This window comes from Alosa sapidissima, chromosome 5 (genome assembly GCF_018492685.1).
Source record: "Alosa sapidissima isolate fAloSap1 chromosome 5, fAloSap1.pri, whole genome shotgun sequence".
NCBI lineage: Eukaryota > Metazoa > Chordata > Actinopteri > Clupeiformes > Clupeidae > Alosa > Alosa sapidissima.
Genome location: NC_055961.1, coordinates 20371291 through 20443379, shown reverse-complemented (window position 1 = coordinate 20443379; position 72089 = coordinate 20371291). Strand labels below are relative to the sequence as shown.

General features: G+C 40.8%; 3 protein-coding genes and 2 long non-coding RNA genes across 5 annotated transcripts; 2 read left to right on the top strand and 3 right to left on the bottom strand.

Moving 5' to 3' along the window:
* The first annotated feature begins 2575 nt into the window (after positions 1 to 2575).
* Positions 2576 to 6241, top strand: LOC121708803. Its single transcript, XM_042091716.1, has 2 exons — positions 2576 to 2772; positions 4981 to 6241. The coding sequence occupies exon 2, from the start codon at positions 5120 to 5122 to the stop codon at positions 5801 to 5803; it is 684 nt and encodes a 227-aa protein (XP_041947650.1). The 5' UTR covers positions 2576 to 2772; positions 4981 to 5119; the 3' UTR covers positions 5804 to 6241.
* A 9212-nt stretch (positions 6242 to 15453) lies between these two features.
* Positions 15454 to 21198, bottom strand: LOC121708810. The gene is made up of 8 exons (XR_006031762.1): positions 20843 to 21198; positions 20126 to 20300; positions 19924 to 20020; positions 19692 to 19826; positions 18652 to 18729; positions 16882 to 16954; positions 16618 to 16802; positions 15454 to 16088 (listed from the first exon to the last, which is right to left on the bottom strand). It is a non-coding gene; the product is annotated as an uncharacterized LOC121708810 (long non-coding RNA).
* Positions 21199 to 30471: 9273 nt separating this feature from the next.
* LOC121709744 (probable G-protein coupled receptor 83) lies at positions 30472 to 32754 on the bottom strand. The gene is made up of 4 exons (XM_042093350.1): positions 32422 to 32754; positions 32166 to 32291; positions 31369 to 31502; positions 30472 to 31165 (listed from the first exon to the last, which is right to left on the bottom strand). The coding sequence occupies exons 1-4, from the start codon at positions 32752 to 32754 to the stop codon at positions 30472 to 30474; spliced, it is 1287 nt and encodes a 428-aa protein (XP_041949284.1).
* Positions 32755 to 45535: 12781 nt separating this feature from the next.
* LOC121708816 lies at positions 45536 to 71269 on the bottom strand. Its single transcript, XR_006031768.1, has 5 exons — positions 70984 to 71269; positions 65043 to 65047; positions 58317 to 58322; positions 57642 to 57649; positions 45536 to 45546 (listed from the first exon to the last, which is right to left on the bottom strand). It is a non-coding gene; the product is annotated as an uncharacterized LOC121708816 (long non-coding RNA).
* Positions 63515 to 66166, top strand: ins (preproinsulin). Its single transcript, XM_042091723.1, has 3 exons — positions 63515 to 63657; positions 65242 to 65431; positions 65847 to 66166. The coding sequence occupies exons 2-3, from the start codon at positions 65254 to 65256 to the stop codon at positions 66026 to 66028; spliced, it is 360 nt and encodes a 119-aa protein (XP_041947657.1). The 5' UTR covers positions 63515 to 63657; positions 65242 to 65253; the 3' UTR covers positions 66029 to 66166.
* Positions 71270 to 72089: the final 820 nt, after the last annotated feature.

Sequence of the window (72089 nt, the reverse complement as noted above, 5' to 3'; positions counted from 1 at the left end):
AGAATTGAAATGATAATTGTTACCGCATTATGCTAATTTAGTAAACCAAAATTCACTGTCTGACTGACAGTTTTTGTCACAATGCAGAAATGCAGGGAGTCAATAAGTGAAAGCAGGGGTGCGCGCACCAAGGCACTGTTTTTTCTGCAGAAAGGCCCTTGGCTACTGTTCTCAGAGCATTATGCTTTCTCTGTCTATTATCTGCAGCTTTTCTCAAACTATGGGCCTCCTCAACAATTAACCTACTGGTCCACGTAGCCGCGAAATTAAATTATGCCCGGTGTCACACGTCTGATCATTTGCAGCAAGATTGAATTGTATGGGAACGCGGACTGAGAAAAAAATGAACTAGGCTAAAAGTTTCCCCAATCAGAAATACTCATTTGGTGTGATCAACTATATAGACATAGCCCAGTCAGCACACATACGTCTCCAAGACGCTTGGAAAAGATTTGAACAGTTTAATTACATCGCGTTCCATTTAGAACGTCTTATTTGACCTGATCTTACAAACGTCGGCGGCATTTCACTGTCAATGTTTGTCGTAGTGCTACATCTACTGGAGATCTTAATGTCTAAAATACGATCGCGTTCCATTTAGAACATCTTATTTTGATCTTACAAACGGCGGCGTCAAGACACATTTGAGTTATACATCTGAGACCTAAGATTTCCAGCATAGAACTCATGGCGCTCATGCAATGTGTACGTCCCTGCAGCAAGTGAAACTGGAGGTAACGTGGGCTAGAAGCAACAATAGTTTAAACAACAACGTGGCTTCCTCTAACTATCAATGGAAAAACCATAGAAACTGCTAATCATAATCTTTAAATTGACATTAATTAAGCTGGCTACAGTATATGTAACACAATTTATTTATATTCCCTTTTCATATGTTTGGGTAGTCTTCAAACGTTTTTGAATTTGAGCTTACAGTTCTGCACTATTCTGTGTCCTTCACATTTATTTAATAGGTATTAGTGATACCTCGAAATTAGGCTGCTGTCGGTTAGGCAATTTATTGTAGCCTGCTAACCCATATGCACAAAACATAATTTCTGAAATGATTTCTTGATTTATAACATGAGATATGTCTCCATGTAGGGTAGTGTCAAATAGTGAAGTGATAGCAGGTAGATCATGTAGGCCTACATGTCACATGAGCCACACATAGGCACTGCTTCTTCTGTCCCTCCCAAACTGCATTAAAATGGTGTGTTTAGCAATCAGAATCTCAATTTTTTTTCGGGGGAGAAACTCCCGAACACCAATATAGTCCGCACCCCTCTCAGAAAATACTTACAACATCCCTGTAGGGAGTTATTTATCATTTGGCCAGATTGTTTTATTTTCCTATTCCACAACCCCCACACTTTTAAAAAGCTTGATACGCCTCTGTGAATCCCAATCCATCCGTGGCGTGGGGACACCTGTGTGCTCCATCTTCCGTCGTCAGGTTGATGTGAGAGACACTGGTCTATAATTCTGACACCATGTAGGCTAATATTCACTGTTGTCTATGTGAATTAAACAGACAGACTGTTCTGCTCATGCTGGCGCTGCCATTCTTTATTCACTTCCGATTGCTACTGATGCACACTTAATTGACGTCATTAACAGAACATCCTAACAGAAGATTCTAAGGATATTACACGGTCAATCCATCGAAAACCTCTGAAATTATTATCTTAGTGCCGTTTTTCATTAGGTTTACTTGCCTCTATGCAATGCTTTACCTTAACATAACAATGGTATTGTAGGCTACAAAGTTTTGTTCATGAGTTTCATGAGTATGTGTGTGTGCTCATGAGTATGTGTGTGTGTGTGTGTGTGTGTGAGTATGGCTTCAGAGACAGGAAGATGTCAACAAAAGAAGAGCTGAATCACAATGGATGATTGTATGCCAGTGAGGTTTTTGTTCTTTCTGAAGCCATATTGCACATAGAATATCTCATGCTGCTCTGTAACTTAAAAAATTAAGAGCAAGTTTTGAGAGCGCCTTAAAAAGACTGTTTGTGGTGGCTTTTGAAGGACATTTTAGGACAACAAGTTTTCAGTGAGAAATACACTTGCTTTACTGAAGGATTTAAAGTAAGTAAGTCTTTTGATTATATATAGACATGGGATATAGTAGTCTAGTATTTATAATTAATAGGATGTTTGAAATACAGTATTTGAAGAGTTTTGTTCCAAAACGCTATATCCTCCATTTTAATGAATTGTCATGAATAATGTTTTTAAAAGTTGTTTTCCAGGTAATTGCAGCGGAACTGTAATTGTGTTATTGTGCTATTTTATTTCTCTTTACTCAATCAAAACAACACAAATGTATTGATATTACCTGAGATACACAATTAAATAACATGGCTATAAAATGGATATATAGCGTTTTGGAACAAAAGTCTTCATTTATACATTAAGAAATGTATTAATTAAGAAATGATATAGTATTCAGAAACTACTGTAACTATGAACCCTTACAGCCACTCAAATGTAATCACTTGTTAACAGATGTCAGTTAAGTCATGGAGGGTCCAGGACTTAGACCCATATGGGCATGGCTAGGCGCTACGTCATCATATCCAAAAAGCCACTTCCGTGTCCAACGCTAATATTCTAACGGTTATGGTGTTCTGTCAACCTGAACGGCAGTAAAATGGTGCAGTGCTGTGTCCCGTGTTGTAACAACAGAAACGATGTCAACAAAACTATATCGTATTACTGATTTCCCCTCGACGAAGAAGAGAGGAAGAGATGGCTGAAGTTGATACGGTAAGTTGGATCTCAAATGATGAACAATAATAACAATAATACAGGCTAACGGTTACTAGCTAGCCTAATGTTACTAGCTAACGTTAGGTACAAGGATACAAGGAAGTTTATTGTCACATGCATATCGTTACTGGAAGTAAGAAATGCAGTGAAATTATGTCTGGTGTCAGCCTATTTGTGCAAAGTGGGGGGGGGGGGGGGGGTATACTGTAAAAAATGCAGTAGAAGAGGGGTTTAGTAGATTAAGTGGCAAGGGCTGCATAAGAAAGGTGAGGGAGGATTGGAATTGGGGGGGGGGCACCAACAAGGAGCACCCAAGAGCAACAGGGGCAAGGAAAAACTCCCTTACCAAGGAAGAAACCTTGGGCAGATCCACGGCTCAAGGGGCTAACCCAACTGCCAGGGGTCTTGGTGTGTGTGTTGGGGGGATGACAGGGGAGATGGGATAGTGTGCTGTGTATGTGGGGAGAGGGCAGTGTGCAATATGTGTGTTGGAGAAGCTTCCTCATGAGACAATGTGCTGTGTATTGGGGGGGGGGGGCCAGTGTGCGTAAAGTATGTTGGGGATGTGTGTTGGAGAAGCTTCCTGATGAAATAATGTGCTGTGTATGTAGGGGAGGGGGGGGGGGGGGGCAGTGTACTGCAAGTATGGTGAAGGGACTTACTATTGCAAGCAGAGTACTGTATGTATGATGTATGTGAGTGATGAAGATGTGTGTGTGGGCGGGAGGGGAGTGTAGCAGTGACTGTGTGTGTGTGTGTGTGGTGTGCGTGTGGGTAGGTGGGGGCAGTGTGCTGTAAGTATGTAGAGGATGTGTGTTGGAGAAGATCCTGAAGACAATGTGCTGTGTATGTAGGGAGGGGGGGGGGGCAGTGTGCAGCAAGTAGAGGAGGCTTACTGTAGCAAGCAGTGTGCTGTATGTATGTGAGGTGATGACAGTGATGATGTAAGTGTGTGTGTTTTTTGTGTGTGTGATGGGGGTGGGGTGGGGGGGGCAGAAAGGCTAGGCAATCAAGGACATGGGTAGATGGAGGAGAAATCAAAAATAATAAATAAAAGGTTCTATGGAGATGTGCAGAAGTTGGAGAAAGTCAGATATGTGTGTGTGTGTGTGTTTTGACGTGTGATGAAATAAGAAAATAATAAAAGGTCTATAGCATAGGGTGAGGGATGTAAAAGTGCTAAAAGTCTTGTAGGTGTGTGTGTGTGTGTGTGTGGGGGGGGGGTCATGAGTGCAAAGTCAGTATAGTGTGAGTTCAGAGTTGGGAAATGTTTGAGAGTGCTGAAGAGTGAATGTGTGCAAAGTCAGTATAGTGTGAGTTCAGAGTTCGGATGGCCTGGGGATAAAAACTTCTCCTGAGTCTCTCAGTTCTGGCTTTGTGACTACATAGGCGTCTTCTTGATTTCAGCGGTAGGAATAATCCATTGTTAGGATGAGAAGAGTCCTTCAGAATCTTTTGGGCTCTTAGGAGTACTCTTCTGGAATAGATATCTTGTAGAGCAGGGAGTTGAGTTCTTATAGTACGTTCAGCTGAGCGCACTACTCTCTGCAGAGTACTACAATCTCTAACTGTGGAGTTCCCATACCAGGTGATGATGCTACCAGTTAGAACACTCTCAACCGCTGAAGTGTAGAAGGCCTTCATGATGGATGTAGAAACTTTGAATTTCCTTAGTTGACGAAGGAAGTAGAGTCGTTGTCTGGACTTCTTCAGAACATATTGAGTGTTAACACTCCATGTTAGGTAGTGCTACTACTAGCTATTGCAAGCTTTGTTTGGTCAGCACTTCGAAGTGCTTTCAATGTTATTGTTATCGTTCTTGAACTATAATAATAATAATAATAATAATAACAACAACAATAACAGGCAAGAGGTTACTAGCTCGCCTAACGTTACTGTACCAGTTAGGTAGCAGCAACTACTAGCTAGCTATTGCAAGTTGTTTTGTCAGCACTTCGAAGTGCTTTTAAGGTTAATGTTATCGTTCTTGAACTGCTACCAGTAATGCTGCGTACTGTATGCTAAGAAAGACAGCCAGTGTCTGTGCTGCATAGAAAATCATTAGACTTTGAAGTGAGACTGACTTTGACTCTAGTAGACCTAGCTAAACAACACATCTGATAATATAAGTTGGTTCTGCAAGTTGGAGGGAGCCTGAGATATAAGATGTTAATTGCCGTTTTTTTATTATTATAATTTTTGTAGGCGTGACAAGTTCAACAACTACAACTCCAGGGTTTGTGGGTGGCATTTTCCTGATGGAAAAGCAGCTGGGCCAACGCGGTCTGCATGGAACGATGGAAAGGCTTTCCCCGATCATATCCCCACCAAACGAAAAAAAGGAATGGTCCCTGCGAGCGTGGAGGAAGAAGGAACAGCTGGACCAGCCCTAAACCACCTTGACGTTGCTACACAGACCCCCGGTACTTCAAGTGTTGTGGTGCTTGAAATTGAAAATGATATGCTGAGAAAAGAAAATGACCAACTGAAACAAGAATTGGAGAAACAAAAACAAACATTTTCATTCAGTCAAATCTCCTCCCACCCTGACAAAGTCAGTTACTACACTGGCTTGCCAGATGTTGCCACTGTCCTCTTTTTGGAAGCCCTTCTCTCCAAATTTGATCTCCAGTATCATTTTGATTGGAATGTACAAATTATGCCCCTTATCGATCAGCTACTCCTGACTTTGATGAAGCTCCGACTGAATTGTGGCATCCTAGACCTTGCAACAAGGTTCAATTGCTGCCGTGCCACAGTCACAAACATCTTCACCACCATCAGCAGTGCACTGTACGACATTTTGTATGTCGGCATGATGGAAAACAACATCCCCTCCAGAGTCAAGAACCAAACCTCCCTGCCAGATTGCTTCCAGCCATTTCCTGACTGTCGGATTGTGCTTGACTGCACTGAAGTGGCTGTCTCCAACACAGAAAGACTGGACACCCAGAGTCATCTGTACAGTCATTACAAAGGACGCACCACACTTAAAGCTCTGATTGGCATGGCTCCTCAGACAAGGTGATAACAGCTGACTGCGGAGTACTCCAACAGCTAGAACCAGGTGATACGGTGATGGCAGATAAGGGATTCACTATTCGTGACATTTTGCCTGAGGGAGTGTCACTGAACATCCCAACGTTTCTGGTCAATGGACAGTTCACAGTGCAGGAAGTTAACCACAACAGACTCGTTGCCAGTGCAAGGATTCATGTGGAGCGTTCTATACAACGTCTGAAAGCGTTTGATATTTTGACCTACATCCCATATCAGTATAAGAAGCATGCCAACAAGATCCTTAAAGTATGTGTTTGTCTTACAAATTTACAGACGCCCATTCTCCGTGAAATAGCATGAATTGTCTGTCACAACATTTTCAAGTGTCCTTGCTTAAATCATTAGAACAATGGTTGTGATTTGAAAGACACCACAGCAATTCATGCTTGAAACTGAAATCCTTAAATATAAATGTCATTGTTTTTCTTATGTCTTACTCGTGTCTATATTTTTGTCTGTCACATCAAAAGCATTCAGTTTAAGCCACCATAAGATGAATAATTGAGGGAACTACTTGGACATACACTTCGAGGTATGGTATCGAGGACATACACTAGGTGCAAAACAAGCTGAACTAGCAGACAAAAATGAGTCGTCACACAGTTGCTCCCACTCCCAGTCAGTTTATTGTTAACTTTGAATACAAACATTTCCATTTGATTCCTCTTGATACCACAATCGCCTGGCTCAAAGCAAGCACAACAAAATATGGAAGACCACGCAGTAGAAAAAATATAAATGGTCATTTGATAACATTATATCATGAATGATAAAATGAGGCCTTTCCCCTTAAAGAGTCTAGGAGTATCAGTGTAAATGGCATCTGACTATGTGTAGTGTGTTATGTACTGTGTGATGAGAATGTGCAACAAAACAAAGAAGAAATACTTTGGTGGCCCAGCAAGCTGCAGCAGAATGAAACCCTGCACTAGAACAGGTCAAGAATGCAGGGTCAATACACCAACCATTTTACAGTTCTGACATTTCTGACAGAATGCGAGGTAGGAAATAATCCTTATAAAAATGTTCTAGAATGTTAATATTGTTAGCCCATACTGGGTCTTTATGGATGAGCAGGATTACAAGGTCAAGAGGAGTCCATACCACAAGATGACAACTGCTGGCTCCTGTCATGTGCAGATTGCCCTGAATCTGATGCCAGTGGTTGTGGGTTTTCTTGAGCTTCAGTAAGCCAGTGATTTCATCCAATTGTAGAAAAAAGTCCTTTCCCTCCGCTGCCTGCAGGTTGGTCTTGGTTCTTGCTGAATAGGGACATTTCACCTCAATGATGAGGTCATCGGTCACCATCCCATCTGGAGAGCCACCGAGCAGGCCGCTGTCAGAAAGGAAAACTCCCCTCTCCTGGATAATCATACCAGTCTGCTCCATGTATTCCTGCTTTGCCTTTGGCTCATGGAGGATTCCCCAATCACAAGCCTGGGGGCATAGAAGGAAAAAGGTGTAATTCCGTATACGTCCATACTAAACAACACAAAAGTGGTGGCTTTGCATACTACAAAATTTGACAGGATGTAGTATGCATTCCTATCCTGATAAATCATAGGTGGTATTCCACACATTACCTTGGTGTTCACTAGTTCGCCCTTCTATATGATTGCTTCAGCTAGACTAAAATGTATGGGAGAAGTGCGTGTTTGGCAAGGTAGCTGTCCGTGGTCCTGGAGTGCCTGGAGCGGATATCGCGATAGAGCGATGACCGCTTGCACCCCCCTGTGTAAGGAGGATGAGTAACAGGGCAATTGGTGAAATGGAGGAGTAGGGGGAGGAGGGGGGATGATTTCGCGAACGTCGGAGCGTGTGACGTATGGAAAAGGAGGTCGGCTTAAATAGGCCTACCCTGCGGCGGCAGTGGGTGAGTTAATTGCTGTCAATCATCCCGAAGGCTCCACCCGAACTTTGTTTATAAAACATCATTTAGGGTAGCCTACTCTGCACATGTCATTGACAGTGAGTGGTAACTTCAGTCATTTGCATTTATCGTGCTTAAATTCTGACACCAGGCACTATGCTGATGCCTGACCCGATGGGGAAAATTATAATAAAAGAGAGACACGTTGATCTTTAAAGTCTATAATATTGGTTTGACTGTTCATTAATTCACTCATCTGCCAAACTTGTGTTTAAGACTTGTTTATAGGAAAAAAATGGATGCATGCGATTAATTTAGATGAATTTAATCACAGAGTATGTAATTAATTAGATGTTTTTTTTTAAATGATTGACAGCCCTAATATATGTTTTTATTCAGTCTTTTCAAACACACACACACACACACACATATATATATCTATATATATATATATAGTATGGAAGTATGCTTCAATTAAAATCACGTACTGCCCAACTTAGTGCCCATCACTTACATGAGATCCTTGTTTAAGGTTGTATTGGCCAAGCAGGGTTTTGAATAAGGAAGGAGGGTAAGAGTTCCGCTTCACTGCTGCTAACACCAAACCGAAGTTGCTGGCTGTGATTCTTTTCTGCCGATATGCCATCCTGTTAAAAGAAAACCATAACAGTTAACCTCATGCCACTTGCAACACAGGTGCATTTTGTCCATGTAGCACACAGGTATGTTTCCAGCACTAATGGAGAGAAAGCTAGTCAATGCTGTACACCTGAAATCAATAGAGACTATTTTTGTATACATCATTACCATAAGGCATTCTTAGTTTGCCCAACTGTGGCTCTCTCAATGGCTTCTTTCTCTTGAGGCCTGACAGCAAGCGATGAAAGTACATACAGAGCTTTGTCCTCTGCATGGGCATAACCTGGGCTGGTCACTACCCCATCAAAGGTCTTAATAGGAACGGTCTAAATTTGAAGTAAAACAGACAAATATCATGAAATTAGACAGAAAATGTTGTCCAATGATGTTCAGTAAGACATGGATACCTGAGGTATTTCTGGTGCCAAAATCCAACCCCAGACCTGTAAAACGGCCCAGCTGTGCCAAGGACATTAGAGTCCATTCTCTGTCCTCCTGGGTGACAGGTCGTTTAATTCCAGCTGAAATAATGGCATAAAAGGGTTAATAAAATAGATTATAGTGTTCTCACTTGAAATCATCTCCTACCTCACATAACTGCTGTCAGTAGCATCACCATTAATTTATTACACTAAAGCCAGACAGGGCTTAGCTTTTAGTATTCAAAGGAAATTTAGGTTAGGATAATAGTTGTTCTGTACTAATAAACTTGCAATCATGATTGATAACTCTGAATTAATGTATGTACTGACCTTGAGATGTGGAAGGTGCAATCACAGACACTCTCTTCGCTGTGATCTCATCTGTTTTGGGTGCCTCTTCCACACACACTCGACATCCGTGCGGGTTAGGTTCTTTTCAGCCCAAATCAGCAGGACTGCTACATGGTGACACTTAGCCTTCCCGATTGCACAAGAGCAGGTGCTTGCCTTCACCTCCTGTCCCTCAACGTGTACCTGAGTGAAAACAACTTAGCTAGCTAACCCTCATCAAACCCTAAGACAGCGACAATCAGCAACGCAGCCTGTGTTTACATTAGTTAGCCAGCGCTAGCTTCCAATTACTGGACCTTTCGTTCGACAACGATGTTTTTAATACTTCAAAATAACATTTAATAAATTAACCTTACATTTTTCAGTAGCCATAGGTGTGTCGATTTGAACAAAATCTGGTTTGGTAATATGTGGCGTTCCGATAGCTAATGCCATCACCCTCACTTTCTCACCTCAACATCGTAGCTTTTTTTTTCATTGAGGCCTGGACTTTCCCTGTAAGACTTCCACCTGACATTGAACTAACCGATATTACCCTATTTGAATTGTAGGAGTTAAGACCCTTTTGAACAGACTTTGGGAAGTCAGCAAAGTAGGCTGTCACTGTATAAAAGGTGACCGGTTCCTGTGCTGTAGCCATTGTTGTTTGCGTGACCTAAAAATACTAGTGGACACGGAAGTGACTTCGAATGCTTCCTGACGTCACACTAGCCATGCCCTGGGGGGACATTGAGATTCAGTCATTGTGTCTTCATAGGCCCATGTTGCTATGTTGCTACAGTAGCCTAGAATGGACAAACAACACAGGGTTTCACATTTTTATGCCACCTGGCAGCTTCAGTACGGTTTCCAACATTCCTGGAAAGGGAGTTGGTTGCAATCTTTAGTCTTACCACTAGATACTACTAAACCCTACATACTGTACCTTTTAACAAATCAACCTTTTGCTGAAGTTTTATTCTTTTTTAATTAAAATCACTTGGAACTGGTTGTCTTGCCTTGGGATTCTGCTGTTCCAGGAGGAAACTGAAATGACTGAGCCATGAATCATCACCAGTGGCATTATTCTCAACATGACGTATGACTGTTTACTCTTCACTTAATTTATCACAATTCAGTGCCTTTAAACCTGCCATGATCTCCAAGTCAATTTTGTGTGGAGGCATTTTAATCAATAAGTTAAGTATCTCTCATAAAATCTAGCTTGCCTTAATGAGCCATCTAAAATACTGTACAGACATCATTGTACCTGAGGTCAAAATTTCAGCACTCAATAAGACAAAAAACCTCCACTGTTGAGAAATGTAATGTGATGTTCTTAAGGAGAAGTCAGGCTCTGATCACAAAGCTGTGAGGTATTTGTTAAGATATTATCTGTTTGTCAGGAGATATGGATATATGGATATATGCATGCCACATAAGTATCTATGGTTACTGTCTCACATATGAGTATCTATGACTGCTGTTCTGTGTTCACAGATGATATAAAGCACATGGAAGCACAAGCCTTGGGTATGAAAAGCGCTATACAAATAACGCTGAGTTGCCTTGCCTTGCCTTGGCCACATGCAGGATGGATTTTTTCCCCCATTGTTTTCATGCGAAACTAAGATGTATTCCCAAAAGATTATTTCTGTATACCTCTTTTTACTCATTTACTAAGGGTGCCAATACATATTGAGTAATAATAATCATAATAATAATTGGTTGCGCTGAGTTATATTGAAAGACACTCTTTCAATCAAACAAAAGTAAAAAAAAAAGTCTGTTTAATCTGTTGATTAAACAGAACCAATCTAGCCACCAAGGACCACTGACCGAAAAGGTGAGAAAGCTGGTCTGCGGCATTTGTTGTTAAGGAAAAACATAGTCATTATCGTCATTAGGCAGTTGCACATACACACACACACACATCACAGGTACATGCACACACACACACACAAAGATAGAAAAATCACATATGGCTTGCCAGTGTGATGCACCACGGTGCTGTTCACCTTTGGGAAAAGGCAGAAAGCAAACCCATTTAGCCCCTACGGTGAGAGGTGCCCCCCCCCCCCCCCCCCCCCAAAAAAAAAAGCTTGTTATGAAATGTGGGAATGGGGAGCTGCGCTTTCAGTAATGGGAATAAAGGGCAGTGATCTCAAGATGCAGGGTGACAGGAGGCACACAAGGGGAGATAATGGTGCTGAAAAAGGACTGAGTTTCCTGAGTGACTTTACAGAGAGAGAGAGAGAGAGAGAGAGAGAGAGACCGAGTATCAGTGATTGAATGGAAGTGAGAGTGAAATTGTTGGATGCATCTGTGATGTTAGACATACTTAGACAAGATATAGTCATTTAGATGTTCCTGACAGAATTTGTTCCAGGGATGTATTATCTTGTGGATATTCACATATCAATTCACAAGGAAAATAATATGTATAATTTACTGTAAAAAATATGAATTTATATTCTCATACTCATCACAATACACCAGGATAAAAAGGTTACAGCAATTTAGGAAATGTGAGCACACCAAATTTCATATTTGCAGAGTAAAGGAACACGCCAACATTTTGGTACATTAGCTTATTCGTCTCCCCCAAAGTTACATAAGATGATACATACTTTTCTCATCTTGTGCGTGCAGTATATCAGTCTGATGCACCCATCGTTAACCTGTCTTAGCATAGCTCATTCTTGTGATTGGAACTAACTAGCCTATAGCTCCGAAAAGAACACATTTTTCCTGTTTACATGTTGTGACTTGTATAGTTACAACATGTACAAATACCAATGAAAATGAGACAAGGCAATTGTCATATTCTAAGCATATATTTGGAACTATATACTTATATATACTTGGAACTATATATATACTTTCTTATTCAGGCAAAGCATTGCTACTTGGGCGTAGTGATTTGCATTCAACACCTGAAAAGCCCACACACACACACTTGAACTTAATTCAAGCAGTATAGACTGTGTATATTGTTGTTTTGAATTGTTAAACACTGATTGAGTAGCCAAGGATAGAACAAGTAAGACTTGATGCTTATGAACTGTTAAGTAGTGGCTGGAGAGGACTTGTAAAGCATGGCTTGCAGTTTACAAATTGCAGTTGCAGAAGTAGGGCATAGATTGAACGGGGGGGAAAGTCCTTTATTTTCTTTGTGTGGCAGGTGGCAACACCATGCGGCGGTCACACAATGCAGTGGTCAGGTACCACTATGCGGTAGTTTTGTGTCACGATGCCCTGAGAATAAAAACTGTGGAAGGCAAAACAGTTTCACAAACTCTGCAGTGTAAGTGATAGAGTAGGGAGTTGAGATCATGCAAGGGAAGAGATCGTGAAGTGTGAGGGACTGTGAGAGGGATGTGGAGAAAATTCTCAATTTTTTCTCTGCTACATACTTCACAGAATGCTGGCAATCGATAACGAGAGAGAGAAAGAGAGACAACATTTCAGTTTCAGATATCATTTCAGCTATAATGATGTTATAACTCTTTGTTATAGAGTAGCCATTGCACTCTAAGTTCTTCACAAATATTTTGCTTTAACAGTTTGTTATAAATCAAAAGATTCAGAGGAACAAATGGCCCTTTATTCGCCCTGTTTCTGTAATTCAGAGAGAGAGGGAGGAAGACATTTATTGTTCTTTGTACACCGTGACACAGGACTTCACTGGCCATATCCAGACAGTGGAGACGGCCTCTGGGGGATTTGTTAGAGTGGTGGGAAGCACAGTTTGATGGCTGGAGACCTCTGACTCATACCTCACAGGAGTTGGAAGTGACCAAGAGAGGTCTTTAGACTAGGCAGAGAACAACAGCACTGCTCAAGAGGGTCCCAGCCTCATTACTTTGCCACTGTTTTGCCTTTTTATTATTTTTTATTTATTAGAGTGCATCCGATTTATTAGAGTGCATGAAAAATTCACTCTATTATCCGATTTTTTCTTATTACAGTGCATGATCAACATCCATTACACTATCTACATTTTTGTTAAACTATATACTCTGTCTCAGGCTTTAAGCATACAATATGGCTCTATTAAGACTGCCGTTAAGCAATTAGAATCCTAGGCCAACTATTAAACCTCATCTACCTAGCAAATAATTTAACCTTTTAAACTATCCACCTATTTTACTGTTCAGTCATTCCAACTATATTAAACCTCGTCTACCTAGCAAATAATTTAACCTTTTAAACTATCCACCTATCTGTTCAGTCATTCCAACTATATTAAACCTCATCTACCTAGTTCAGTCATTCCAACTATATTAAACCTCATCTACCTAGTTCAGTCATTTCAACTATATTAAACCTCATCATGTTGGTTCCCAATTAGCACATCATCTGTTTTAACAATATATTTCACACCATATGTTTTGCATTTTAATGCACTGGTAATTCCCTGGAATTGCATTTTCTAGTTCTTCTAACGCAGTTAATGCAGCTTCAACCGTTTAACGTAGAAACTTCCTTCAAACTATGTTACTTAGGTCTTACTTAGGACATGTGGGCTTTGTATTTTTCATCTTTGTAACTTTTATACTTTTTAAACTATTACTTAAAAACTAATCAAAATTTCCCCATAGACTTAACATGGGCTGATGACATCACAATAGACCCGTTAAGCAATTAGAATCCTATGCCAGGTGGTCAGGCCACCTGGCTCAACTGCCAGTCTCACGGTGTTTCCACACACCGAAATTTTGCGTCGCTCTCATTGAGGTTGAATGGAGACGAAATTCGCCCTGGTTGGGCGAAATGAAAGCGAATCGCCGAGGCAGGCGAAACAAAGTTGGCCAAAGTTTAACTTTATTTAAATGAGGACCATTCGAGAACCAACCGAACCAACCGTCTTTGTGTTTGGAGGCGGGAGTAACAAAAAAGTCTGACCATGATGGCGGAGACTACCTGAGAGCTGTAACACGAAAATTTGTATGTGATTAAAATGTTTCTACACGAACATTGGCACTTGTATCAACACGAATTGTGGTTTATATGCCACACAAACTTAATCAGAGCACATACACCACTAAATAGACCACTATATATGTTAGTTTAAGCACTCGATCTTTTTAGCTAGCTGACAGGCGAAATGCTAGTATTTTAGGACATTGGATTGCATTGTAAACCTAGCTGGACAACTAGGCTACATGCTGCAACACAGGTATGAAATATATTATGTCTTATTGACCTTGTTGTTTCGATGAACATGAATTGTTGTTTATAGGCAACATCAACTTAGTCGAGGCATAAAGACCCCTGGATATCTTCATTAAGTACTTAAACGTTTGAATTAGCTGATTAGCCTAATTAGCTCGCTTGCCACCACTGGCTAGACACTGCAGTCAAAAGGTTAGCGGTTTCGCCGTCGCAAAACTGCTAAAAATGATTAGCTAAGTAATATGGTTAACATAGTTAGCATGTAAGCATTGTTAGCATGCTAGTTAGCATAGTTAGCATAACTACTAAAAATGATTAGCTAGGTTAGCTAAGTCACATGGTTAGCATAGTTAACATTGTTAGCATAGTTATCATTTTTGACAAAACTATTAGAAAACATTAGCTAAGTAACATGGTTAGCATGTTAGCTATTCATTTTTAGCAGTTATGCTAACTATGCTAAGTTGCATGGTTAGCATGCTTAATATTTTAGCATAACTTATTTTATTAAATTATTAGCTAAGTCACATAGTTAACATGGTTAACATAGTTAACAGCATTAGCATTATTAGCATTTTTAAAAGAAACTGCTAGAAAACATTAGCTAAATTAACTAAGTTAAGTAACCTGGTTAGCATTATTATCTTTGTTAACATAGTTAACATAACTGCTAGCAAACATTAGAGCCATTCCAACTGTCAATTATCGTCAACTATCTACCTAAATAATTTAACCATTTAAACTATCCACCTATTTAACTGTTCAGTCATTCCAACTATGTTAAATTATTTGCTAGGTAGATGAGGTTTAACCATATAAACTATCCACCTATTTAACTGTTCAGTCATTCCAACTATATTAAACCTCATCTACCAATATAGTTTGTTTTTACTCTGTATGATATTTTACATCATATTTTTGCATTTTCATGCACTGTATTTCCTTCAGTAAATGCTTTTCTAGTTCTGCTTTTTCTTCAATGATTTTTGTGCGTTTAATGCAGCTTCAACCGTTTAACTTGCAAACTGCGTTGCATAGGTCTTACTTAGGTGACTTCAGCTATGTATTTTTCAACTTTGTAACTTTTATACTTTTTAAACTATTAATTAAAAACTACTAAAATTTCCCGATTGACTTAACATTAGATTATGACATCACAATAGAGCAATTAGAATCCTATGCCAGGTGTTCAGGCCACCTGCAGCCATTGTCTCAGGCTGTCTCAGTCATAGACTGTATATATAGAACTGGACAGTGTGGTTGTGTCACAGTGAATTTGTTCCGGCCAGGGAAAAAGTTCCGGATGACGCAACAATACCGTTCTAATCAGCTGTCTGATATGGTGTGCGCTCGTGAATATAAAGCAGGGGGAGCAGTTCTGGAAGACGTAACAATAGCCTACCTTATTTTTTACAGTCTATGATTAAGACATTTGAATGAGAAAACATACTGAAATACATTGAATTGCAGTCGGATGGACAACAAATGCAGTGATGGCCTATGCGTTTTCTATAGTAGGCTACATTAACGCAAACATAGGCCTATAGTAGCCTAGGCTATTGTACAACGTGACCGTCAAGTCCTCCGTTTAAACTAAATAAACTAAAAAAAAATAAACGTGTTTGTTTCTCGGACTAACGTTTAAATAGCCTACCTTTACCTTGTACCTGTGAAGGTCAGTAGCTCTGGATATGTCCAGCTCTGAAGCTGTATGCAACAGTCTGGCATAGGCTAAGTAGCCAAACCAACATTGAAGACGTGTTCCTTTTCGGTGTTATTTTGGTTATGTTGATTGCAACAGCCTAGCATTATACCTGGCAAAAGAAAAACATGCTTGTTTCTTTTTGAGGATAACGAAATAAAAAAAGAACAATTGAGTCCTAAGAAAAGTGAGAAGCCTCATAGCAAATTATAACAGCCAAATCCGCCTACGTAATCTTGTTAATTTGGAAATTCGCTAACATACATATTTAATCTTTTTAAAAAGTAGGCGATGTGAACTGCTAGTGCTTTAACAAATACCATTTGGTGTGGCTATAACAGAGCATACATAGAGTTACAAGATACAAGAGTTAATATAGCCCACATCCAATAATTCATGCAACATATAGACTAAAAAAAATATTAGATGTTAGGTTTCAGAGAAGTGAAACATCCAACACCTAGTATTCTTTTCATTTTACATTTATTAATCTAACAGACGCTTTTATCCAAGGTGATTTACAGCAACAGAATAACATTTAAGCTACAGTGTCTAAATGTTAAATAAATGAGACCATAGTAAGGAATTACCACTGCATCTGTTAATACCAGTATTAGAAGATAGGAATGCCTACAACATACCTCACAGAAGAGTCGTGGCTCTCGGCCATGCATTAGCCGAAAAGGAGAGTACTTGGAGGATGCCTGAAAAGAGGAGTTATGTGCAAACACAATCTCCTTTAGCTTGTCCTCCCAACTTTCTTGATACCCCTTTAGGGTTTTCCCAATTGCTTTTTTTAGGGTCTGATTTGTGCGTTCATCCAAACCTACAAGAAATAAATTACATTTAGAGTAACAATCATAGTAGTCAATTACAATAACAACACTACCAACAATTATGCATACCATTTGTCTGGGGGTTGTATGCTGATGACATTCGGTGTTTCACCCCACATTTTTCAAACATCTTCTGATTAACCTTAGGCAGAAAGACATACATACACACACATTAAATTACATTATTAAAAAAAAAAAAATGTTGCTCTGTAGCACTTTGAGATTGCTAATTCTAAAACTGATAGTTCCGGTCCTTGATTGTGATTGGCTAAATCATGTTCAATGCCGTTGTAAAATGCAGCATAAACATACATCCGTGTGGAGTACAATGAGGGAGCAGGAAGAGTAAGAAGAGTGATAATTAGAGCAGGCCTAGGAAGAAGACGTGGAGGTGAAGAAGTAGGAGGAAGAGGATGCAGAGGTGAAGAAGCTAGAGGGAGAGTATGACAAGGACAAGGAGGAGCAAGAGGAGGACGAGGAGGGGGAAGAGGGCTATTTCTTACCCTTCTTACCCTTCCCCCTCCTCTTGGTCCTCCTTGTCCTCTTCCTCTAACTTCACCTCCTTGTCCTTGTCGTCCTCTCCCTCTCGCTTCTTCACATCCACGTCCTCTTCCTCAGGGGGCAGTCGTGGCCTACTGGTTAGCGCTTCGGACTTGTAACCCGAGGGTTGCCGGTTCAAACCCCAACCAGTAGGCACGGCTGAAGTGCCCTTGAGCAAGGCACAAATCCCTCACTGCTCCCCGAGTGCCGCTGTTGTTACAGGCAGCTCACTGCATTGGGATTAGTGTGTGCTTCACCTCACGCAGTGCTTTTAGTTTTGCAAACTCAGTGAGTGGTTTTATAAGTATTAATAGTTTTTGAAATTATGCTATAAGAATCACGATTTTGTTTAAGCATTCAGAAAAAAGCTTTTGCAAGACAACTACAATGTTTTGCTGATTTGGTGAAAGGTTTTCCTATTTGAGTTTTGCAAAAATAGCCAATAGCTACAAAAAATGTGCTTAAAGGGGTGGTTCAGGATTTTGGACATAGGACCTCATTTCCAAGTAAGCGAGTGTGATATTTATCAGTGGAGACCGTTTTCAACACGTTTCATCCAGTCCTTCTAATTGCAGAGTTCGCAGGTGCTAGGCTAGCGCAAGTCAACGGTATGTACTAGCCTGCCACTAAAGACAATTTTACCCACTCCAAAGTACACCCGAGGCAAATAAATTATAACGCCAGACTATCGATGTAAATGTCTGTATTGACAGTGTTATTTCTAACGTTATTCTATCCTTGCATTTCAACGATCGCATTACATTTTGAGGGACTAGTTTCTTAGCAGCGGCGGAATTATACTTGCTCCGGTTAGTAGTACTGCGCCGAAAAGTAAACAGTAAAGCGCACTCCAATGGGGATACCTAGTAGTAGCCTTGGTAATATCAGTCCGCTGCTGAGTTGCAAAATGACTACTAACAACTTTAGGGACCAAAGTATAACTATTGCAACGCGATGCAAGGGTAGTTGTATTTCTTACACTATTCTATCAACACAGACATTTACATCGATTGTCTGGAATTTGCCTCAGGTGTACTTTGGAGTGGGTAAGACTGTCTTTAGTGGCAGGCTAGCACATACCGTTGACTTGCGCTAGCCTAGCACCTGCGAACTCTGCAATTAGAAGGACTGGATGAAACGTGCTGAAAACGGTCTCCACTGATAAATATCACACTTGCTTACTTGGAAATAAGGTTTTATGTCCAAAATCCTGAACCACCCCTTTAAGCAATCAGAAAAAACTGTAAGCAATTACTTAGATAACACCAGTTAACTGTAACGGCTACAGTGAAACGTTACCCTGTTCCAAAATTCACAACCTCGGTCCGTTAAGATGACCTCAGGAGAGCCATGTGTGAGGAAGATGTCCATCATTGCCTACAACATAATGTTATAAAGGATTAGATCATTGGTGGTAATTAACATGTGCTTAATCGCATTTCATAGTGACATTTGACCCAGTGCAGTCTGGCTATCGTGACTGAAGGAGGCAGACGAGAAAGCACTGCTTTGAATGAAACATTTAACCTAGGCCTACGTTTAAAAAGAACACCCAGACCAATACTGTTGACAGGAGCATCAATGTACTATTTCTGCAGTAAGAAATTTCTGTTGCCTACCATAGGAGTTTGTCAAGTCTGATATAGCACCTCAGTGCAAAACACTCCGTTTTGCAGAGCCTACCCTATGACCGAATAACTAACTAACCGACAAACTCCATTAATAAATTGTCTACATTTGTTGCACACTTGGAACAAAATGTCTTCAAAAGTATGTGGAAGGTGGTTACATTTATTTCCATTCCAATAACTTCACACATTACATTTCCGTGTGCACTTGTAGGATATGCTCCTTTAATATCTTTGTTCCTACTATTTAGTTTATTTTCTTGAACTGCTATTTCTTATCCTGGACTGCCACCTACTGGATAGAAAAGGCAACAACCTAGTAATTATGTGAATCAAAATCTACATGTTTGAATGGCCAAAAAAAGGATAAATCATAGGTGTTATTCCACACATTACTTTGGGTAGCCTACTCTGCACATGTCATTGACAGTGAATGGTAACTTCAGTCATTTTCATTTATCATGCTACAAATCTGACACCAGGCACTATGCTGACCCAAAGGGAAAATTATAATAAAAGAGACATGTTGAACTCTAAAGTCTATAATGTTGGTTTGGCTGTTCATTGATTCACTCATCTGCCAAAGTTGTTTTTAAGATATGTTCATAGCAAAACTGGATGCATGCGATTAATCTAGGTTAATTACACAGAGAATGTAATTCATTAGATTCAAATTTTTAATCGATTGACAGCCCTAGTTTATATACATACCTCAGATGTCAGCACTGCTTTTTTCGCCTTAATGGGTCTAGTCTCCACCCATTTGGTAAAAAAAATCAGTGGCTGTTAGTAGGTATCGGTTACCTGCTTTCCGCGACTTCTTCAATGGACCGATGAGGTCAACACCTTCATATAAATGTTAGATAGAAGAAGAGTTCAATCTTGTTAATGCTGTAGTGATCTGTCACGTCTCTAGAAAATCCATGTGAAAGTGCAATCTCACCGATCATGTGCCAAGGTGCCACAGGTTTAATTGGCTTCATCTCTGGTGGCTCTGTCTTCACCCTCTCGAACGTCTGGCATGGTTCGCAGGTGCTGACCTTCACAGCAAATGAAGAATGAACAGAAACTGTTAATAGCAATTCATCTGTACATAGAAAATGAAACAGTTGTAGTCAGAACCGAACTAATATAAATTCACCAACCCAACTGTCGACATCAGCTGTGATGTTGTGCCAATAAAACCTCTGCCTGATCTCCATCATCCTGTCCCTGCCGAAATGACCAGCATGGACCTCCTCGAGGATGGTAACCTTCTCTTCCTCAGAGAAAACAACCCTCCTCATGGAATGTCCATCAGTCCCTCTAACATGATGTCACCTGAAAAAGAAAAAATATATAAAAAATAAATTATAAAAGAAACTACATTACAATATTGTCTAGGTGGAAGACCTGGCCATTAGCAACACTAAGTGTGGGTACACCAAGTAACTTGCGTTACGCCATTACCTCTGGGCTAGATTTTATTAATGAAGTTGTCAATCTAGCTTTAGTCCCTCAGGTGAATTCTGAGGTAAATATACAAAAAATGTCACAAAAAAATAATGACACATGTAATCGTGAAAGTAGATATACACCTTTCATAACCCGAGAAACGCGAAACATTTGATTAGAAATGGCAAATTGTTGGGGAATGACACATTTTGAAGGCTATGATTGTGCTAAGGTGATTGTGCTAACGTTAAGGTGAAGAGCTTGGCGAACTTTGAAGCAAGTTAGCAGTCCAGCTAGTTATTTGATAATATAACACAAATGGTTAGCGAAGTAATTCAGTTAAGTTAACATAACAGATTTCTGACATATTCTGCATAGCAGATAGTAAATTAGTTCGCAGCTAAAGCATTTACACAACCGTAACGTACCTTGAAGAGAGAAGTTTTTGGCTGCTTCCCTGATTGCTCTCTTGGAAGACTCAGTGACCCCTTGCTTGTACTTCTCTTTGCTGGAAAGATAAAAGAAAATGTCGTGTAACAACACCATCTTAACAACTGTTTGTCACTATAAAAATCACAAAATGTTTTAAATAAAGATAACTATGCGCTAACAACTTATGCTTTGTCAGCTACTGACAGCTAACGTCAACACAAAAGTTAATTAGGGCTGGCTAATGCTACAAACACTAAACGTTAAGAAACTAAGAAACTAAACAACTCTAACTTGTATAGCTAATGAATCGTACTAAAACGAATGTAAATTATCACGATTTTGAAGAAAAAAACAAAAACAAACAATAAATAATAGGGCCTGTGGCAGTAGATGTGGGTATCCCAAGGATATTTGGAGTTGCGCTCTAGCTGGTCTGTGATATTAGCCTGGGTGTTCCCATGCTGCCTTGCGCGCGATTTGACTCAAGCTGCTATGGCAGCCTGGAAACTACCGCCCTAATTTTTGCCTCAGATAGGGAACCAATCACAGAACAGGGGGGAAAGCAAGACGATGATGAGCTATGCACAGACGCATTTGATAGACATGCGTGGCACCCAATAAACGGATCTGGGCATTTTTTTCAAATACGAGAAAATTAACGTTTGGTTCCCAGACCACGTCTCATTGAGAAGTGGTGGCACTAGCCAGGCTAAGGTGATATGACGCAGTGACAAGATGCACTTCACGTTAATAGACCTCTCCAGAATAAGTCCCGCCTCCTAACTTCCGTATCCATCCAACCTTCGGTCATCAAATGTCTATGGGAAATAACATGGCGTTTTGAAAGATCGTACCTGTCAAACTCTGTAGGTGACAAAGTAGAAAAAGCTGCTGGGCAGATTGGTCTACACACTTCTGCCATCTAGTTTCCACTGGATTTTTTTTATTTTCGGGGCCGTTGAAGAAGTATAGTCTATAGTATACTACTTAAACGGCACCGACAATCAAAAAATCCAGTGGAAACTAGATGGCAGAAGTGTGTAGGCCAATCTGCCCACCAGCCTTTTTTACTTCGCTACCTACAGATGTTTTACCGGTATGATATTTCCCATAGACAATCGACGCCAGGAAGTTGGATGGATACGGAAGTTACGGAGGCGGGACTTATTCTGGAGAGGTCTATGTCTATGGGAAATAACATGGCGTTTTGAAAGATCGTACCTGTCAAACTCTGTAGGTGACAAAGTAGAAAAAGCTGCTGGGCAGATTGGTCTACACACTTCTGCCATCTAGTTTCCACTGGATTTTTTTTATTTTCGGGGCCGTTGAAGAAGTATAGTCTATAGTATACTACTTAAACGGCACCGACAATCAAAAAATCCAGTGGAAACTAGATGGCAGAAGTGTGTAGGCCAATCTGCCCACCAGCCTTTTTTACTTCGCTACCTACAGATGTTTTACCGGTATGATATTTCCCATAGACAATCGACGCCAGGAAGTTGGATGGATACGGAAGTTACGGAGGCGGGACTTATTCTGGAGAGGTCTATGTCTATGGGAAATAACATGGCGTTTTGAAAGATCGTACCTGTCAAACTCTGTAGGTGACAAAGTAGAAAAAGCTGCTGGGCAGATTGGCCTACACACTTCTGCCATCTAGTTTCCACTGGATTTTTTGATTTTCGGTGTCGTTTAAGTAGTATAGTCTATAGTATACTACTTAAACGGCACCGACAATAAAAAAGTCCAGTGGAAACTAGATGGCAGAAGTGTGTAGGCCAATCTGCCCACCAGCTTTTTCAACTTCGCTACCTACAGATGTTTTACCGGTATGATATTTCGAAACGCCATGTTATTTCCCATAGACAATCCACGCCCGGAAGTTGGATGGATACAGAAGTTACGGAGGCGGGACTTATTCTGGAGAGGTCAATGCGCGAGCCGCCCTCACCAGCTATATTGCATAGCGACCAGCGTAGCAACGCTGCCGAACTGTTCGGCAGCGTTGCTACGCTGGTCGCTATGCAATATAGCTGGTGAGGCACCAAGAAAGGTCTGCCGCTGCTCTGAACCTTCTGTTAATGTGACATTATTCATACTTGAGGCTGTACACATCACTTTGTTTCTATTTTCTTTATTGATGTCACCCAAACTTAAACTTTCTGTATGCCCCTGAACTCACACAAATTGTAAATTGCAATGCGCCATTTAACCAGTGGTGTAGTCTAGTTAGCTGTAGTGGTGGGTATACTGTGAGCAACCCCAAATGTTATTTAATATGTATCCTTGCCTATTTTAAATGGGTACACTGAGATGATGATGCTTTTTAAATGGGTTTACTGTGTAGTCCTGTGTATCGCGTAGACTATACCACTGCATTTAACTGCTTTGGTATTTAAAAGTCAGAGGCCATTGCTTAGTATTTAACAGTAGCCTTTACAAAGATGTAGAAGTTAGAAGAATATTAATATCAGAATAATTATTGGTTATTAATTCAATGATCAAGATGTAAATCCCCAACCGCCCACTGCAGTCTTCTGATGAGCCTCTGTTGTGTCGACCAGTCTTAAACGCTAGGTCAAATTCAAGACTCTTTTCCTCAGTGGTTAAATGTTGGTAGAATGAGTTGCCCAGTGCTCTTCGTTCTTGTGATAGTTTTTGGTCTTATAACACTTATGCGTGGTTTGTATGCAGTAGTACTGTTTTATTTTCATTAGGCTGTTGATTAATTTGACATTGTGTATTATTGATATTCTCCTTGATGTAGTCTTACCATGTTATTATATTATTGATTGGATGGACATTATTACTTATTATTGTTTCCCCCTCCTCATTATCATTGTTTATTTCATTAGGCTTTTGATTGATCCCTGTTTTAAGTATTATATTGTTTTGTATTTGTATGTCGCTTTGGACAAAAGCATAACCATAACCATCATTATCATAATGTGGTATTTTCTTGTGCACTTGAAACATTTAAAGAATAAAAATAAGTTTCTTTAAATGTAGTACAACTTTAACACATCACACACTGAACAGCAAAGTAGCTTCCTGATTATGTGTAAAATGTTTACAGAGTATCCTGATGTAGTAGGTCCATGTTCTCATATTTTTACAGCTGACATGAAGGCTGCAATATTACAATTTTGATTTATAATGGAGCACCCTCTCTGGTGAAAGACCAGCAAGCCTGTGGTAGAGGCATACGATTACAGACATATTGAGAGAGCCTGTAAACGAGTTGTCACAGTTTTCAATTTAGACGTATTATTTTGAAATGGGGTACGTCTACGGGAGGATTTACACATCACTGGCAAGACCTGATCAAATCATACCAATGCAAAATGCTTCTCCAGCAGTGCAATCACCGGTAACAATGATACCTTAACTCAGCATTTTCAGATACCGCTGTTATGAGCATACTAAGCAAATTGTCCATTTGTAACTTTGAATCCTACCTCACGTTAAGCTACGGTCCAATATGTGTTCACTAAAAAACAAGTAACGTTATTTGTCTGGCTAATTAATAAATGGTCATACTGAGGTTGTCGACCTAGCAGGCTAGGTGACGTTTATTGCCATTCGTGCAAAACTAAGCAAGAGTTAGCAGCTAACGTTATTGAATCTTAACATCGCCTTCTCCCAGTGACTTAAGTGTATTCAAATGAAGTTGCAATGGTGGTGGCGGCAATCACTGGTTACATTAAACCATTTGAAACAAGTAGGACTGTAAATGATCGTGACTATGGCTAACATTACTTCGGATCAATATAGCAGAGCCCTTTAACTTTACCCATCAACTGGCTAATGGTAGCATGATTTAGCATGCTATAAGCTAATATACTTAGCATCTACGAAATATTAGCACATATATTTTTTCACTAAGAATCTGTCACAACTAACAACGATGTCTCTTACAAACAATTACACAATGTATGACTATCAATATGTATTTAATCAGACTGTGATAAGATATAGCCTAATGATAATAACAGCATTACGTGTCGATATTAGGTGTCGTTAAAATAAGGTAGCGACAAAGCATCGTGTCTGCTGCCAGCCAGCTGTCAATCATAGGTGTAAACACGCCCTTTTTAGATTTGTTAAAATAACACAAAAAATAATAATTTCAGCGAGAAAAGAAAAATAGTGTGTATTGAAGCATCTTGAAAACTATTTTTTCGAATAAAATGTTGTAGATGAAAAAATAGTTTTAGGTGAGAAAAGTGACACGGAAATTTGGCTACTTGCCTATTGAAATACATGGAGATGGGCGGAGTTACGCGTTACTGCAACCAGCCACCAGGGGGCTCTGGACTAGCGCTCGCATCACTCTTAACAGACGGCACACTGTCCAGTTCTATATATACAGTCTATGGTCTCAGTCTTTAAGCATACAATATGGCTGTATAAAGACTACAGATCCTGTTCAACTGCTTCCTGTGCCCACAACTGTTTCAAAATAAAAGTCCCTTTAAACTATCCAACTTTTTAACTGTTCAACTACTGTCAACTGTTCAACTGTTGTAACTGTCAGTCAACTATGACTCCCATCAACTGTATCCTCTGCCTTCAACTATTTCAAAATAAAAGTCCTCATTAGCTAGTTAGCATCATTAGCATAGTTAACATTTTAGCAGAACTGCTAAAAATGATTAGGTAAGTTAGCTGAGTCACATGGTTAGCATAGTTAGCATTGCTAATATTGTTAGCATAATTAACATGTTAGCATTTTTAGTAAAACTGCTACAAATGATTAGCTAAGTTAGCTAAGTAACATGGTTAGCATAGTTAACATTGTTAGCATAGTTAGCATTTTTCCAAAACTGCTAGAAAACATGAGCTAAGTTAACTAAGTAACTTGGTCAAAATAATTAGCTTTGTCACCATAACTGCTAGCAAACATTAGAGCCATTCCAACTGTCAGTTATCGTCAACTATCTACCTATAGAGCCTTTAAACTATTTGTCTATCAACACGCATTAAACTATCAGTCTGTCAACAACTTTTAAACTATCTACATATAACTTTTAAACTTTCAACATTCATTAAACTATCTGTCTATTAAACTATCTGTCTATTAACAACTGTTAAACTATCTACATTCAACTTTTAAACTGTCTATGTCTAAACTATCAACTTTTGTCTGTCCTAGCTTCATTTTCATGCACTCGTAATTCCCTGGAATTACATTCTCTAGTTGTCTATATTATACTGTATTGCGTTGTGGATTCTGTGCATACCCTGAAGTGAAATATGCATTGCAATACCATGCATTGCTCTCTGGTAGCTGAACCATAGCTGGCACATTTCTCTGCCCGCCGAGCGAGGAAAAGAATATTGCCCCCCCCCCCCCCCCCCCACTTCTATAAATCCATTAATTGTAGAGAGCTGTGTTAGAGGATCAGCTGGTGGTTCCCATCAGGACACTCACAATGTCCCAACAGCTTGTGGTGAAATGCAGTGGATTTTGTTTAGCAATTCAATGCAGTGGTTTTGTTTAGCAATTCAGAGCAAAAGTTTAGTTTAAAGTTTAAAAGGCTTAGGTTTCTAGTTCAAGTCAAAGTTATGATAGCAGCTAATCAATACGAAACAATTTATTAATTCTCCCTTAACTATCCATATCTTAGTTTGCCCAATGAATATGACAAAACAATTATTTTGGTCGTGAATTTATTCAAACCTGTTTTCCAACTTACAGAGAAGAAACGACACAATCAAACACTGACTGGACCCATTGTACAGACACACCATGACATTTCCAGTTATAGTTTGTCAAAGTATGACAATAATAAAGAATAAAGCACAAGAATATTCAGAGACTGGCTGGTGGGCATGATAATATGTTCTTTAGATTTTTAAGAGTAAACACTGAGTCTTATAAACGGGTAAAAATACATTTAAATTCATTCTGTAATGTCAGGACTTATACAAAACAGCTTATTTGATATTGAAAAGCAAAACATTGAATTTAATCTGTGTCTAGTTTTATTCATGTTCTTTGCTCCTTCTATGTTTAATAATTCAATAGGCTCACAATGTTTAAACATACACATAAAAACCTAAACTGAACATTTTCAAACTGTAGAACTATTTGCTACTTTGAACCCCAGTTCATTAGATGGAAAGCTTTCCCGTACCCTGTATGCATATATTATACATAAACACAGAGCCGGGAAGCACTGAAGGCCCATATTCGCTTGATACCATCACTTCACATTCAACAGTAAATGTTAGAGCAAACCCATGGCAGTAACATGTGGTCTCCAGCAAGATGACATACTTCAGTATGCATTTCCATGACTTGATACATTCTAGGTAGACCATCTGAAGCATGTTGGGTCATGACCATTATGTTTTCAAAAGAGCAATTTCAATTCTGTCATGTTTGGATGACGTGATGGATGACACAAGATGTGACAACTGTATTATTTTATCACATAGATTCACTGCATACAGAAAGTGTACTCAGGTGTGTGCATCAGATATGGACATGGTCCTTTCACACATTTGAGTGTATATGAAATTAAGGGTGTTATCAAGAAGCTAAATGGAATCTGTACACACGGCAAGTGGCCAGTGCAGAAATCTTTGAGAGTGGCCAATTTACCACAATGGACACCATTTCTACCATTGATGTCATGTTTTTAATTACTGCCAAGTCTGCCGTGCATCCACATTCGCTTTTGCCACACAGCTGGATGGAACAATATGAATGGTGTGGTGAATTGATGTGTGGCATTACATATACTGTATATGCATGTTTTATTTATTTATTTTTAAAATTAAAATACAAGGTGAGAACACATCTCGAGAAGAATATCCTCTTATCTGCTGAACAAGAGAGCAGGCTAGTTCTTAGGTCCCTCACAGCGGTGTAATGCTGTTTCCAGTTATTATTTTCTATCACATAATCATAAGAATGGGGATCAAGCTGTTAGGCAAAGCAGAAGTTCATGTTGTTGGTGGCTTATGTACAAATGCAGGAGGAGAGAAAAAACAGGTAGCAACTAAGACAAACCCAGAGCACAGTTATGAGATATGTGAGGCCTATGTGATGGTGACAGTGCGCTTACATGTGCAAAACAATCAGAATAAAGCACCAATCGGAGTATTAGAATTTGGAATATTTCAGTTAACATGCTAAGTGAACTGTTAAGCTAAGCAAGGTTCCATAGAACGTTATAAACTCCAACTGTTATCTCCTCCGATTTTATCAAATTTAAGTTCAATCGGAGAACTCAGTTTACATTACATTTTCAATTGGAGTAAAGAATTTAATCAGAGTGAAATCTGATTGTTTGCTTGCATGTAGCCAGTTGATTCAGGGGGACTTTCCTGGAAAGGTCAGTTTGACCACCATGCTGTGGCTGTGAATTGACCGTAAGAGTTTTTTCAAAGTCACAGGGCAGAGCTTAACACAGGTGCCTATTCTGTGTTGACATTGGTTGTGTGGGGTGGGATACAAAAAGAATAAAAAGACAAAGTTACAGAGAGGGAAGGTGAGAGAATGAAAAGATAAAAAGAAAAGAGAAGGAAAGAAAACACTTTGGACATTTATCAATGTTCAAAATGTGTGTTATCAATGTGAAGCCACTGAAAACTGAAAAAAGGAAAGGAAAGAATAAAAAAGAAAGATCGAAAGCAGCAAGGGTAAACGAAAAGAGAGTAACACATGAACAACAGATATGGCAAAAGGAAAGACAAAGGATAAAACAAAAACAAGTGAAGTAAACTAATAAAGAGGGACAGAGGCAGAGAGATGGGGGCTCTTGTTTTCCAGTGGCTGACAGCAGACAGCTTACTAAGGAAGCCCTGGGAGGCAACATATGGCATCGAGATGTACATGCGCCTGCTTCTATTTCAACCTCTGCCAGCATCAGGCTGTCAGTCAATACCTTGGAGACATGACTGTATATGCTGCCACCACCACCACCCTAGATTCAGAGGATATAAGATCATAAGATATAAGATCACAGTAAAGTAATCACTGAGTGTATTTGTGACGTCCTTACATGGAATAATACTGACAGCCAAATCCAGAAGAAATGTAAGCCATATGAGAAATTGACAGCGAAAGATCACCACTGTGTATAAGGCATAATCTGTGTCCTTGAGTTAGTCGTGCTAAGAGCGCCTGTGTGAGAGCGTCTGTGTGGTGTCTTGTCTTCTTATACAAAGCTGGACTTAAAGTTATGAATGCAAAGGTCCTTTTTACCCTGTCTGTAGTGATTCCAGTATAAATGCAAAAGTCCTTATTACCCTATCTGTAGTAATTCAAGATTTGTCAGGATTGTACCTTTCAGTTAGTCAAGCTGATGTGATGATTATCTCCATGTCAAGACTACAAAGACAAATATACTCAGAAGCTTTTTCAACTGCCTGTTGAGAGTACTAGGTCATAAGAAAAGAGATTTTTGGATTCAGTTTGGTTTGGCTCAATTCACCCTTCGCTAAGTCCCGCCCTCCTTAGTTACTGTTGCTATGCCTGACAAGCTTTAGCACCCTGCACGTCTATTACATAGGGGGAGAACCGGGACTTTTCAATGAAATGTAATTGACAAAGACATCTACCATACTGAAAGCTAATATTTTGTCACTAGCAACCTACATCTGCCCTCTGTCAAATACAGTTGGAATTTCATGTCTGAACAAAACAGTTCATGAGTTATTTTAGCAGAAGTCGAATGTGCATTTTGTTTCATTCGACTCTCCTGTCTCCTAGAATGAATAGAACAGACATGGGGGACGAAAGAAACATACCATTTAAGCTATGTACTTCCCACAACTTCAATATTTGACAACATATCATGAATGTACTTCAAATAGGTGTTATGTTAAATAGATTGCTGATGGGCTATACATCTTGGTGAACGTCTGTTAACAACTTCTTGCCGTTATCGTGAAGCGTGTATCTCACGGTTATGGAAATATCATGCAATATGCCATTTTTTATAGTTAGAACAATATGTGTTCCCAATTATATCATGTTTCTATAGTGTAACATGTTATTTCACTGTGTCTTTACGCGGGTTAGGGCACCACACATCCAAATAAGTGCCCTTCATGACCCACAGGCCTTCAGTCTCCACAGGTTAACATGGCAAAACTCGAAAAGCTTGTCAGACCTCCTGTGCCTAGTGACAGGTTGCTAAGCCACGATTGGCCTGTGGCGGTTTTCGGGTGTGGCTTAGCGAAGGGTGAATTGTGTACATTCTTTCGATTTCTAAAGGCAAAAGTACGCATTAGTAGGAAAAACAGCTCAATGACACAATACACAGTACATAGACAAGTGAAGTGTTCAATAATTTTGAGATGCTTTTCTGGTGCTTAAGGACTTATATGGATGTTAATGCTATGGGAAAGACATCGGCCCACAACTAACCATCCTTAAGTGTTCAGGTGACCAAAATGAGCAGTTGAGCTGATCCCATTCAGGTGACGATCCCTCTACTGACATGACCACCGATCCTCAATGTTCAGTATGTCTTTGTTGACATGTCTGATGCATGAGGTGTCATCACCCCCACAGGTGCAGAGGGAGCACCCCCCAAAAAGACTCAGTCTTGATGTCCTCAGGTCACATGTGAACGCAGCTGCCACTCCATCTTCACGTGCAGCACAGTCAACTGCCCACCATGATGGGCTCCACCGTAAGAATGTCCGTTCGACCCGTCCCCGACAGTGACAACGACTGCGGAGCGGAACTCTTCTTCAGGCTCGGACGGGAGGGGCAGGGTGCTCCCCCCGCCTTCCTCTCGGGCCAGGCAGCGCGGTGATGCCCATTCTGACTGCTAGGAGGCAGCAGGCTCTGTCGCTGCTGCTGCCGCTCCTGCGACGAGGCATCAACAGCGGCGGCCACCCGCTTCCTCCAGGGACACACGGCCAGCAGGCGCTTGAGCTCGGCCCTGAAGCTGTGGTTGAGCCAGCAGTAGATGAAGGGGTTGTAGCAGGTGCTGCTCATGGCCAGCCAGTGGAAGGAGAAGTAGAGGATGTTGTTGGAGCGGATGGCGCGGCTGGAGAGCAGCAGCACGTAGCAGTTGAGCGGGAACCAGCAGACGGCAAACACCACTACCACCGCCATCAGCATCTTGATGGTGCGCTTGCGCTTGCGTCGCTGCAGGAAGTACTGCTCGCTTGTCACGTCGCCGATGGCATTCGGGCGCCACAGGCGTCGAGCCACGCCCAGGTAGGCACCGCTGATGATGAGGAGGGGCAGCACGTAGAGCAGGACAAAGGTGGCCAGGTCCAGATACTGCCAGAAGATGTCCGAGGGTTCCGGAAAGTCAGGCACACAGAGGCAGCGGACTATTTCTTTACTGGTAGTGATTTGAGCGAAAAGTAGGATGGCAGCAACGGGAGCAACATTGTGTTGGAGAGAGAGAGAGAGAGACAGAGAGAGAGAGAGAACAGGATAAATTACATAACTTTACAAAGTGGAAAAGGAAGTCATTGCGGTCTGTGAAAGCACTGCACAAAGCCTATAACACTGAAAGGACATAGTATGGTGATGTGTGCTTACCTGTATACAAATGTAAAAAGCTTCTGATAAATGGCATGCGGTAAAGAGAAGGAGCCACCCATCAGCCATATTACTGCAATGTAGATGAACCCTCGAAGAGTGGAAATCCTTGGTCTCAAAGGGTGCAAAATTACCTGCAGCAAAAGATTGACCAAAACAATTTAGCTGGAATGATCAGCCTGCAAATGTGTAGACTTCATTGACTGATTGATTTGAAAAGCAAATTTATTCACATTTGCATTGAAATGTAAAAAAAAAATTGGACACATATAAATACAAACATGTGCTAAACGATACGAATGAGGCTAATTCAATTCGGAGCTTTTACATACAGTATCTTTGAGATTTAACTTGACACGCATTTTCAGCACCAGTGGGGTGGACAGCGCCCTAGGCTTAAACCGGTTGCCAAATAGAATCAATATGCTTGAAAGCAAAGCACACGAGTTTGCTTATCTAATCAGTTCCCGAAGGAAAAAAATGTATGAGATTAATCACCACAAGGATGGCCATAAGCAAGTAGGAGTATAAAAGTATCCCAGTACAGGGATATAAAAGTACCCATGTGTGCCGTAGAGAATAAAGCTATTTCTTGGCCGATTTTTTAATCATCATTCATTATTTTACGCTGCATCAGATTAAGCTGTAGTTCTGCTGCCAATGCATCTGTGATGCTGTTCAGTCACACACCTGTAATGCTGTTTTTGTCAGTGTTGAAGGTGCGTTATCAATGTAAAGCCACTAAGAAATGTCAGCGTAGAGATGGTAACCAAATGAAATTAGCAGTTTATACCCACCTGACGTCTGTCCAGAGCTATAGCCGTGAGGGTGAGAGTGGACACGTGCAGGGAGCAGTACTGCACGAAGCGACTGATATGACACATGCCCTTTCCGAATACCCAGGTGCTGATGACAAAACGAACCTGGAACAGGCAGGGGACTGTTTACAGAAATACAAAAAACAGGCAAAGACACAAACAGATTCTGCAATTCCTTCATTAATCCATCCATCCGTTCATTCATTCTTACTTCACTAAGGTGATTCATACTTACTAAGGTGAATGGAGTGTTCAGCAAGGTGATAAGAATGTCCGCTATGGCCAGGTTGGCAATAAATAAACTCGTGACAGAGCGCGTTTGTTTATTCTTCATTACCACGTGGCAAACTAGGGAATTCCCGAAGAGCGATATGACAATAATAAAAGAATAAGCGATGATCAACAAAACTTTCGTAGTGGGATTTTGAGACTCAGCGAAATATTTTTTCTTGCCTAGCAAAGTCTGCCAGTCAGCAAGGGCATTCTCATCCAAAGTGTAAATCGACCTGTTCAAAGAAAATTGAAGAATTTCATCTGTCTCCGTTGAGTTCCGCGCGAAAGACTCCATCTTTTCGAGACGGTTAATAAAAACCACCAAAGCTATCCACACGCTCAAGATCCTCATAGGCTACTGCTACTCTACTCGGCAGTAGGACCTTATGGCAGAGGTGCGGTTCCTGACAACGCAAGAACCTACAGTACGCACGAGAGCGCCCCGATTCTCCGTTGGTTATATGAACTGCAGAAACTGCAGTTGACAGGCAGATTGTTGCGATTCATTCTCCTCTTAAACTTTCCCCCACCCCTCACAGCCGTGATCATGGCAAAGTAATCAAAATTTAAATTGTCATATTTGACGACAAATGGGAATGCAGACAGATTATGTTTTATATAATCTTTTAAACCTGATCAGGTGTTAAAAATTAACACATTTATATGATTTGTATAGCCTACGTGTCATTATACATTTTGTTTACAACAATATTCACAGTTCTGTGATTTGCAGCAAAATATCTCTATGTACAGTATGTCATGTATTCAATGCACAATAGGTAAACATCTTTAAAATGATTAATTAAATAAAGATACTGGTGATATATTGACACTGATCAAAATTGGAAATTGAAACAAAGTGAAACTGTCATAGACAGTCAAAGAAATGGGCAGAGCCACTCCATAGTACTTGAATGAAGATAAGTGAAATCAATTTGAACCAATTCCATGTTGGGCACTGATTGAAATGCAGCCTCAAGCTCAAGCCGAGCAGAGTGGCACACAGCAGTTATTGTGTTTCTTACATTTTGGTTCAACTAAAGCACTCATCTCCGGATGCTTGTTGACAGCCATATGAACGAACAGGAAACTGGTTTGTCGACCTCAAGCAAGCTAGTGCACAGCGCCCATGAGGTAATCCATCAGCCTCAGACCCTTTCATACAGTAGATGGTACGCTGCAGTTTGAAACTGCAGTTCACTTGACCCTGCCCTCATTTTTCATGGCTTGAACTGAGGTACAGTATTTAGGATGCAATTGGAGGCAGCTGTGTGCATAACTAAAAATAAACAGAGGTAGCTTTCCTATTTGTTCCAAAGAGTCTTTCAACACAAGAGTTATTATTATATTATTATGACCGCCGCTAGCGAAGCGGTCATATAGGGATTGTCAATTTTCTTTTTTCCCCCCGTCATCTACTTCCTGAATTTTTGGTCAACGATACCCGGGACACCGAAACACCGGGGCACATGAAATTTGGTGGGTATGTAGCCCCACTAGACTTTTACGGGAAAATTTAGTTTGAACCGTGAACCTGAACCGTGGCACTGAGGATGAAGAATTTTTTATGGTATGTTGGTCTCAAGGTCCCTCATCAACCTGGTCCATAATCACTCATTTGTGATTTGCACCCCCACCCCCCCGGTAAAAAATAAAAATGCAATATCATTCTGCTTTAATCGCCCCTATCTTCAGTTAAGATGTTCAGAACTGCACCAAATTTTATGTGTATGATTAACCTGGCATTCTCTGGGGGTATGCCAAGTTTCGTAGAATTTCATCCAAAAATTTAAGTTATGTGTACATTTAGTGACTGTACACTCATTGGCCTGTAGATGGCGGTGCACACATATACACACGCACACACACACAGGCACGCACATAATATCGGTATCGGCAATTAGAACGGCCAATAGACCTCTCCGGAATAAGTCCTGCCTCCGAAGCAGCCATGTCTACCCAACTTCCGGGCGTCGAATGTCTATGGGAAATAACATGGCGTTTCGAAATATCATACCTGTCAAACATCTGTAGGTGGCGAAGTAGAAAAAAATGGTGGACCGATTGGCCTACACACTTCTGCCATCTAGTTGGATTTTTTGATTGCCGGTGCCGTTAAAGTAGAAATATATCAGTAAGAAGCACTAAGCTAACGCATGCTTCAGATGCCGTGACTCCCCCAGTCAAGGTTGCATAGCAACGGCAATGTTTCATAGTTTGTCTTCACCGAAATGGAGTTTGTGGCACCAGAGCCTGGCTACAGAGGTGGCACTAACCCTGTGTGAAATCATCATGTTTGATAGGTTGTTAATACATTCTGAAAATGTTACTGTTCTGATCAAGGTCATGCAAAATAAAGCTATCGACTCAATACTACTCTGCCTCTGATTCCTAGTCTGCCTATCATTATCTGTTTTTCGTGTTTTTCTCGTCATGTCTTTAGTGTCTTTGTCGGCGATTTCTTTCTTTTTCAAATATCTCAATAACAGCCAACAAACTCGCACAGTCAAACCAAAGTTAAGTCGTGTTAAAAAGAGGCTGAACCTTGCAAACGATTTTTTTTTTTAGACCACTGAAATCAAGCATGAATCACAAGTGAAAATGACCATCAAGTTAGGTTGTGACTGGTTGTGAGCAAGATCTAACGCCCTCTTCCGCCCGCATACATCGGAACTAGCTCCCGGTTAGCATTAATAATCATTTACTACTTTAACGGCACCGACAATCAAAAAATCCAGTGGAAACTAGATGGCAAAAGTATGTAGGCCAATCGGCCCACCAGCTTTTTCTACTTTGCCACCTACAGAGTTTGCATGGAACTGACAGTTTTTATGTTTTTGTTTATTAATAAATAAATACATAAATAAATAAATAATAAATAATAAACATTATGCTGATACCTTCTGCTTTCCCCAAATACAATGTAGCCTACAGGTGTAAGTGACCTTTCATCAATCCAGTTGCAATGGATGAACTGTGATGAACTGCCCTACTTGTGATTGTTTAGAGATTTTAAAGGTTTTATAACAATGCTACAACTTTTTTGGCTATTCTACAATCTATTCACCTTTGCAGCGCTAGTAGGCTACTTTCTGTGCAGCTGCACACATACACACAGGCATGCCAAACAAGCATACACAAAAGAGTGGGGGATGGAGTAAAAGTTGGAGACAAATTGATTGGTGTGATTTATTTTCGTGGAACAGATGTACAGGACTGAGCGGCGGTCATATTTTGTAGCGCTATGCGGTACATCTAGTTAGAATAATAATAATAATAATTCTTAGGCTAGCCAGTCAAGATATTATTTCCAGTGTGTGTGTGTGGGGGGGGGGGGGGACTGGAGACTGATACTCTTGAGGCACAAATGCATGATGCCATGAATGGATACAAATGGATACAAAGTTTACATGATGTTTAATTCAAGAAAACATACACATACATTACAAGTTACACCACTTCCAAACCAAAGACCAGGGTGATTTGGCCCATCTTCAACTCTTGTCAAATCAAGCCAGTCAACATGGGTTATAGTTTTTCCAGGTTGTGGCAATTCAGTTAGACCCAAGATCAAAACCCCAAAGAGAAGCAACAATTTAGTTTGACCCCATGTTTGGACCCTTGTCAAACCCACCTTGAGAATTGGATCAAAAAGCTGGGTCAGGGAACATGGGTTGAGTTATAAACTCAACCCAGACTGAACCTTGTTCAAAGTTATGGTATGAAAGGATATTGAAATGAGCATGGTTAAGTGATATATGATATGATGTAATGTAATGTGATGGCCTGTTAATACACCAGAAAGTCTTGAAATTATTGAAATCATGCATAGGATTCTGTGACACATGGCCCTATGATAAACAATAATTCTGCCCCCCAACGCCCCCCCCCCCCTCATAATATATAGTTTTATTGGGAGGGGGGGGGGGGGCTCTCTGGGAGACCCCTGTAGTGGTGCCTGTTGGTGGGAAGAAACTAAAATATGCTTGTGGGAGAAATTGTGGGAGACAATGCAAGCACTGGAGAGCTGGGGAGATCAGAGGCTTTGTTGCTCAATCACTGGTGGCTTCTGTAGGATTGCTTCTTGAGGAGTCTCTCAAATGAGCTATAAAGGATTAGCCAGAAATGCTAAAATAACTCTTGCAAGTGGTTATGGCTGAGGTGTCTACAGACTAAATAGAAGCCTGTTGATTTAACCCTTATTACCGAACAATGTCTGTCCTCACAAGATGCTCTGGAGGTTGGCTGGCTGTCAGGCAGGCATTCTTTTGAAGATGTCAGATGATGTTGTGCCAGTAATACAAAGGATGAGTCATTATGTCTAATTACTAGTTTGTGTGATGTGCTGCTCTGGAAAATATCCTCCCAAAATCACAAGGGAGTTTAACATAAACAGTATAACTGTATAGCGGACACAGTTTTCTGTGAATATCTCGAGAACCGTAGGGCCTAGGAGGACCACCTTTTTTGTATGTTGGTCTTCAAGGGCCATGTCAACCCATCCCATAACCATTCATTTCATGTATAGCGACACCTAGTTAAAAATGGAAAAGCAAAAATTAGGTGTTGTAATCACAATATCTCTGGCTGACATGGTCAAAACTGCACAAAATTGAAAGTGTAGGATCATTATGACACCCTCTGAATGCATGCCAAGTTTCGTGGACTTCTGTTCATGGGGGGCCATACAATAAATTAAGTTATGTGTACATTTAGTGACTGTACACCAACAGTTTTCTGTTAATATATCTTGAGAACCGTAGGGCCTGGACGAACAATTTTTTGTGTATGTTTGCCTCCAGGATCCAGTAACAAAGAGGGTCCGCACACTTGCTCTCGTTTATTTTCTTTTATTTGACTTCAATCCCCATACACATGACGTTTCGAGCCCTTCGGCTCTTCATCAGACTTGAACAGATAAAAGACCATCACCATTTTAAATAGGTCATAGGTCACCTGACCCGTATGTACCGGAGTGCACAATACCCAATAGTGAACACATTTAGAAAATTACATTTGTATAACAGCAAAATATAAAAAAACATCCTCTATATCAAGTCTCTGTAGAAAAATATATCTGTAGAAAAATATATAGCTATATAGAAAGATAGAAAAATAGAAAAATATATATACTTGACATACAGTTTTAACAGGGACCTACATAGCATACAATCATCTAGACAGATGCACTAACAAGATGTATAATTAGCTAGAAAGTGATCTTATCAAGTCTTACAGGGGTTTCTTTTTATCATATACATAAGCAGAACGTTGCACAAACTCCAAATGAAAGGATGATCTCTAGACCTTAGACATTATAGTACCAGTATTACAGGCTATGACATGTCTTTCTCACATCTCTCAGAAATATCAACATCAACATTAACCGTACTTAATTCCACAACAGAATTACAATTAGTATCTCAAATTATCACAAGTATGGTCTTATATTGAACTCTTCATTAAGTCCCCTAGGGGTGAGTGTATCCAGTGTGAAAATCCACCATAATTCCCGTTTAAGGAGCAAGTTGTCCATATCCCCACCTCTTCTTGGGCATTTCACAGCTTCTATACCAATGTATCTTGATGAAGCCACATTATGCTTGGCCTCTTTAAAGTGTATAGCAACTGGGCTTTTTTTGTCCTGGTTACGGATGGTACTGGCTGATTTATCAAACGAGTGCTTTCTCGTTCGTCCTCCGCAAACTACAGGTGTTTCGGTAGAGAGCCATTGAATAAGCGATGCCAAGCAATTTCTTTAACACTATTTGTGACATTCAGCAAATATCTCCTCATTTAATGTAGGTTCCTGCGGACAATAGGCCTACGTTCTACTCTACGTGCAGTTGTCCTCCATCTCAGTTGCATCAGTTTTCTAATTTTGAAGGTTCTAAAACATTATTATGCTTCACTGAATTCTTCTCGTTTTCTTTCATTTGTCCAGCTAACTTTTCCATTGAAACTAGCCATTTATGATGGATAACACACTCGACATTCTGAAATGTCCTGCACGATCAAGGCCAAATTAAGTTATCACGCAGCCACTGTGTCAGCAGCATGAGTGCTGACAGTGACGGTGCGTTTCTGATGTCAGATTATTATGTAGGCTAGCCTACTAGACTGTTCTCACGTTGCAGCGCTTTACTTATATGAAGTAGCATTAATCAATATGAGGGGCAGAGGGGGATAAAAATAATTTAGCAGAGGTAGGATATTATAGGTGGTTCCTTGATTTGCTTTATTTACGTATACATAAAGACACACACACATGCAGACACGTAAGACACGTAAACACACACACACTACACATGCACATACACATACATGCACACACACGACACGCACAAACACGCACATGCACACAAACACATAAACACACATACACACACACACACCATCATACACATGCAGCCACACATACAAAAACACCTACATACAGTACACACACACACACAGACACACACACACAAACACACACACAAAAAAACTAACTTACATGCAGGCACACACACTCAATAAACACACACAGAAGCACACATATACACAAAATACACAACCACACACTCTGCACACACTCAATTACAAACACAAAAAAAGGAACAAAGTAGGAAATTGACAATTTGACAAGAGTGACTTATTTTTGTGGAAAAAATGTGCTGGACTGGGCGGCAGTCATATTTTGTACCGCTCTGCCGCTCCGTACATCTAGTTATTATTATTATTATTATTATTATTATTATTATTATTATTATTATTATCATTTAATTCATCAGCTTTAGACTCCATGGAAATAACCAAAATGGACTATAGAATAGAATGGAGCAGAATGGAAGAGACTCCTGGGCTGTTAGAGAAGAATACTGTAATGCAGAGGGCATTGTTTATTTGTTCCTGCTCTAAATGCATTCTTCTTTGCACAATAAGTCTTTGCATTTTCTGTTTAGAACTTGTTTAGAGGAGCGTGCTGTTTGTTACGTCAGTCCTACTCTATGAATAACTGAGGCGCTTAAAGATGAAGAATTATATGAAGGATACATGGCATGCACCGTCAACCCACCTAACTGCAACAACACTGCAAATATGGATGGATTGTGGATTTTTTCTAATGTTTTCTCATGTTTTGCAAGTAACAGCATGCTGTATTTCCCCAGACCACAGAAATGTATTACATTTAAAAATGACAATATGCACCAGGTATCTTACGAGTGTGTTTTGCTTCTCCTTCCATTCTCCGCATGATCCCACTGTTTCTCTCTCTCTGTGTTTCTCTCTCTCCTTTCCTCTGTGCTTTACCTGTATCTTTTGTAAAAAATATTAAAGTATATGTTTACCTTCATATAGAGAGAGAGAGAAAGAGAAAGAGAGAGAGAGAGAGAGAGAGAGAGAGAGAGAGGGATGGGGTGGGGAATTAACCACTGGACAAAATCACACCTGGGACCCCATGGGTACTGAGACTCAATTGTGGTACAGTGTCTCTTGTGCCATAGCTCCCCATTGACAGAGTTTTAATTCTCCATGAAAAGCAAACGTATGGCAAAATAAACAGTCTGTCAATCTGAGGGACATTTCAGAAAAGAGAAAATGCATTTGTACAATTTTACTAAAACTTGTGTTTGAGTTTTTAGAGTTTCTCCAGATTCTAACTCATTTCAGTTATCCAACATAATTACAGTTTTTCTCAATTGTTTACACACATTTTCTGAAAACATGCCTCATACTCTCAGAACTCTACACACAAATCAAAAAACACACACACAATGGGCAAAACCCCTCAATTCTGCAAAATGAACATTTACAATCAAAAGCTGCAGCAAACAATACAGCATCTCTCGCACTGGTAAAAAAACATGTGCCCACCACACCCACACCCACCAGGTGCATACAGGCCTCCTCCTACTTCCAACCTATATTCACCTTTACCTGTGCCCACTACTGCCCTCAGGTGTCTAAACCAAATATTGTAGTAACTAACCAAAAATAAAGACTAAACATATAAATCAAAACAAATAACAAGCAAAAGAATATCACCAAAATTACTAATGTGAGCAAAATCATAATAAACAAATTAGCTAACAAATTTACCACTACTGAAAGCAAACTAATTTCAGCGCCGCCTGTACTTCCTGCGGAAACTCAGGCGAGCAAGTGCTCCACCAGCCATCATGACCACATTCTACCGAGGCACCATTGAGAGCATCCTCTCCAGCTGTATCGCTGTGTGGGGCGGAAGCTGCACTGAATACAACAGGAAAGCCCTGCAGCGCATAGTGAACACAGCTGGAAGGATTATTGGTGCTTCTCTCCCCTCCCTGAAGGACATTTACACCTCCCACCTCACCCGCAAGGCGACCAAAATTGTGAGTGATGCAAGTCACCCCGCTCACAATTTGTTTGATCTACTGCCCTCTGGGAAGAGGTACAGAAGCCTGCGCTCCCGCACCACCAGACTCACCAACAGCTTCATACACCAGGCTGTAGGGATCCTGAACTCTCTCCCCCCTCTCCCCCCTCCACCCTCAGCTACATAACATCCTGGACTTTTAGACCCAAAATGGCTGCCTTGCACTACTCCACTTGTACACTTGCACACTTGCAACTTGTTGTTGTTGTCCTGTTGTCCTGAACACTTCTGAACACACTTCTGCTGCTCTTACATAACTTGCACCACTATGCCACTTGCATACTTAGGTCAAACAAAACTACCTCAGCCATTTATTGGCCTGACTTTTGCACTATTATATTGACTGTCTACTGTATGCACAATTGCACAATTTCTACCAAATTTTGCTGCTCTTATTTCTTCATTGTATGTGCCTTCTTATTTTTACTTTTTATATTGTTTACTTGAATGTTATGTTTGTCTGTGGACCTAATTGGTAAAATATGTCTTGTCTCCACCGTGGGATAGTAGGAAATGCAATTTCGATCTCTTTGTATGTCTTGACATGTGAAGAAATTGACAATAAAGCAGACTGACTTTGACTTTGACTTTAATATAGCTCCAACACATTATATAAATAGTCATTTATAAGAACCAGTTGAGTTCAGTGTTACACTTACATAAGTGTGTTGTAAAATATTTGAGAATATTGTTTTTATACTCGGAACACACAAATGCACAGTAACAAATATATTTTATTTTCCCCCACAAAACAATGTACACAGAGTACATCCCAACCAACACAAAGTTGCACATACAGTACAGTGGTCTACATACAAAACAACAGAAAAATTTACTGTATACAGTTAGAGTAAAAAAAAACTATGCTGCAACCTCTCTTCTGTTTCGGTCTGGCCACAGCACCTCATCCACATCACACTACTAAAGCTCTGATTACTGATTGTAAAACTGTGTGACAGGTGTTTGCCCATGTGATGAGTCAGTGTGCATAGTAGGGCAATTAACTTTAGGGGCCCTATCATGAAAGTCAAAAGCGCATCGTCACTCGTCAAAAGCTTATTCAAATTTAGTAGGATGTCCAGTCCACATTGGGAGGGTTTTCGTATTTCGTGTTCCTAGGTTTTTTACAGTAAGCATTCAGAAAAAAGTAACATTCAACAGCGCATTTGAAGGAGGCTGCTTGCGAGACCGTACAGAATAGTCATTCCACTGCTTTAATAAAACCTAGCATAGCCTTCACGCATTTGCACTCTATTATTTGAACTCATTGGCAAAGTGAAACTAACTTCTCCATGATGTCAGTCAACGACAAGACAGTTATATGCAGTTACTTTCACTATGGGTTACCAACGAAAACATAGGCTGGAAAGTTGGAGTTGCTTATCTCGTGACAGTGCGTCTTCAGCTGTGCTCCATACGTGTCTCTCGCCTCTCCCATATCACTTTTAACCGCCATTACCAGTTTGCCAATGATGGTGAATAACTACTCATCATGAGATGTACAGTATTTCGTAATATCTTTATTCTAATTATGTTTCCCATTGTAATCATGCAATTTGTAATGTTTTGCATGGACGTGCGCTGGTGTGCATTCATGGATGATAGAAGGATGGTGCGTTGTGCACCCGCCAATATGACTGTTGACAATGCGCTCTTAAAATAACATATAAACAACTCGCCATAGACTTCTGACCAGGTGTACAATAGCGAGCGATTTTAGACAATGCGCTAAGCCACTCCCTAAGTTGTTAATTGCCACACCCCTGGGCGCATTGTTTAAAAAATAAACGTGCAAAATAAGGAATTAAACTTAGCACCGGGTGGAAAACGAGTTTTACGCCATCCGCCAGGGTGCAAAATACAGCCCTAGAATTTGAATGGCAGTGTGTTCCTTGTGAAAATAAGAGATCTTCTTCGTGAAAATTGTGCCAAATGCAGTGAATTGTGGGTAGTGTTTTGAAAAAAGTGTGCTTTAGAACTGTAATTTGAGTGTAAAGCAGAAATTGTGCTTGTAGTTTAGCAGAATTGGTTCAGGGGGTTGGTGCACGAGTTACATGTTATTTTCTACCTAACACACAAAAATCTAACAGGAAGTAACTTGATTTTGTTTTTCAAACACAACCCATCAAAATGCCACACTAAATCACCAGTGCTTCACTCTCTCTCTTCACATGTGTAAACACTCATTACTTTACTGAACACCATCCAATCATCAGTGGTGGAATGTAACGAAGTACAAATACTTCGTTACTGTACTTAAGTAAATTTTCCACGTATTTGTACTTTACTTAAGTAGAATTTATAGTGCATAGCCTACTTTTGACTTTTACTTCGTTACATTTTACAGCAATTCTCTCTGACAAACACGTTTGTTTTACCAGGCGGCGGGGTTGCTACCAAAGATTCTGGAGCGCTACGTGCCCAGCTTCTAAATCTTTAAAACATAAGCTTCTAATCTAGACCAGGCAAAGCGTGAGCTTGTAGCCATCTGCATTCGGTAGGCTATATTCACCAGACCCATGGCTACACTGGACATGCAACTGTGTTCTGTGCCTTTCTCTGTCTGTTATCTGAAGCGTTAGGGCCTCCTCTGCGATGAGATTGCTATCCGCGGATCAGCGAAGTTACAGGCTATGTCCATGCTTCTGTCACACGTCTGATCATTTGCGGCACAAATGAATGGTAGACTATTATAGAACCGCTGGCCGAAAAAAACGTAGCATTTTCCAGATTAGGAAATATTTCTTAAGTGTGTGTGATCAAATAAAGAGGCATAGCCTACAATTGGGGGGTAGAAATGTGAGCGCTCATTCAATGTCTATGTGCGTCTGCGCAAGTGAAACTGAATCTAATCATAACACCTTTCTCAGCAACTTTTCTGTTCAATCAGCAGAATTGGCATTACGATCCATCCGACGTTTCCCTTGTCTACCCCGTTAAACTTCAGGCTCTCGTGTTTTGCTGAATGATATTTTACTCAGCAGATCACCCTAGTAGATAACCAGAATTACAGTCTCTAGAATTTTAGGTCAGAATGTAAACTGGGCCACAGCTGGTAGCACAATTGCATTAGCTTAAATCTAGTCGAGTATAACCTAAAACTAGCTTAATTAAAATGCCACAGCCCATACTAATCTTTCTTTTAGAATATAGATATTAAGAGAATAAATCATTATGCAAATACTTTTACTTTTAATACTTAAAGTACATTTAAAAGCAGGTACTTTTTACTTTTACTTAAGTAGGGTTGTCATTGTGATACTTTTACTTTTACTAAAGTAAATATTTCTCTGTGTATTTGTACTTTTACTTAAGTACTGAGATTCAGTACTTCCTCCACCACTGCCAATCATTACCTTAGTATAGGCCTATGAATACTCTCGATATGATACTCTCTATGTAGGTATGGACCCTTTCAATCTGCTCCTAGAGGATTTCCGATTGAAATGTTCAGAACCAATGCAGATACTTTGAAAGGAAGTATCTGCTACAGTAAGCTACAGTAATATTCTACAAAAAGTCGACTTTATGTAAAACTTGTCTTTTTTACTCTATTTTTGTTAAGTTATCATTAGCTCAATACATTTTTCTGTGCCTCCAGAAATGCCTTAGGAATGCTTAGGAATGTTTGTTTCTGCTATAGGCCTATGAATACATACACAACCCCCCCCCCCCCCCCCCCCACACACACACACACACACACTAACACACAGAAACACACACACATGCACACATACACACACAAATAATTTGATAGGAGTCAGTCATTTCCATCTTAGGCAAAGTCAGCGTTTTCAAAACTCCATGTACATCTGGTGGTCATTGTATTTTGCTTTTTATTTTTTTTTGTTTTTTTGTTGGCTGCATACCATATTCGCAACAGCAAATAAATAGTAAATAGTGATTTTTCCCAAATAATTTGCTGTTGCGAATACAGTATGCAGCCAACAACATTTTTATGTTGTATTTCAACTTCTCTCTGTAGATACCGTAACTTTCACTATTGTATGGTAATACATACAGTAAAGCCCAAGACAGAAGAGCTTTAGATTTTGAGCAACAGTGTGTACATGATGTATCCAAAATGTCATATTATGACAAAGTGTTTGCTTCTGAGATGTGTTTATGACATTTTGAATGGTGTGTGTCATTTTGCTGGAGATTTGAGGCGTTTTGCATTTTGTGTAAACAATTGTGAGTTTTGTGTGTGGAGTTTTGAAAAATAGACACCGAGTTTTGAAAACGGGTGTAAACAGTTGTAAAAAACTGTAATCAAGGCATCTAAGTATTTCTTCCAATCTATGCAAACTAACAGATTGTAATGACCATAGCCACCATATTTAAGTCATATATTGCTAAAACCAATTTCCAATCCTGCACAACCAGCGTGTGTTTTCTCCTGCCCAGTTGTCTCCATATATCACTTCTTGTGTGCACCTCTGAGCATCCACCACCTTGACCAATCGAACCACCACCATCTGAGATCCCAATAATGCCTCATCCTAAGAGATGGTGAAACACTTTTTCACTTGAAGTGTTTAACTGGTTCACCACTGTTAGGACATGGTTCAAGCAATACTTATATTATTATACAGTATGTGTGCTGTATGTGTTAAAATATAAAACATTTTACTGGAATGAATCCACCTTGGAAAAACTGAACATGTGAGACCTCTCTCTCGTTCTCTCTCTTGAACTTTTTGTTATGCATACATTTAAAAAAAAAATACATTTACACATTTTTACACATTTTTTCTCCCCACGCTAAAAAGACAGCCACATCATACAGAGTATGTCTGTAGGAAGAAATATACCATGTATTTTATGATTTTCTTTTTTGCAGTGGGAGCCTGCCTTACTTCAGTCTAAAAAGGCTTCAGATCTCTTAGCATTTCAATGCGATAGCCAGAGTCAATGCTTTGTGTCCTCACTCTAAATTGTATAAATGCGCCTTTTGAGTCAAGTTTAGTCAGACTGGCTCTAGGCCTGTGCTCCAAGGGTGTGTCGGTACGCGGCCGAATCTGTTATTGTTTGTCTGCTCATTCTGCAGTTGTGACAAGAGTGGTGATTATCCCCTAACTTAATGTGTTATCACCTCTATGATCAGGGGCCTGGTTGCCTAGATACTGGGTTGTTGATCTCACTTTAGAATGCTGTATCGATACCTATTTCCATGGAAACTACATGTGAGTGCAGAGAAGATTTGTTGTCTGTGCTTATTTCTACTTGGTATGGACCCTTATGTTTGACACACACACACACACACACACACACAAACACACACGCACACAAACACACACACACACACACACACACATACACACACACATTTAGTGTGCTCACATGCATTATGAAACACACAACACATTATTATCATTATGAATAGCAGGGGCAAATTAAAAAGCTTTAGTAAGATGCCTCATAAATATTAAGAGTTTTCAGATTACCTAAAAATGTCCTTTGGGCAACAAATAAAAAATTGTTTCAATCAGCCATATACCTCAGAGGCATCTTGAATAATTTGTTACGGCACCCCTGGTAAACCTTATTAAAAGCTTAGTTTCTGTGTTTGTGCTGTGTGGAATGGATAATCTTCATGCATGAGAACACTAAGGTCCTAGAATCCACAGTGCAGCTAGACCCAAATGAATCTTGTGGTACAATGAGGAAAGGGGCCCTTGTGTGTTATGCCATTGCTGTCTGTCACAGACTGAGCTGTGACGCACACATGCACGTAGCGCGCAGGCGGCCATTTGCCGGCATCTTTAGATCACTGCTGTCCTGTCCTGATGCTACTCATTCTCATTCACCATTTACCATAGATTACTTACACAGGGCCGAACTTAGTTTTTAGAGTGCAGGGAAAGGCCTACCAGCACTTCTAGATGGCTATAGTTTGTGCAGATCACTGATTCAAACATTCACGTAAAATATATTGTCATTCTCATTTCATTCTCATTCTCATTGTTATTCTCATTGACCACCTTTGAAAGGCTAGCTACTGTCTTTGAGTGGCCAAAAGAAGACTGGGCGGTGCACCTGATACATTCATTCTCATTTCTCATCTGTATATTCTTATACAGAATGTTTGAGTCCTTCATGGAGGTGCAACGGGCCAGAGATGAGCGGCTGGATAAGGAGTCTACGAGGCAAGCCCACCAGTTCCAAGTCCTCTCACATCAGGTGAACCAACTGCAGCTGGATGTAGAGACGGCTCGAGAAAGGGCAGTTACATCAGTTCCTTCAGAGCCGCGTGTCCCGACACCTGAAGCACCAGCAGAGGCCGCCAAAGGAGGGAGAGGCTATAAATCAAAGATGGCTAAGCTAGAGGACTCCGATAACATTGAGCATTACTTGACCACCTTTGAAAGGCTAGCTACTGTCTTTGAGTGGCCAAAAGAAGACTGGGCGGTGCACCTGATGCATTCATTCTCATTTCTCATCTGTGCACCTGATACATTCATTCTCATTTCTCATCTGTATATTCTTCGTCTAGTATCAACAAGTAAAATCATGCACACTGGCTGTTAAAAACGTAATTTATTAATTAAACATTTGCTACCAAAACTCCGTAAGCCATTCACTCACCCGCCGTTAAAAACTTACTCCGCGTCGCGTGTGGGGAAACAGATGGACTGTTCCACTGGGAGGAAATAGAGGGGTTTCCTCTATTTCCGGACACTTGGCTTACATGAATACCCTACAAAGGATCAGTAAGCGTTTTTATTGGCCAGGGCTCTTTGCTGAAGTCAAGAGGTATTGCAAGTCTTGTCCCCAGTGCCAGCTATCTGGAGGCAGAGGCCTCGTACATGCCCCTTTGATTCCCTTGCCAGTTGTTGACACGCCTTTCAAGAGGATTGGAGTCGATGTAGTTGGGCCCCTTGAGAGGAGTAAGTCAGGGAACAGGTTTATTTTGGTTATTTGCGATTATGCCACCAGGTATCCTGAAGTATTCCCCCTAAGAGATGTAACAGCTAAACAGGTAGCAACAGCTATGCTGCAGCTTTTCTCTAGGGTAGGTATACCCCAAGAAGTGCTAACAGATCAGGGAACCAACTTTATGAGCAAGATCTTAAGGCAGGTGTATGATCTGTTAGGAATCAAATGCATCAGAACCACTCCTTACCACCCACAGACCGATGGACTTGTTGAGCGGTTCAACCAGACCCTCTTGAACATGCTCCGGAAGTTTGTAGCGGACAGTGGAAAGGACTGGGACCAGTGGCTACCCTACCTTATGTTTGCATATAGGGAGGTCCCCCAGGCTTCTACGGGGTTTTCTCCTTTTGAACTTCTATATGCACATCAGGTTCGGGGCCCACTGGACGTACTGAAGGAGACCTGGGAAGGTGAGACCTCAGGCCAGACCAACATCATCTCTTATGTGCTGAAGATGCGGGAGAAGCTTGCAGCTGCATCCGCCTTGGCACAAGAAAACCTGCAGAGGGCGCAGATCGGCAGAAGAGGTGGTATGATCGGTCAGCCCGAACTCGCTGCTTCCAAACTGGTGACCGGGTCCTGCTGTTGCTACCCAGCTCTGACAACAAACTGCTGGCAAAATGGCAGGGGCCCTATACAGTGACACGGAAGATGGGACCAGTGACCTATGACAGTGGTTTTCAAAGTGGGGGCCGCGAGGGGGTGCCAGGGGGGCCTCAGCAAGTTGGAAGGAAAAATAAAAGCAAAAAATAAATACATTTGAAAAATGTTAAATATACCCATTACTATGAGGGTTGTTATACAATGCCATTATAATAATTTGTCGCATATCTGAATATTATTTTCCATGATAATGACTGGGAATAATAGTAGAGTGATAGCTCTCATATAGCAGAAAGCCCCAAATGTAATTTTACACACTGTATGCTCCATCACAAAGTGCTTGTGGCTAAAATAATTATTAGGATTAGCTTAATGTATTTTTAAATTTGCCGTAGTATTGTCGATGGGTTTAATAACACATCAAGGGGTCCTTGGCCAGAACCTAGTGGTATTTGGGGGGCCTTGTCAAGGAATAGTAAAAGGCACCAAGTCTTTCATGTCAACATGTTGAAGGAGTGGAGTGAGCGGCCGCAACCACAGCCAGAAGCGTCTGCCATGTTCATCCAAGCGGTGGAAGAGGAGGAAGAGTATAGCAAGCAGTACCTGCCTGGCCGTGAGGAGGAGAGCAAGCTGGACCTAAGCCACCTGTCAGAGGACCGTCAGCGGGAGCTCTGTAGCATCCTGCCAGATGAACTCTTCATGGAGAAACCCGGAAGGACTGAGCTGGTGGAACACCGGATTCACCTGAGGGATGAGCAGCTGGTGAGACAGCCGTCTTACCGAGTCCCAGAGCGTCTGATTCCTGTCCTGAGGGAGGAGTTGGACAAGATGTTGCAGCTCGGCGTGATTGAGCACTCCTTCAGCGAGTGGAGCAGCCTCGTGCCCAAGAAGGACGGCAGTCTGCGGTTCTGCTTGGACTTCAGGAAGGTCAATGCCCAGGCCAAGTTTGACCCTTACCCCATGCCAAGGGTTGATGACTTGGTTGAGCGCTTGGGCAAGGCCAAGTTTCTGACCACGCTTGACCTTTGCAAGGGGTACTGGCAAGTGCCTTTAGCAGGGGACTGTAAGGAGCTGACTGCATTTAGGACCCCCTTCGGGCACTTTCAATTCACCGTGCTACCGTTTGGGTTGCATGGGGCACCGGCCACGTTTCAGAGGCTAATGGACAGGGTCCTCAGGGGGACTGAGGGCTTTGCGGCTGCCTACTTGGATGACATCATCATCTATAGCTCAAACTGGGCGGAGCATTTGCAGCACTTACAGCAGGTCCTCTCCTTGGTGAAGGAGGCGGGCCTGACCATCCATCCGGACAAGTGTGCCTTAGCCAGAGGAGACGGCCTACCTTGGCTACGTGTTGGGCCGAGGTGTCATACGACCTCAGGTGGGGAAGGTGGAGGCCATTATGGCTGCTGAACACCCAACCACCAAAAAGCAGGTACGCTCCTTTTTAGGGCTGGCGGGTTGGTACAGACGCTTCATCACCCATTTCTCAGAAAAAGCAGCTGTACTGACTGAGCTAACTCGCAAAAGCTAGCCAAACAGGGTGCTATGGACTGAGGCCTGTGAAGCAGCTTTTAAGGACTTAAAGAACTCTTTGTGTCAGGAGCCTGTGCTCCTCAGCCCAGACTTTGACAAACTTTTCACCTTGCAAACGGATGCCTCTGAGAGGGGCTTAGGTGCTGTGCTGTTGCAAGGGGACCATGGACAGCTCCGACCTGTGGCCTACATAAGCCGCAAGCTTCTGCCCAGGGAGTGCAACTACTCCACCGTGGAGAAAGAATGCCTGGCTATAAAGTGGGCACTGGACTCTTTTAAATACTACTTGTTGGGGCGCAAGTTTGTATTAGAGACTGATCATAGAGCATTGTCTTGGTTGGGCCAAATGAGAGACACTAACGCCAGGATCACTAGGTGGTTTTTGGCAATACAGCCTTTTGAGTTTGAAGTGTTGGGAAATGGAATTGTACCGCTGACTTCCTGTCTAGGGTGCCACAGGGGGCATCTTTAGAAGGGGGGGGGGAAATGTCACTGAGCTGTGACGCACACACGCACGTAGCGCACAGTGCGCAGGCGGCCATTTGCCGGCATCTTTAGATCACTGCTGTCCTGTCCTGTCCTGACGCTACTCATTCTCATTACCGTATGTACTGTTTATCTTCTTAGCATTGTCATTAATCACCATTTACCATAGATTACTTACACAGGGCCGAACTTAGTTTTTAGAGTGCAGGGAAAGGCCTACCAGCACTTCTAGATGGCTATAGTTTGTGCAGCTCACTGATTCAAACATTCACATAAAATATATTGTCATTCTCATTTCTCACCTGTATATTCTTCGTCTAGTATCAACAAGTAAAATCATGCACACTGGCGGTCAGAGGTGGAAAAAGTACGAAAATATTGTACTCAAGTAAAAGTACCAATACCTTGATGAAATATTACTCAAGTACAAGTTAAAATACCGATCTGAAAATGTACTCAAGTAAAAGTAAAAAGTAGTTCATTTAAAATGTACTTTAAGTAAAAGTTACTTAGTTACTTTTTTTTTTTGGGGGGGGGGGGGGCGGGCAGGGGTTCCAGAACAACCAGTTTTATCAAAGACTTTCTAATGAGGAGATACAGCACTCAAAAAATCCTCCATAGTAATGCATGGGGTTAGTTTGTAACACCAATATGGCAGTTGTCTACACATCATATGTCTACAAATATCACAACCCTTCCGCAGCAAAACGTCGACATGTGAATACATTGAGCCAATCATGTGGTGTGTTGTAAAATACATTGAGCCAATCATGTGGTGTGCTGTGAAGACATTGTGCCAATCATCTGTTGTGATCTCGCTGCTGGAGCAAGATTGGTGTCGTGAAGCCTTACGCACACGCATTTCTGCTGAAATAGATGCACGATAAGTGCCCAAAAAGTGTTGCAATATGGCCGCCGAGTGGAGGTACTTGCCTGAAAAGGACGTTGAGAAATGGAGATCTATGTGAAAAATCACCGGAGTTCTCCTTTAAGTTTGAGCAGTAGTTGATTTTCAAAGTTAGTTGCACTCATCCTTGGGTCGCTTTGCAGTGAACAGTAATCCAGCACAACTGAAAAGCCCCTCACAGGCAGCTGAGGCAGGCAGGCCAATATTGAGTTGCAGAGAGTTTTTTTCATATTTGGAAACGAGCAGAAGGTTCAGCAGATTAAAGGGCATCGTACTGGGGGGGAAAGTGGGAAGTATAGGGCCCCAATGGAGGAGAGGGCCCGTGAAAAGTGGAATACAGGGGGCACAACATTTTCACCAGGCATTAGTAACTCAGGTAACTTCACTCAGGTAATCCACACATAAAAAATCCAAACAACTCCATAAGTAGAGTCATATAATGAAGTGGAATAACACAGGGGAAAAGTATTGAACACGCTAAGAAAAAGCACTAAGGCAAGGAAAGGGAAGGAACGAGCTGGAATCTGTATAGAGAGTAGTTATCCTTTCTATCTGTGCAAATTAATATAAGCTTGGTTAGTAGCCTACATATTGATGGGCTATAAAAAGGTTTTTCATTACCAAGGTGTCACACAAGAAACATTTCATGATGGATAAAAGCAAAAAGCTCTCCCAAGACCTTTGCAACCTTATTGTTGCAAAACATATCAATGAAACTGGTTACAGATGCATTTCAAAACATCAGAATCTTCCAGTAAGCAGCATGCAGCATTTCTGACCAGGGAGTCAGAAGGATAGTCAATTCCAAGAGCCAAGGACCACTCGGAGAAAGTTCCAGAAAGACTTGAAGGCAGCCAATTCAATTAAATAGTTCTGGAAGTAACTAAAGATCAGGATTCACAAGAGGGACCCCTGGAATCTGTTTAGAACAATGGGCCAAAATCAGACCTGATACTGCGACCAATAAGTTTTGTCATACAGGAAATGTCTTGAAGCTGTCTTTACAAAGGCTTTTCCACAAAGTATTGAAGAAATTTCAGTAGGCACGTTCAATACCTTTTTCCTGTGTCATTCCACTTTAATACACAAAACTCTTATGTTTGGATTTTTTATATGTGTGTTAATATAATGTGTGGTGAAAATTTCGAATAGACTCACTGGAAGTTTAGGCTAATTACTGAAAAAAAAAAAAAAAGCGTTCAATACTTATTTCCACCATATATTTATTTTACCTGAATATTTTAACTTCCAAATTAAATGTCAAAATGAATGTCAGACGAAATTTAAAGTTTGACTGACTGGATTTTGTATACAAATCATAGTGAAAACTGTGTAAGGTCACTCTCACTCTCCCTTGCTAAAGAGCTAATGGTTTAGTCCGCCTGCACGATTCATAAGGTAGTCTAGGCCTATCTTTTGTTTATGTAGTTGAGCATCGCTAGTAGTGGACCGCTAATTGTTTCGCTGCTGGTGCAATGTCTTTCTCCAAGAAAGCCAAGTCAGGTTACTAAAAACAAAGGCCAAAACAGGAAAAAGAGAGACATCAAAATGAGGGGAAACAACTGCTAATAAACTTCTTTCCAAAGAAAGGTGAGCACAAACGTCAAAACACGAAATCCCATGGTGTTTGCTTAAATATCTCCGCAATCATTAGTGCTAAAACGAACTGAGACAACCGATTGGAATAGCGGAAAATACACTTTCATAGGTTAGGCTAATCTGATGCATTTCATGATCCAGTCTCCATCACTTTCAGAAAGACTGCATGGCGCCAGCTTGATTCATGTCCTGATCATTATCACTAGGCTAGTGGTTTAGGGCGCGATTTTTTTCTCTCCCATTCCGTTTTCGTTAGTCTTAACTTTTTTTTTTACTCAAGTAACGGATGGGATTTTTGATGTAGCGAAGTACAATACTTCACTCAAAATGTAATCAAGTAAAATTTAAAATACAGATTTTATAAACTACTTAAAAAATACAAAATACACAGAAAAACTACTCAATACAGTAATGTGAGTAAATGTATTTCGTTACTTTCCACCTCTGCTGGCTGTTAAAAACGTAATTTATTGATTAAACATTTGCTATCACAACTCCGTAAGCCATTCACTCACCCGCCGTTAAAAACTTACTTCCGCGTCGCGTGTGGGGAAACAGATGGACTGTTCCACTGGGAGGAAATAGAGGGGTTTCCCGGGTTCATTGTGGGGCAGCCCATTGTTATGGGGGTGTTTTAGGGGTAATAAATTAAATGTATTTTTAGGGGTTTAGTAAGATGTTTTTGTACATGTCAATTATTGTATGTGTTTGTGTATTATGTGTTTTCCTGTTTGATTTGTTATTTGGTAATTACAGTGATTAATTAGTTAATTGATTATTTTTGACAGTGGGGTTATCCAGGGGTCGGGGCTACGGATAGCAATGCTCTGTATTAGGCCCCAGAACCTCAGTATGTCAGTGATGGTGGTGAAGGGAACATGTCTGTCAATCGATTGCGGTTAATAGTGGTTCAGGGTCTGAGGACTTAGCCTGGCTACTTATGCCTATTTATTTTCGTTTTGGTACCTGTTTTGTTTTGCGTATTTTTCATGCATGTTTGGCACTGTAAATATTTGCACGATTTTAAGAAAAGATAAAAAAAAGAAAAAATAAACAAAGCCTTTCGTTGAAATCTGTTTGCTCTCCTCCGTCTTCTCCACTGCTGTGGCTATCCTGCCATACTGTCCTTGGTCACTTAGACCCAGCACATTTTTAATTTTGGTCTGGCTGTCAGCTTACAAGCACTGAACTGAAAAGCACCAAGGACTCAGTCATGACTGACACTGGATAACAAAGAAAAAAGGTTTAAAAACATTTTGTCTGCTACTGTGAGTTGTTGTGTCAATTCTGCCAATTCAGAAACTTCAGAAGTCAGACTATCTTTTATAAGGTAATGACTATATGATGACATTGTGCCTATGGGCTAGCACAAAATGCTAGTAGTTCAGTGTAGCTCATTGAGGATGTAGCTCAAAAAATTTAACAAACATGACAATTTTTGAACACTTTACTTAAACCTTGCTTCATAAAACTAACATAACCATGTCACAGCTTTATCATATGGGGGACTTGTAACCTTGAGCAAGGCACCTAAGCCCCCATTGCTCCCCGAGCGCCGCTGTAGCAGGCAGCTCACTGCGTCGGGATTAGTGTTTGCTTCACCTCACTGTGTGTTCACTGTGTGCTGAGTGTGTTTCACTAATTCACGGATTGAAATAAATGTAGAGACCAAATTTCCCTCACGGGACCAAAAGAGTATACACTTATATATACTTTTATATATATATATATATATATATATATATATATATATATATATATATATATATACAGGCTATCTGTAATTTTCTGTCATAGCCTATTGTGTACAGTGTAAACAGGAAGTTGATTGCCCAGTAGGAAGGCAATAGAGTTTATTGAACCCCTGGGTCAATACAGCCTTTGCCTTTAATAAAGTGCTTTCTTGAAGATTCTACGGTCAACATGAGTTTGCCACCAGTGTGTGTTGTTCTGTCAGTGTTTGTGAAGAGTGATGTTTTGTTTTTAGTTTACTTTTCTCTTTCTCTTCCCACTCTGGGGTTTTGAGTTTCTTTTCTCTTTCTCTTGCCACTCTGGCGTTTCCCAAAGCCATAGTTGCTAACCTGTTAGCAACTTAGTTGGTTGGCAATGGGAAATTGCATTACAACCGACAAAGTTGATAACTTAGTTAGCAACTAGGTTTTGGGAAATGCGCCTCTGTAGTCTTTCTCTTTGTGCAGTCACAACAGAGGCATTCTAGTCTATTATATTGTTTGAATAAGCCAACTGCTCACTGAAGAACATATACAGACATATAGACATACTGTCTGAGTAGAATGGCCCTGAGGCAAAGTGAATAAGCACAAAAGAGCAGAATCAATGCCAGCACTCTCATTCCAAGGTATGAGAGATAGTTTGGTGTCAAAAGCAGAGGTGGAAAGTAACGAAATACATTTACTCACGTTACTGTATTGAGTAGTTTTTCTGTATATTTTGTATTTAAGTAGTTTATAAAATCGGTGTTTTAAATTTTACTTGATTACATTTTGAGTGAAGTATTGTACTTCGCTACATCAAAAATCCCATCAGTTACTTGAGTAAAAAAAAAAGTTAAGACTAACGAAAACCGAAAGGGAGAGAAAAAAATCGCGCCCTAAACCACTAGCCTAGTGATAATGATCAGCATGTAGCCTACAACAGGACATGAATCAAACTGGCGCCATGCAGTCTTCCTGAAAGTGATGGAGACTGGATCACGAAATGCATCAGATTAGCCTAACCTATGAAAGGGTATTTTCCGCTATTCCAATCGGTTGTCTCAGTTCATTTTAGCACTAATGATTGCGGAGATATTTAAGCAAACACCATGGGATTTCGTGTTTTGACGTTTGTGCTCACCTTTCTTTGGAAAGAAGTTTATTAGCAGTTGTTTCCCCTCAAAAAAAGTAACTAAGTAACTTTTACTTAAAGTACATTTTAAATGAACTACCTTTTACTTTTACTTGAGTACATTTTCAGATCGGTATTTTAACTTGTACTTGAGTAATATTTCATCAAGGTATTGGTACTTTTACTTGAGTACAATATTTTCGTACTTTTTCCACCTCTGGTCAAAAGAATCAAACCCAAGAGGCAGGGACGTGCACAGGGGGGTTGCTCAGGTTGCCCGGGCAACTGCCCATATGCCCTTCTTGACTCATGTTGCCCTTCCAATGGGGAAAATAAATAAATAAATCGTACAATGGATGCAGAATTTCACGTAGGCCTAGATAAAAAAAAATCGCAAAGCCTCATTCACTTCCATTCGGGCACCGAAAGTGAAAGTCAGTAGGGGAAGGCCAAACTCTGTTTACGTGGCTGCTGCGCTGCACGCGACCGGCACCTGAGCTGACGGTACCGATCCACTTGCACGACACTTCATTTTGTCGTGCCGCATTCCACTCTAGTCCTATGGGTGACGTCAAGCGACTTTAACGCGCCCGCAAAGCATTCCGGGAAGGCAGCGCTGCATTTGAAAATATGTCGCGCGTCAAAAAGCTGGGCGAAGCCCATCTTTATGCAAATGAATCCGTTGAACGCTAGGCGACTCTCCAATGAAAGGACCATAGACAGTAAAAGAAATGGACGAACAGACTCCGTCGTTTTCAATGGGAGGGCACTGAGTCAAATAGAACGATTTTTCAGTTGGTCCCCCCAGTACTGCGCAGACTCACACTTAACTTCGTGACGTTAGCCATCGAACTGAATCTTGTAACTCATATGATAGATACACAGAAATTCTTCTCACACTTCCTACGCCTTCAAAGTCATGAAAGTTAAACATTTATTTATGTATTATTATTAATATCATCCTCACCAAGTCGTGTTAATGTTGAAGCTACCATACATGATCATCTTCAAAAACAGTCAACAAAACAAAAAAGTTATAGCCTTGAAGCTAATCTAACACAGAGCATCAGAGAATAGGTGTGAAGCCTCATGCACCACATTATCAATACAGACCACAAACTTGGTGTAAAAGAAGGAATATGTATCATGTACCTGTAGATAGATAGATAGATAGATAGATAGATAGATACTTTATTGATCCCGAAGGGGACATTCAAAAAAAAAAAAATCCATTTTTCTAATCGAATTACGTAAGGTACAGTAAGCGTATATATTGGGAAAAAAGGAAAAGAGTTACTAAACCACAAAACATGAAATTCAACAAACTTATGTTTTTCTTTCAAACACAATGGTATTATGTTGAACTGACATATTTTGCCACAGCAAAATACCTAGTACTAAGTACTGAACCAGTAATGTAAATGAACACATGGGATGCCTTGATGTCACCATTTCATTGGTTGTTCATTGTGCTCCCATAAGCCTTTCCAAGAACACTGAGATAATCATGCAGCTCACAGTGTTGCCAAAGGTTTTCACATGTACCACTGATGTATTCAATAAAAACAAAAAAAGCCAGCTGGGGTTTTTTTCAGTGTAGGAAAACGTCAGAAGAGGCACAGCTGCTCAACAAAGCCAATCTCGGTCCACTTATATGGATTTAAGGCCAGTAAATGCCAGGGCTGCTGCTTCACAAAGGACAAAGTCACTGGAGAGAAATGTTTTTCACAGTTTTCATCTGGTGAGCACTCTGCTCCCCAGGGGTGTCAGGGATTTTTGCTCCACTCATGGCACCTCCAAAGAACTAATCTGAGAGACTCGTCTCCAAGGGTGCAAGTCCTACCTATTCTTATTATACAGCGACAGGTTGCACTGTATGCTGGGTAAACCATCATTCAATGCAGTGGTTCTCAAACTTTTTCTGTCATTCCCCATTTTGGAGGTGGGGAATTTTCAAGCTCCACCTGACCCCATCAATGGTAATGCATTTTGGTTCCCCGTTGCATTTCCCGTCTGTTTATGAGTCCTATGTTTGTGTGTGGCTGTTTTGTTTTGAATATGATCTTCCTTGTCAAAAAAGAAAGGCATTATTAAAAATAAGCACAAAAAAAAATTGAAGTAGGTGCAGTGTAATGTTGGGGGGGGGGGGGGGTACTTTGTAAATGTACAACAAAAAGTAAATGTACTTTTAAAATGTACTTTTATAAAACTAAATATACTTTGTAAAAGTACTTTATGAAAAGTATATGTTGCTACTTTCCAGTAGTGATGGGGGTTGTTTTAACTGGTTGCCTTGCCATGGTCAAAAAATCCCTGTTGTTCATTATTCAATCACTGTTTTTTCTAAGCATACATATGCACTTTCTGGGCTTTTGCTCTGTAAAAGCAGGGTAGACGGTAGCGCAGATTCAGTGTAAATGCAGAGATGCCAAAGATATTGGTTCCCTCTGCAGCTCTGCCATATGAATAGCTTGTGTACCAGTTTGTTTTCATAATTCGTTTAGATGTTACAATTTGCATGGAAGACAGATAGACACACTTACCACTCTCACTAGCTCTAGGCTATACAGTACACATACGAAATGAGCACGTGGGTTTTACAGAATTTCTGAATATATGACCAACTCCTTTGGGTAGGAACAGACTTGAGCAGGATTCAATGGTAATGAGATTCTATGGTCTCTTCATGCTCCATGAGATGCGTCAGCTTCACCACTCATTGTGTCAACACAATGACAACAACAACCATCTCACTAATCATACCTGGCATTGTTGAACCTCCAGCTAACTGTACCTGTGAGCTGCCGGCTTCTGCATCCATGGCACCAGTGACATCATGTCCAAGTACAGGCAGCGATCAATAGTGTCAATGGAAGCGGAAGGGTTATTTTTATATCACTTTCCATATGTGAAAGGGGACAGAGAACATGGAGCTGTGTACTGTGCAAATCTCTCCCCAGAGCCCAACGATCATGGGCGGATTATGAACTTTTGGACCCCTGGGCCCATGTATTAAGGGCCCCCCACTAATTGTCGTATATGTGGGAGGGGGGGGGGGGGGGGGGGGGGGGGTTTGGGGGCCCTCCCCCAGAAATTTGTTTAATTTGTTTGATGTGATTTCCTGTATTCTGGTGCATTTTGGGGATGGCCAATACTAAATTCAATCAGATTCATAGCCTACATCCTGATTTGTTGATATTGAGGCAATGATTCCATGCAAAGGCTTGGGCTTCAGGGCCCCCTGACCCCCCGGGCCTGGGCCCGGTAGGCCCGTGCAGTAATCCATCCCTGTCAACGATGGCACCTGTGTGCATATTCAGTGCTGTGCAAAAGTGCAAAAGTCTTAGACACCTTACCTGTTTTGCTTTAGCTATGCTATAAGGACCATACATTTATTCATCACTCTTTTCATTGGAATTGTGATTGTGTGTACACAGTATTTAAACTGGTACTAAGGAGATTTTTTACCTTAAAATATTTTTTATACATTTAAAAATAATTATAATAAAATTTCCAAAATCATTTTGATGGCATATCAACTCTTAACAGGCCAAACGGCACATCGCCGCAATAGCACTATGTAACTCTGGCTTGCCGTGGCTCACCCAGGAGCTGACCCTGTGCTGTTGAGAGCATCTTAGAAGGGCGCAATAATGAGGGGTCACCTGAAATGTATTTTATGTGTCTCTGGTGACCTTCATTGTCCAACAGGCTGGCAACACTATCTCAGTTGACCTCGTTGAGGCTCTTTGAATACAAACCTTTGACCATGCCTTTCCCACTTTAGCTGAGCAATGAGCTTCTCCAGGTGTAGCTCATCTATAAGGTCTTCGTCTTTGATCTGTCCAAGTGTTGTTGTCACCTTCCCACTTACAGTATGAACTAACTGACTCCATAACTGGAGTGGTTGTTATAACACTGCAAAAAAATTCTGATATAGAAATACATAAACGTGGTCAACATAACATTGCTAAAACAACAAATTTATTGGACAGTACTGTATATAATGTATACATGGTTAATATATTATTTGGGCTTTTATGCCTTTAATCAGACAGGACAGTGAAGAGAGTGATAGGAATCAAGTGGGAGAGAGAGATGGAGTGGGATTGAGAGATTGCCCGGGTCCATGCAGGCACTTGGACCTAGATGTGGTATGGATTCTGTAGTCACTTGTGCCAGGTCCCTGCGGGCACTTGGACCTAGATGTGGTATGGATTCTGTAGTCAGTTGCTCCACAGCGCAAACTTTTAATGTATGTTTCAATGGGTCTGCATAATGTGTAACTAAACTTTAGAGCAGATGCTAGCATCCATAAATTGCAGCCCCCAGGGATCCTGCTTGTCATGCCTGAGGCTTGCAGGTTTGCATCTCCCAACGTCACAGACAAACACAGGCAATTACCCAGAAGCAAGTCAAAGTGCCATACATAAAGATGCTCAGTGGAACAGAGGAGGTGTGATTGGCAGGAGCTACTTTTGAAAAGAGTTAACTGAAACAAAAGTGATAACCTAGCATAGAGTTAAAAAAGAAATAATATATCAAATAAATATGATGCTAAAAGGAGAAAAAATCAGAGAGAGCAGGTAGGAGGATTTAAAAGGGACTGTGCAATGTGATTCTAGCATTTGTATGCAATATGAGTCACTGTTATGTGTTTTAACCTAGATTAAAGGGACCATCTGCAGATACTAATAGACCTAAATCATGGTTAAAAAATCCAGAACAACCCTGGGCTGGAGTCAACTTTTACAACCCTGTCGAAGGATGGTTGTTTCTTTTTTCCCCTACAATGGCCAGAATGGGATGTGGCTTCTGTTTTACATGAATGGAAAGGGAAAAGGGCCATACACACTCAACACCCCTTGGGTAGTAGGTCAGAAATAATTTTAGGCAATTACGGTACTCTAGAAATACCAGCCCGTCTTTGTCTGCAATGGCCAAATGAGATGGTTCAAAACAAAGCATTTAATTTTACTCGTCAAACAGTTGTTTTTCTGGCAGAATCACTCCTCCAGCCCTTGATGTAAAATCAAAAGGGAGGTAAAAATGCGGTAGAGAGTGGTAGAGAAAAAGAGAGAGAGAAAGAAAGAAAGAAAGAGATGGTGTAGGTCTTTTATAACCCAATAGGTAAAATGCCCATTGTTACTAAAATAAAAATGAGTTATTCTGTAATAATAGCCATAAAAGAGCCTTACTCTTACTGTTTGAAAGTTATTGTACTGTACATGCGCCTGCATGTGTGTGTGTGTGTGTGTGTGGCTTTTCGTAAAAGGCATATATACGAAATGCTCAAATTTATTACAAATAGTATAAATACAATCCAGAATGTAAGTTGTGTGTAAGTAAGTTGAATATAAGTTGAATGTAAGTAAGAAAGACTGCATGGGATAACTGGATGAGACTCCTCAGGCTAATAAGGTCGGGTCAGCACACACTGCTCCCGTCTTGGAGAGGGGCCCTGGTGAGAGAGGGAGAGAGAGAGACAGCAAACCCAGCACCACAAAAGAATGCAACACGGCAAGCACTGCAAACACAAGAAGCAAATACCACTACAGGATACCACTACAAAATACAAATGTTGTTTACCAGTACACACCGAGAAAATATCTTCCTCCATGTGGCACCCAACCCGAAAGGAGCAGTACTGAGTTGCGGATCCGGCCTTGTACAGAGACAGCCTATATGATAGGACAAAAGAGGAACAGCCAGCTCCCAGCACAAGAGCTGTAAGTGTGCGAGCTTATGTATAAGTAGTATAAGTATATCTACTTTTTTGATCCTGTGAGGGAAATTTGGTTTCTGCATTTAACCCAATCGGTGAATTAGTGAAACACAAACAGCACACAGTGAACACACAGTGAGGTGAAGCACACACTATTAGTGTGTGCTTCACTGTGTTCACAGTGAGCTGCCTGCTACAACGGCGGCGCTCGGGGAGCAGTGAGGGGTTAGGTGCCTTGCTCAAGGGCACTTCAGCCAGGCTCACTGGTCGGGGCTTGAACCGGCAACCCTCCGGTTACAAGTCCAGAGTGCTAACCAGTGGGCCACGGCTGCCCAAGCAAGTGATGTTAGTCCCAGCAGTTACAATGAGAGACAATGCAAGAGAGACAATGCAAACAAACAAAATGAAAGCAAACAAACAAACCCAAGAACTAACAGTAAAACAGTGGCTGGCCTGGTCCTTTGCAAGAGCGTTCACTACTCTCCACAGCACAGTGACACAGGAAGAAAGGAACATTCCAGTGCAGAGCATCAGTGTCTGTAGCCCAGCACTCATAAATCTTAAAATCAGGCAGTCACCTCAGTGTCCTCCATGAAGAGTGAAACACATGATTCTAGCATTCACCCTGCATGACAGGGGACCTTAACAGTCACAAAGAGCAAGTGGTGGCAGCAGCAAGAGAATGTGAGCTCTCAACAAACTGCCCCATGCTTGCAGTCACACAAGCCACACTGGTTGCCAGTGCAGGTGGGCACATAAACCAGAAATCCCCACACTATCAAAGAGATGCATTCAAAAGTCCAGTGTGTTCCCTTGGCATTTAGTTGTTTACTTAAGAGTAGCCTAACCAGGGCAGGAGAGACATGGTTTATTTTTACCTTCACTCAAAAAAACTCTTCCATTTGCAAACTCTTAATGCTTTTGACATCTACCTCTGGCGGTTCTAAGTACATCACGGCTGTCTCTGTTGGGAGCAAAGCCACAATTAAGATCAGCCGTTTGGCATTTGAAAATATCAAATGGTAATGAGGCCTAGTCACTTGCCAAAGGTTAAGCATTTTGTTTTACATGTGATTTCTGAATAATTTCCTCAGATGCATATTCATTTACCTACAGTAGAACAGAAGGCAAGAAATTAGGAACAAATGGCTCAAGTAGCATGTACTTAATTGAGCTTAATAAGGTTTCACAGAACCACACCAACTGCCGAATGGTGTGGTATACTCAAGGCTTAAGAGAAAGTTATATCAGAGATGACTTGCAAACACACCTTCAGTTATACAGTAACTGCAGGAGGAGCACACAATTGCTGCCAAAAATAAACGGCCCTGAAATTCTGAAGTAGTCTTGTCAGAAGACTGAAAAAATGTGTTATAAAATCCAACCATGTCTCAGTAAACAAAACAAAAACAACACTCAAGGGTGAAAACATTTTACACAAATGAATGGCAGAGAGAGAAAAGCTATACCAATAATGCACCAAACCACGGCACATTAATGGTTTAAATATTTGTCTGTGGTCACGCATCGCTGAAAATGTGAAGTAAAAAAAGGTGTATAGGTGGAAGAAAAACTGACAAGAAAGACAGAAAATAGAAAATACTGTCAGTTACAGAGATACAAAAAAAAGAAACCCTGCAACAGAAAGAATCTACCCACCGACATCACAAACACATTTTGAAGATGAACTTGAGACAGCCAAAGCATAGGAACATGGTGAACCCATTCACCAGATTGTTTTGTACACTTGTGCACTGGGCAAAGGCATGAACTGTTACACCACAGCACGTGAATCCTCCAGTGCTCTGAGGCCTCACTACTTTAGACCGAGTGTTGGCCATGATGACCAGATCCAGCTAGCGCAGCACAGCCATCACTCTCAGTACGCACTCAGGTGCTTCAAATACGCCCTAATGAGCCAAACGCGCTAAATGAGGCGCACAATTTGCGTCCGACCGGCACTTATCTATTCCGATGGGTGTTTGCTTGCTCAGTCTACTCCTCTTTTCCGCTGACCTGGGAGGAAAAGGCTTGAGGCCAGGCCCTGTGACTGGAGACAGGCCTACATATAAGGCCAGGGCTGCTGATGCTCGTCCTCAGCCTTGTCCATCTCCATCTCCATCCAGGACACCTCCATCTCCATTGACCAACTCAGGTGAGGCTTCACCACATGACATTTAGTGGGCACTAATTGGAATCCGCAATGCGCTCTACTCTGACCATTCTGTAGAAACCATGCAATGGGAACAGTCTGTGATATTAATGTTTCCTCATTTATTGACTCGTCATACGGTTTAATGTAGCAGAAATCAGTTAAGTAATTTGTAGCGTTTTATTTAACACCTAGAGAAATATGACATAGGTTGGCTTTAAATGATAGTTTGTCATTCATGATTTTTAGAAGTTTCATGAAAACTGTCACTCTGCACAAATCCATGTGCTGAGGACCTCATCATCTATGCGCTCACCCACTGCTGCTTGCGTGTTGCGTGCTATTAAATTAGCTAAATGTATTGCCCAGTTCATTAAATTAATGTTACTTTGTGGGTCGCTAGAGGTGAAAGCATAGAGTTGGAAACACAGACGCTTAATTTGTTGCCTGCTCTTGGGTGTATTAACATTCTGCACACAGACAAGCTGAGAAGAAAGCTTTCTTAAAAGCTCTAGCACTTCATCCGCAAGCTGTCAGGCGCAGAATTGAATAATGCAAAGAAACCATTTCAGAACAGAACGAAATAACTGGCGGGGGTGGGGCGATATTTGTGAAGCTGTCATGGGCGCATGTTGAGGTTAGAGGCATGCCAACTCCTGAAGCATTGGGGCCTTGTGGTCTCCCAATTTACATGTGATGATGAAAACATAACGCCCTGTCTATTCGATGCATTTAAATCATGAGTACTTTTCCAGTCTCACTGGAGCAGAGAGGTGCAAACAACTCTTAGGTTGTGTGTTTGATACCTAGGCAGTGTACATAAAAGACTCATGAATTTGTATGAAGGCTATAGCCTACAATGCATAGGCCTAGCTTTGGATAAAAATGCATTACATGTGCTAAATGATTAAATGAAAAATAAATGATTATTTACAAAAACTTTTGTACAATAATGCAGTACTTCTGATCATTAAATCTTAACCATTGGATTATGCACCCTTTCCTTTGGTCCTTATATTAATCATAACATGTAGTTTAGAGATATATATGTTTTGTTTTTGTTTTATACAGTGTATGTATACAGTTTAATGTTGTGTTGTTGTTGTTCACAGTAAGCTACCTGTTTTAATTAATTACTCTTTGCTTGCTGGTGTGTGTGCTTGTTCAAGTTCAAGTTCATGTTTGATTTAATACTCACATAGCAGTTTTACCAAGACAACTGAAATACATGAGGATTTACATTATGAGCAAAAGAGTTAAAAAAGGTTATATAAGTTAAAATACATACAGAAGTTTAAAGGGGTGGTTCAGGTTAATAATTTATTTGCCTTGGGTGTACTGTGGAGTGGGTAAGACTGTTTTTAGTGGCAGGCTAACATACTGTTGACTTGCGCTAGCCTAGCACCTGCGAACTCTGCAACTAGAAGGACTGGATGAAACGTGTTGAAAACGGTCTCCACTGATAAATATTACACTTGCTAACTTGGAAATGAGGTCCTATGTCCAAAATCCTGAACCACCCCTTTAAGATTAGTTATAAGGTGTTTAAAACTGTTTTAACACCTTTAACATTCTTGTGTGGGACAGTCCACTGTTGCCATGGCTCTCTGGCTCCAAACAGCTGCTCTGCTCATCGTGATGGCTCTGTCCACCATGGGCGGCGACGCCGCCACCGCCCAACACCTGTGCGGGTCGCACCTGGTGGACGCACTGTACCTGGTGTGTGGAGACCAGGGCTTCTTCTACAACCCAAAGAGAGATGTGGACCCACTTCAGGGTAAGACAACTGAACAAATGAAAGAGGAAGAGGAAGATTCAAACATCAAGGAGGAGGGAGAGAGAAAGATAGAAGGATGTAGAGAGAGAAGGACAGAGAGAGCCAGGGAGAGAGAGAGGGAGAGAGAGAGAGAGAGAGAGACACTTTCCCAGAGAAAATACAAAATAAATGTGCTAATGGCAGCAATGCATGAGCGCATGTTGATCCAGATCTCTGGTGACTACTGAATACATTCTGCTAAGCACAGAGAGTGACATTTTCACAGTTCCCATTTTATCACCGAACAGCACTGCACAAGTGCCTGTCTGTGTTGTGGTTTTCTAGTTCTGCCAAGACAATTTCAAATATTAAAACACAGTCCACTGATTCACTCATTTGAAATGTGAAAAAGTAAAGCCTTGTTTTCTCCTATTAGAATTCCTGCCCCCCAAATCCAGCCAGGACAACGAGGTGGCAGAGTACCCCTACAAAGACATGGAAGAAACCATGCTCCAGAGAAGGGGGAGTGTGGAGAGGAGAGGGATTGTGGAGCAGTGCTGTCACAGGCCCTGCAGTGTTTTCGAGCTTCAAAACTACTGTAACTCTCTCCAAAACTGAATCACTTCAAGCAACGTGCAGCATGTGATGAAAGAAAGAGAAGGCAAATGGCCTTGTCCATGCTTTTAATAAATCAATGAGAGGTTGAGTCATTAGGAGAACCATGTCAGCCATTTAATAAAGCTTTTATCATGCTTTTTTCTGGTGTGTCATTAGAGAACAAGGTCTGTGTATGTGTGTGTGTGTGGATAAAGGGATGGGAGTGGGGTTGGGTCGAGGGGTTGGTTAAAGAGTGTTATGAAGATTGTGTGAGGTTAGTAAGAGGTTTGAAAGATGCAGCCTTAACAAACCACATTTTGTATACACAAATCAGTGAAAATTGCATATGTAAACGGCAAAACAAATAGTACACCACAGATATGAAATAAACCAGAACTACTGTACTGTATGCCAGTGAATCTTACTCCTTACCACCCTACCAGTTGGAAGGGTGTACAAATGTAAACCATCATGCCGCAGTGTTGCTGCAGCTGTTCATTAAGTACTGTTAATAAGGAGCTGCATGACATCTGGGTCCACCATTACACATCTCTGCATGCATTACCATTACAGAAGAACCAGAATTATTTCTGTGTGTGTGTGTGCGCTTGTGCGTGTGTGCATGCATGCATGTTTGTGTGTGTGTGTGTGTGTGTTAAGTATGTGTTTGATAAGCATCTGGGATTACTCAGGTAAAGTGCTCCTCAGTCTAATCAACTTCTCAATGCACTATATCCTCATCAACATAAAATCCCTTGATTACACCTTACAATTAGTGGAAATGTAACCTGATAATTCGTGGGTTTGCAGAGTTCACACTCTCCAGTCTCTCAGACGTGGGCAAGATGAAGACAGGTTACACTTCGGTTATAACTTCTTTATTCCAACCACATCAGACAAGCCAACACACAGTAGCCTGCCGCGCGCTCCCTTCCCAACTCAACTTCTTCTCAAGAACTGTCCGGTGGGGAAACCACTCCCCTCGGAACCAAAACACCCAACACTCAAATGTATGGGGAACTAAAATCCTAATATGTTAATCATTCACTAATACATTGACAGAATAATGGAAGAAGACTGAATTAAATAAAATTACATTAAACAAAATAATAATAATATAATAAAATCATTGTTTACAGAAATTTCCTTTAGGATAATGCCAGCGAGGGATTTCCCCCCACGTGTCATAAATCCCCTTAATAGGGATGAAAGAGTAGGTGCACATCTTCTAAATTATCTAATGACATAATATCATGCTGTTTGTGATAGTGATCATGTTTGTCTCATGTTAAAACAGAATGCAGACTGTTTTTTTTTTTTTTCCGTTCTGTCTGTCTCCCGCTCTCTCTCTTCTGCTATCTCTCTCTATTTCTGTGTGTGTGTTTGTCTGTGTGTTTAATTTATTCATTTCTTTTTACATCAACAAATTGATGTCAATGTCAATTCCTGAAACATAAGCAATGCATGAATCGGGGCTTTTGAAAAAAAATCGGGGCTTGAGCCCCCGAAGCCACCCCCTCGCTCCGCCAATGCATGACAGTCATGATAAATGCCACACAACACGGATAAAAACAGTGTATGTGGGTGTGTGTTTGTGACACACACAGATATTTTCAGTCTGCAGTTGCCATGGCATTCTTGATAACTCTTGCCTGCAGGGCTCCGAACCGGTTCAAGGAACGAAAAAGAAAACCGTAAACGAACGTAATTTTACGTAATTTTACGAGGAGCGGAAACGGAAACGAAACGTTATTCTGAAATCCACAAAACCGGTTAATAACGTTTTTTTTTCGTTCTCTATATAACAGCCTAATAATTTGATTTCTGCAGTTTAAAAAAAAACACACGAATAAATGGACCTTTGGTCCAAATGTGTAGCCTATATTTTGTCTTGCTGTTGTAATGTAACCTATCCGTCTGCCACTTCGGATCTTAGGCCAGCTCGTAGCGTAGGCTACTGAAACTGATTTGGAAATTGTTTGTAGCCTATGCGTAATAGCCTATTTTGCCTGTCCACGCCTTGTCGTTTTAAAGTCGGGATTTAAAATGTTTGCGCAATTATAGCCTATTCTATGTAGAAGAGTTAAACAGCAAATTTGAGATAGGCCTTGTCAGCAACAGGTTCGTTTATAAACAGGGTTGGAATTATAGCGCAAGCCTTTGAAGATCTCCATATGGATAAAACAGGCTACAACCAGGTAAGGAGTTTAGCACATATCCAGAAATATTTTTGATAAGAAATTATTTATAGGCATAGGTTAGGCCTACAGTAAGTCTGTAGGCTATGGGATGGATAGCCCATCTGAATGTTTTTGGATGCCGCCTGTGATTTATTATTTTTGGGCATAGCTACGGTATAGGCTAAATCAAGGGGAAATAATGAGTATGTCTATTCTAAGGTAAAGTCCACAAAAATAGACTTGATAGGCCGCATAAACACTGTCGGAACTTTAAGAACGAACGATATTTTGCGTTCCGAACCGGTTCAGGACCGATATGTTGGTGGCGGAACGCATACAAGAACGAAAACGTTAAACATAGGCCTACCTGAACCGTTCGGAACGGAACGTTTGAAAAATAATTTCGTTTTCAAGCCCTGCTTGCCTGTAGGCCTATTCGACCCTGAGTGAACACTCTGACCCAATGCATGGGAACTGACCGCAGAGATTAGAGAAAAGGCAGGGCCAAACAGATACTGGATTTTCAGATACTGGGTTAAAGGTTCCTCAGATTACCTCTTTTACCTTAATAGAGTGGGTAGTTTATGAAAAGTCATTCTGTTGTGTCGAAATAATATGCTAAAGCAGAGGAGAGCAAATCACAGTTGGAAGGGTGTACAAATGTAAACCATCATGCCACAGTGTTTCTGCAGTGCAGCTGTTCATAAATAATAAGTCAATACTGTTAACAGGGGCGCAGCTACCCATTTTTTGACAGGTATGCATCAACAATATTGCCCCCCCCCAAAAAAAAAACCCCCACAAACACAAACAACTAAAGTAAAACAAAAGGCCAATAATTTACACTATTAGTGTATAGAGTGTATTAAATATTTTTTTTTAAGAAATGCTGCCAATTTGATGTTTGACTTGATGAAGTATTGATAAATGGTGCATTGTCACTTTAAGAGAGTCTAAACGGTAGAAACAATAGCCTTGTTTGTTTGCCAGCTGTTGCTTACAAAGGATCCAACTCTAGCCTTGTTTGTTTGCGCCACATTGACAACGCAATATTAAGTTATTACAAGGATTCTATTTCTACAGTATTTTTAGCCGCCGACAGCTTTTTTTTGCTGTATTCATCTTTTTCCAGACGGCAACTCACTACTCGTAGGCCTACCTGCTCGATCAGCACTCACGGCGCCCCCCACTCCCTCTTCTATGTCAAAATTATATGATGAGATAGGGCGTCTACTCTAGCCTGCAGTCCTCTAAAATGTTATATAACATTGAGAAAATGTTGAAATGATTTAGAAACGCACAACAGTAGCTACATATAGAAATATTTTTTTTTTTACCATCCCCCCCACGGTGCTGCGCCCCTATGCGCCGCATATAGCACATACCCACTTTTTGCGCCACTGACTGTTAATAAGGAGCTGCAAGACGTCTGGGTCCACCATTACACATCTCCACATGCATTTCCATTACACATCTGAGGACACACTGACTTTAGTCCTCCTCCTTACCTTCAAGGCCCTACATGGCTCTGCCCCCACATACCTGTCTGAACTCCTGCATACTGTCCTACACACACCCTGCGTTCCTCTGATCATGGCCTCCTCACTATCCCCCAAACCCGACTCCGCGCCATGGGCGACTGAGCATTTTCCTCAGCGACCCACCGCCTGTGGAATGCTCTGCCTCAGCAGGCCAGATCTGCTGCCAGTGTCGACTGCTCCAAGTCTCTCCTCAAAGCCCATCTGTTTAAGGATAGCTTTTAACCTATAACCCTACATAGACCTTCTTTTATTGTCCTTTTGAACTGCTCTCTACTCACTTTTTAATTGTACTGGCAAAAGTATGTTTCTATCCACACATGCGACTGCCTGTACACCTTATGTGTGCCTCCCAATTTGTATTCTACTTTCTTACCTTTTATTTATGGACCCTTTCAAGAGAGTTCCATTATCAGCATCATAGTTGGCCCCACAAGACTTCCTTTTTAACATTCCATATGTTATCTTAATGCAGAGGAAGTAGATTGGGGCCCAAATAGAACGTTCAAGCATTGTTTTTGTTTTTATTGTTGAAAGGGTCTATAATCCTGCCTGTCTCCCTTTTTTACCCTACAATGTTCAGTGCTTTGAGTACATGATGAAGAAAAAAAAAAGAAAAACAGCACGTGGGCTGAGACAGTGCCGCCCACCACATCACTAGTAAATGTGACCGTAAGCAGTAATGTCAGAGCTTTGCGTTTCAGCTCTATGACGTGCTGTGCACGGATGGCAACATGGTGGTCGTTTCAGCTCCATGACGTGCTGTGCACGGATGGCAACATGGTGGTCGTTTCAGCTCCATGACGTGCTGTGCACGGATGGCAACATGGTGGTCGTTTCAGGTCCATGTTATTCACAAACTATACATATCAGCCACAGTCTTAATGCAATTTTATACAGTTTGCCTTATAAAAGTGTGCAGTGACCATCAGTGGGAATGGTACATAAACAACCAATATACAGAGTAGAATAATAGATTTAAGTATAATATAAATTAATGGTAGGAGTTTGGGTCTAAAATGAAAGAGTTAGTAGCAACCTAAAAGGCATGCAAGACCTTGCACACACCATTCAGAGCTTTTGGCAAAATTGTCATCAATGTTGTGCTTTGTAAAGTTCTCTTTTATTAGCCGTGTCCTTACCTTCAAAACACAGAACTGCACTGAACTATATGTGTGTGTGGGGGGGGGGGGTACCTGTGTGTGTGTGTGTGGTGGAAAATTGAGGTTAGTAGAAGTATTCATCATCATGCAACAACACATCATCAGTAGGGTAAAACTAACCTGTCTCACGACGGTCTAAACCCAGCTCACATTCCCTATTAGTGGGTGAACAATCCAACGCTTGGTGAATTCTGCTTCACAATGATAGGAAGAGCCGACATCGAAGGATCAATACATTACACATAGCAAAATGTGTTTATCTGTCCTATGCATGACCACATACCCTCAAAATCTGTTTGAACTAGCTGCCTGATGAAAATCACTTGTCAACAAGTGGTGGCTGTTTCTTGAAACTCACTCGGAATGTTAAGTTCAGTCTGCTCTGATGAAAGTGACCCGGACCAAAACAATTCTGGCATTTGGTATGCCACAGCTGGGGCAATGTTACTCCTTCACTGTGATTTTGCAAAATGCCCTGGATTCTTCTGTATAGCTTTTATGGTCATGGTTATATGATTTAGCAGTACAAATAAAAACAATATAATAGTTAAATATTAACATTGAACTGTTGGTAAGATAAGGAAAATAGCAATAATAAACAATAATCACTTGTTAATAAACAAATATCACTGATCAATAGCCTAATGAATATATGAATGATATATAATAAACTAATTATAGCTCTGCAGTGCCTTGTGATCAGGCATTAGCATAATGAACATACAATTACAGAATATACAACAAAAAAAGAGCTGACTATATTATATAGTTTCTTTAAAAAAATAGATTGCATTATTTATTGCATACAGCTGTCTCTGGAGTTGGGGTCTGATGGAGACACTGTGAATCAACTCTGAATGTAAACTAGATATGACCGCCACCCAGTCCAGCACATTTTTTCCACAAAAATAAATCACGGTGAAAGGCCTATATGATTCTAACTGTCTCACTAAATTGCATTATCCACACTCAATTCTCACTGGTATCTGCTAGACAATAAGTACCAAAACATGATTAGTTCATAGATTTCACATGTAAAATTAATTTTATACAAGCCCACCTCCATCTTGCCTGTTCATAATTCTGAGAAATTCTTGAATTGTGTGCATGTACGTTTATGTTATGTGTGTGTATGCGTGTGTGTGCGTGCTTGTGTGTGTGCCTGCGTACAGTATGTGCCTGTGCATGCATGCGTACATAT

Bases quoted from the DNA above. Each gene is read 5' to 3' on its own strand.
- LOC121708803 (XM_042091716.1), top strand. From the start codon at position 5,120: ATGGTCCCTGCGAGCGTGGAGGAAGAAGGAACAGCTGGACCAGCCCTA.
- ins (XM_042091723.1), top strand. From the start codon at position 65,254: ATGGCTCTCTGGCTCCAAACAGCTGCTCTGCTCATCGTGATGGCTCTG. The intron at 65,432-65,846 runs GTAAGACAACTG...TTCTCCTATTAG, and splicing joins AGATGTGGACCCACTTCAGG to AATTCCTGCCCCCCAAATCC.
- LOC121709744 (XM_042093350.1), bottom strand. From the start codon at position 32,754: ATGGAGTCTTTCGCGCGGAACTCAACGGAGACAGATGAAATTCTTCAA. The intron at 31,503-32,165 runs GTGGGTATAAAC...CTTTTGCTGCAG, and splicing joins TAGCTCTGGACAGACGTCAG to GTAATTTTGCACCCTTTGAG. The intron at 31,166-31,368 runs GTAAGCACACAT...AATCACTACCAG, and splicing joins CTTTTTACATTTGTATACAG to TAAAGAAATAGTCCGCTGCC.